At 42.2% G+C, this 72,089-nt stretch overlaps 1 protein-coding gene and 1 pseudogene across 2 annotated transcripts; both read left to right on the top strand.

The window, feature by feature from the left end:
• LOC130477016 (arrestin domain-containing protein 3-like) overlaps nt 1-13,205 on the top strand; it is a 15,469-nt pseudogene extending 2,264 nt beyond the window's left edge.
• A 19,716-nt stretch (nt 13,206-32,921) lies between these two features.
• Nucleotides 32,922-48,614, top strand: LOC130476607 (arrestin domain-containing protein 3). 2 transcript variants are annotated; one of them, XM_056848561.1, is made up of 8 exons: nt 32,922-33,201; nt 39,080-39,161; nt 41,484-41,631; nt 43,851-43,953; nt 44,354-44,610; nt 44,721-44,883; nt 45,846-46,000; nt 47,607-48,614. In XM_056848561.1, the coding sequence occupies exons 1-8, from the start codon at nt 32,922-32,924 to the stop codon at nt 47,661-47,663; spliced, it is 1,245 nt and encodes a 414-aa protein (XP_056704539.1). In that variant the 3' UTR covers nt 47,664-48,614. The 2 variants fall into 2 exon arrangements, with proteins under 2 accessions (XP_056704539.1, XP_056704540.1); XM_056848562.1 differs by lacking the exon at nt 41,484-41,631 and having other exon boundaries at nt 33,164-33,201.
• Nucleotides 48,615-72,089: the final 23,475 nt, after the last annotated feature.

The following is a 72,089-nucleotide window of genomic DNA, read 5'->3' on the forward strand; positions in this document are numbered from 1 at the left end:
GCCCTTCAGATACTTGAAGATGGTTATCATGTCCCCTCTCAGTATTCTCTTCAGGCTAAACATACCCAGCTCATTCAACCTTTCCTCATATGATTTGGTCTCCAGACCCCTCACCATCTTTGTTGCCCTCCTCTGGACATGTTCCAGCTTGTCTACATCCTTCTTAAATTGTGGTGCCCAAAACTGAACACAGTACTCTAAGTGAGGTCTAACAAGAGAAGAGTAAAGCGATACCAGCACTTCGCGTGATCTGGACACTATACTTCTGTTGATACAGCCCAAGATCGCATTTGCCTTTTTAGCTACAGCATCACGCTGCTGAAGCATGTTCAGTGTTTGGTCTACTAAGACCCCAAGATCCTCTTCGCACACACTACTGCTCAGACAAGTCTCCCCCATCCTATAATTATACATTTGATTTTTCCTACCTAAATGTAGAACTTTACATTTATCTGTGTTTTTTATTAGTTTTAGCCCAGTTCTCCAGCCTGTCAAGATCATCTTGTATCCTGGCTCTGTCTTCTGCTGTATTTGCTACCCCTCTCAATTTAGTATCATCTGCAAATTTAATAAGCATCCCCTCTATTCCTTCATCCAAATAATTTATAAAGATGTTGAACAACACTGGGCCCAGGACAGATCCCTAAGGAACTCCACTAGTCACTTCTCTCCAAGTGGATGAGGAACCATTAACAAGCACTCTTTGGGTATGATCTGTCAACCAGTTACAGATCCACCTAACAATAATAAGATCTAAACCACATTTTCCCAGTTTGTCAACTAGAATACCATGTGGAACCTTATCAAAAGCCTTACTGAAATCAAGATAAACTATGTCTGCTGCATTCCCCTGATCCAGCAAGGTAGTAACTTTCTCAAAAAAAGGAGATAAGATTAGCCTGACATGACTTGTTCTTGAGAAACCCATGCTGGCTCTTAGTGATCAGATCCATCCTTTCTAAATGCTCAAGGACTGACTGATTATTTGTTTGAAAACTTCCCAGTATAGAAGTCAAGCTGATGGGTTGGTAGTGACCCGGATCCTCCTTTTTCCCCTTCTTGAAGATGGGGACAACATTTGCCTGCCTCCAATCTTTTGGTACCTCACCTGTTCTCCAAGACTTTCCAAAAATAATGGACAGAGGCTCAGAAATTACATCTGCGAGTTCTTTAAGTACCCTTGGATGCAGTTCATCTGGCCCAGAAAACTTTGTTTCATTTAAAGAAACTAGGTGTTTGTGCACTACCCCAATGCCAATCCTAGAATGCAAATGCCTTCCCTCATCATGTATATATTTATGCCATGTTCAGCACCACTTCCCTCACAAGAGAAGACTGAGGAAAAGTAGGAATTGAGGAGTTCTGCCCTCTCTTCATCTCCTGTTACAATTTCACTTTCCGGTCCCCACAATGGGCTTATCTTGTCCTTGTTCTTACTCTGTAAATAGGAAAAGAACCCTTTTTTGTTGTTTTTAGCATCTCTCGCTAAGCCTAAGCTCATTCTGAGCTTTAGCTTTCCTAACACTCTCCCTACAAGCACAAGTTATTTCTTTATATTCATCTTTGGTTAAGGCCCTCCTTCCACTTCCTAAATGAGTCTTTTTTGTTTCTCAATGGTCTATGACTGTATAATAAATTTGATTTGATATTAGCAATTTCAGTTCCCCAGGGGCAGACTGATCTTCAGATTCTTAATCTATTGTTTAAATTGTGCCAATGTGGAAGTATAGGAAACTCTAAGGTTGTTTTTCTGAAGTTTCCACCCTTTGTTAGAAGCGGTTCAATCCTGTTTGGGACTGGTACTAGAGAGAGGGAGGGGGTGCTCCTACTCCTCACAGCAGATTGGTTACATGTGTCAGGTAGTGGTGATAACTTAATTTCCGGCACAAGAAAGTGTTAAAACTGGTTATGTAATTTGGGCTTGCTTTTTTTCCTTTATGTATTCTTGAATATGCTGTAGATTTACTGCAGACATGGGAAGAATTTTGCAGGAAGGTCAAGGCTCTGGGGTTATTTTGTTTCTATATCAGCGAGGAAGTTGCACAGAATATTCTATTGCTTTCAACGCCAGCAGTGTGTTTTATGCAAGCATGTAGTGCAGTGATGGTATTAGAATGGTGGGGCTGAAGTAATGTGATGGGTTAAACCATTGGCAAGGGATGTACAAAATTCCTCTGATGTGAACTGAGTGCCATTAACAGAAACGACAGCTTCTGGCAACCCATGTGTTGCGAAAAGTCTACATAAGGCCTTAATACCAACACAGGATGTCACTGATAAAACAGGGATCACTTCCAACCATTTAGAATATGAGTCAACCACTATAAAAAAAAACTCTGGCCCTGAAATGGGCCAGTAAAATCTACATGAAGCCGTGACCACGGGGTTTTTGTTCACTCCCATGGGTGCACTGGAGCATGCGGTGGAGCTGGCCTTGAGGCCTGACATTCCTCACACATTTTGACACAGTCTCCCACCTCTCTATCTGTCTTTAGCCACCAGACATAACTGTGCACAAGGGCCTTCATCCGCACTATGCCAGGGTGCCAATATGTAATGCATCCTAAACACGATGCCTCAAAACTGTAGGAATAACAATATTTCCCCAAAGAAGGCAACCCTTATGCACTGATAATTCATGTTGTCTTGACACAAATGGTTTGAATTTTTCCTCAAGCTTCCCTACTGCCCATCCCCTCCACACCCAGTTGAGAACACGAGCAAGTACTGGGTCCTTGGATGACATGGTTGCAATATCAGGTGCATAAAGGGGTGGCTCAGGTAAGAACTCTAACAACAAAACCTCCAAAGGAGGAGGAGGATCCACTTCAGCTGATGGAAGAAGAAGTTGGTTTAAAGCATCAGTGTTGGCAATACCCTTGCCAGGTCTATACAACAGGGTATGATCGTAAGCATTCAAAAAAATTGCCCATTGAAGCATTCTTGGGGACAATATCTGTAGTGTCTGTCAGTTACGAGCAAACAGTCCCAACAATGGTTTATGGTCAGTACCTATAATAAACAGCTGACCATAAACATAGTCATGAACTTTTCTCACATTAGTCACAATTGCAAGTACTTCCTTATCAATTTGCACATAATTCCATTCAGTTGGTGTCATTGTTCTAGAACAGAATGCAATAGGGGCCTCACAAGAATCAGTAAATTTGTGACATAGAACAGCCCCAATACCATATGGGGAAGTATGATGTAAGAATTAGTGGCTTTGTTCATTGTAATGGACCAAAACACTATCAGCTTACAATAAATCATTTCACAATACAAAAAGCCCTATCATGCTGGGCCGTCCACTCCCACTTAGCTTGCTTATCCAAAAGATGTTGCAAGGGTTCCGCTACTGTCACCTTATGCCACTGAAATGTGTAATGAAAATTCGAAAGTCCCAAAAACGCTTGAAGTTCCGGCTTAGTCTGTGGCTTTAACCTGCCATGTGTATTGATAGGGTAGCCAAGGAATTCAACCTGAGACACTGCAAATACACACTTCTTATGCTTTATCTGCAAACCATCTTCCACAAAATGATGCAACACCTCAAATACTCGTGTTGCAAGTTTTTCAATGGATGCACCTGCAATAATATCATCATCAAAATATGGTACAATACCAGGAATTCCCTTAAGTATATCCTCTATAAGGTTCAGGAAAATATAAGAAGCCATACAAATGCCAAACTGAAGGCGCTTTACCTTAAAGGTTGCATGATGAGTGGGGATGGTTTGAGCACCAGCCATGGTATCATCCACCAACAACTGCTGATAGGCCTGTGCCAAATCCAATTTAGCAAAAACTTTCCCCCGATAGACACCAGGAGATGGCTCACCTCTGGAAATGGGTAAGGATGCTGCTGCAAAGCTTTATTTATGGTGCATTTATCGTTACTACAATACAGATGTCCCCATTGGCCTTGATTGGTGTAACAATTGGTGTCTCCCATGTAGGATATGCCACTGGCTCTAATATGCTTTGCGGCAAAAGATGATAAAGTTCAGCATCAATCTTTGACCAAAGAACATGGTGAGGTTTCATTCGAATAGGCACCAGGTTTGGATCCAAAATCAATGAAACAGGTGGACTCTTCTACTACCCAAGTCCCTCAGCAAATACAGTCTCAAACTCAATAATGATATTATTTAAAACTGAGTCATCATCTTGGTGGATGCCTGTGATTGTAATCTCCAACTGTTCAAACCAGTCCAATCCAAGAAGACTGGTACGATGACTGTGATGCTCTGATTCCTCAGGCCCCGCCCCCTTTGCTGTGGCACCCTGTAGAGGACGAGTTAGTGGCGCCTCCTCAGCCTCAGATCACTCTGAGAGGGAGTTGGATCTAGCCTCTCCCTCAGAGGAAGCCAGGGTCTCTGTCTGTGGGCATCCAGGCAGCCAGACTCCTGAGCTCTCTCCTCCTCGGCCTCAGCTTCCACAACCCCTTATATCCTCCCTAGTCCCTGCTCCACTCCCTTCTTCCTCCCCCCATCCCTCCCCCAAGTCCGTATAGGGGTGGAGGTAGGCTTACATCAGCTTTCTCTATCCCCCTGTAGCGGCAACTTCGCCTGCCTCAGCCCCAACCAGGACGGGCCCACCTGACTATCAGCTGGTCAGCGGGCCTTTGTAGTGGATGCGGAGAAGCTGCATGTGTTTGCTGGCTTAGTTCCGGCATTCCCCAGACTTCCTCTTCATGGGCTGCTGGGTGGCCCGTCCCCGGCTTCCTCCCTCTGATGCTGACCCTGTGGGGGAAAGGAAGTATGTGGGTGGCGATTCCCAGCCCCTGGGAATATTCAGAGGTGGAATAGCATAGTGGGTTTTCCCTTCTAGATGAAAACAATTCCAGCATGGTATAGTGGTTAAGTGTGGTGGACTCTAATCTGGAGAATCGAGTTTGTTTCACCGCTCCTCCACATGCAGCCTGATGGGTGACCTTGGGCTAGTCACAGTTCTCTCATAATTCTCTCAGCCCCACCTACCTCACAAGATTTCTGTTGCGGGAAGGGGAAGAGAAGGTGATTGTAAGATGCCTTGATAATCCTTAAAGGTAGAGAAAAGTGTGGTATAACAACCAACTGTTCTTCTTTTTCAAAGATGGTGTCCACATCATTCATTCAGGATGGCATGAATATGCATTCAGCTTTCAGCTTCCGACGTGAGTATACACTTGGTGCTGTGTGACAGAGTATACTGACAACAAATCCATAGATGGAAAGTTCATACATTAGGATATGGGGACAGAGAGAGAAAAACCCTTTTCAGTGGTCACAAAGATTGTGCTAGAACATGCAACAGGAGCATCTTCTTAATAAACTATTAAAAAGAAGTTGCTTTTATTCAACTCATGAGACACTGGGGCCAACTATTGCCCTCCTGTCAATCATACCCATTGAAAAACTTGTTGCCCAGGCAGAATATTTCATCTTATCAGTGTCGTGACCTATTTTGCTCCTTGCAAACTATGTGAATTGATCATTAGTCCTTTTAGAGTTGCTGACATGGCTTGCTGCTGAATTGAGGTCCATAATCACATTCTACCTCTCCTGATTTACTCCAAAGACTAGCCTTTTTGAAATTACTCATAGGCAACAGAAGCTGTGTTAACTGGTGAGCCTTGCAGGCAAAAAGAATCTAGAGGGAATGTCTGAAACTAAAGTGGATTTCACAGAGCAATTTATAGAAATGTAATATTCAAACCAAAAATTGGTTATCTTCATTGGCCTATGTTCTAGAAAGGGGAGGGGATTAATGATCAAGAACAAGTACCATCCACTGAACTTTGGGTAGTTTATTTTTAATGAGTATGTTTCTTACAGGCACTGCTATTACTGCTGATAGTGATATTCTGATGTAATGTATGAAATCAGTAAGGCCTTTTCATTTTAATTCTGGTCTTCTAGATACATTCATAATGCCAAGGTTTGTAGAAAGTATTTTTCCGTCTTAAACAGAATTGTTTGATTTAATTGAACGTCCATGGTATGGAAAGGCTGCTGTTTTTGACTCATGATACTGAAAGGTAGCTTTATTTTCAAACTCCTGTTCACGTCTACAACCTATTACTGTTAAAAAGTCAGACACTACAGGAACTGAAGGAGCATTTCTTACAGGTGTTGGCTCAGACCTTGGAATAGTCGTGCTGACATCAATTTGTTCATATACAAGAAGCTGGGCCCTTTTGGAGGTCATCTATTTTAAAGCAATTGGCTGGCCTCACCTTGTTTTAATACTTTGCCTGTAGCCTATTTCCAGATTTTAAAAGTGACCTGTTCTTAAACAAAAGGATCACTTGGCCTGATCCCTGACCTAATCAAGCAAGCTGGAACGCTTGGATTTGAGTCTGTTTAGAGACCATTTCTCTCAATGGGACTAAGTGGTATAAAGTACCGTAAGCATTTCAGCTCGACTGATGTGAGTTGGGTCAATGTATCCATTTAGCATATTACAGTGCAAATCCAGAACAAATATGGTCATAATCTGTAGATCTGCTGAGCAAATCATTTTTAACTACAGAGATATTTCTCCCAAACTAAATGAACATAAAAATCCTGCAACCAAATTATGCTTGATTATATATTATGATGCACGAACAGTACAGTATTCTTACCCAGACTGAGTGTATATTTACATTAAACAACAAAGGAATTTATTCGGTTTTGACTTTTGTGTCCTGCACAGACCACTTCCTACCTCGTTTGAAGGCAGACATGGCCGTGTGCGTTATTGGGTGAAAGCAGAATTGGCCAGGCCCTGGCATCTATCAGTAACATCAAGGAAGGAATTTACAGTTTTTGAATGTATAGATATCAACACTCCTACATTACTGGTAAGAATTGACAAAATTACTCATTCTTTGTTTTTGAAATAAAACAGCAAAACATGGTCGATGAAATAACAAAAAATGTCCATAACAATAGTTAAGTACAATGCAATATTTAAAGTATAAGAATATTATGTGCTCTTTCGGAATTCCGGGGAAATGGCCATCTGACTTGGGGGCACTTCTGAATACTGTGTTGCTTATCTAGCCATGGGACATTTGGAAAGAGAAACGTTGGTGGGAGAGGATAGATTACGGTCCTTTCACCTCTCCTGCAAAATGGAGACATAATTTGACAGGGGAAGCCTTTAGACCTGTGCTGATTTGGCCAGGGGGAATTCCGGACTTCTGATTTCATCTAGAACAACTACATAACGATGGCAAACTGCTAGTAAGAACTGTTCCCCAACTTTACCTGTGGTTTTTTGTTGTTGTTGTTTTTGGTACTTTTCTTTATATTTTCTTTCATATTTTAAAAAATCCTTTCTTCTCTGGTAACTGAAAATTTGGCTGAAGCGAATTTTTTTTATTTATTTTTGTCATTTGAGAGCTGTGTTTGCTTTGGTGATACTTGTTGAATACTTGATCCTACAGCGCCCCAACACTCACAGGTCTATGTATCCACAAAGACAACTCACACCATTTATATTTCAGAGGACCACAGACGCTGCGCCCCCCCCCCCATCGAGAGGACAGCAAGCTGGACCTTTCAATGAGTGCTGGCATTTGCAGCAGCACCAGGCAGGAGTCAGGGGAGGGGGGGCAACATGCATTGGCGAAGCCAGAGGGGGAAGGGCCAGTGTCGCCAGTGTCACAGACCCCTCCCTGCAGACTCCCAACTGGACTGGTGGAACATCCTGGAAGAGCTGTCATATGTCCACCAGGATACCTGTGGAATCCTTCTGTGGCCATGCGTGCTGTTTTTCTCAATAGACCACCGGAGAAAGCCATCCGGCAGGTGAAGCTCTGCATGCGAATGACACCCTTTCGCTCCACCCATGGGCTCATCCACTAACCCACCCTTCTCATAATGGATCTGCCCTGCCAGATGGCTTCTTCTGTTGAAGATCAGCCTTCGTGGAAACTCACTGCAGGAGTGAGTGGAATGTGAGCTCCAGGATGGCCCAGAGGTAGATTCAGAGGCTCGAAGCTCCCATGCCCAATCCACCCCCCATAAAGTTTACTTGGTTTTGACAACCGTGTGTGCATCTCTGTCATAGCTTCAAAAAAGAAGAAAGCAAAATTGGAGCAAACAAAGAAAATAATGGACAGAATTAAAACATTGGAAGATCAGCATAAAAATCACCCTGATAAAGCAAAACAGAAATTTAAAAATTAAGAACCCAATTAGATATGCTTGAAATTTAGGAGTTGCAGAAGAAATTAAGATTTTTTTAAAAAGAAATATTTTGACCATGCGAATAAACCTGAGAGCTACTTGGCACATTGTTTAAGAAAAGAGACTGAAAGAAGAATTATAACATGAGTGAAGAAAGGTGATCATATTACTCACCTGGAAAAAGAGATACTGGAGCAATTTATTCTCTCTCTCTCTCTCTCTCTCTCTCTCTCTCTCTCTCTTTTTTTTTTTGAACTGTATAAAAATGATCCAGCAACTGAAGGAGGAAGAGAGGAATATATAAAACATATACAGATGGAGAAATTTACACCTGAACATAGGGATATATTGAATCAAACTATTTCTATTCAAAAAATATCACAAGCAATACAAAGATTGAATAAAGATAAAAATGTTTGAAAGTTTTCTTTCAAACATTTACATTGTTGATAGTCTGTCAGACTATCAACAATGTAAATGTTTGAAAGAAAACTTAATTCTGCTTTTACAGAAAGTTATGAATGAAATAAGGAGAAAATACTGCCCCCATCATGGCAAGAAGCACACATAACATTGATACAAAAAGATGGCAATGATCCAGTACTACCAAAATCGTACATACCAATCTCACTATTGAGTGTGGATTATGAAATGTTTACATCAATAATGGTAACAGAGCAATCTTAAGGGGGGCAGAGTCGCATAGGAGCCGGCATGATCCCTATCCTGGTGTCTGTGCCACATGCATCGGACAAAGTGGCACGGATGCTGGCATACAATGACAATTTGGCAGCAAGGCAAACAAAAGCAAATACTAACTTGCACAAAGGAAATGCAAGCAAGCAATTAGAGATACAAAAACGATTTTAAGCGACATATTGCTAAACACATCAAGACCAACAATAAGAAATTCTTTAAGTACATTAGGAGCAGGAAACCAGCTAGGGAAGCAGTAGGGCCATTGGATGACAATGGGAGGAAAGGAGCACAAAGGGAGGATAAGGCGATTGCTGAGAAACCAAATGAGTATCTTTCCAACAGTGGGAATCCTTATGGACAAAAGATACAACATTTACATTCAGTCAATTATCAAGAGAAAACTGGTATAAGATGTTTTGCCGGTGGTATATTACTCCAAGGGTGCATTGCTGAGGGGCGAGGAATCAGCTTAGGAGGCAGAATGACCCCTATACCAGCTTCCGTGCCACTTGTTCCGTGCAAACAGCCAAGGGCGCCGGCGTAGTGCCACTTACGCTGGCCCACTTGGACCATGGCAGCAGCCTGGCCCTCAGACACTGGCATGGCCTCCTGCCAGAGTTCTCCTGGCACAAGTCCCCATGCTGACGTCCTGGAAGACATTCCCCTTTAGGCAGCTTCCAAACCCCTTTTGCCTTGGGAATGCCTCCTGGGATGGCGACAGTCCTGCAGCACCTTTTGAGGTGGCATAAGCTCACTTTCCCCTATGGGAAAAAGCCTCTTTTTTTCGTTTTTATTTTGGGGAAAAAGTATTTGAGGAGGCTTCTCAGCTGCGCTGTCCTGGCTGCCATGGTTTGCCAGCCTCCTCAGGAATGCGTTGAAATAGACATTGAAAAAATGGACAAAAACCACAAATTGAAATGTTGGAAATGTAAACAAATAGATGGTACTTTTTACCATATGTGGTGGACATGCAAAAAAAAAAGTTCTGGAAAGAAATACATGCTGAAATTCAGAAAATTTTAAAGATTAAATTAGCTATGGAAGTGATGAATATGTTACTTGGCATGTCAACATATGTCTAAGTTCTAAGTTATACCAAAACTGAAAGGAAGTAAAGACAAGTACCTTCATAGGATATGGGCATCATGCTCTTTCATTCAAGACATCCATAGCAACGGCTCATGATCCGTGACAAGGGTAAATGAGTTATTAGCCAGGTAATTAGCCAGGTCGTTGTGGATTTTAAAGCAGCATTTGACAGTATATCGATGCTATAATAAAATGTTATTTTGATATTTAAGCATTAAAGTTTTCGTATGATTCTTTCAATCTGACCTAAAACTATTTTTTTCACTCTTGGTTTTTAAATAAATATGTAAAAACAGAACATGTAATGAAAAAGTTGATTGAAACAGGGTTCTTCTACAAATGGCTAGAAAGTCATGTTATCCAGGAAAATATATTAACTCATCTAAAATCCAGTAAAATCCATCAGAATATTTATATCGCTTTTGTGATAAGGGCCCTAACCTCAATTTCATGTAGGACAAAAAGGATATAATTGGGAACAATCTTAACCCCCATTTATGTCAGCAGGGTGATCTCTTTGTCTTTGATGTGTGTAAGATTGCATACATTAGTAGGGTCAGGAGCAGTCCTAAAAGAAGGGAGTATTAGTACTCAAGCAAAAATGCCACATGGGAGATAACTTCAGTAAACACATAAGTACTCAATGGGACTTCACTGAATGTTCTGAGGATTTCATACATCTGTGATTCTTGCCCTGAGTGCATGGAAATAGGTCCCATTGAAGTGAATAATATATGTGTTTGGAACTGAGGTGTAAGGTTTCAATCTAGCTAATTTCTGTGTATGTTAAGAGCCGTCAAGTCGCTTCCGACTCATGGCGACCCTGTCTAATTTAACAGTTCAAAATTAATACAATGGGTGTAAAGCTACAATGTTAATTCTTTGGAAGATAAGCAGAAACATTTATTTCCACCTAACACTCACAGATTTATAAATATTCCACTAATTGCAATTAAATTTATTTCCATGTAACATTGGCTATAATTCTATGAACAATGTCCTGGAAGTAAGCTCTGCTGAATAAATTGGACATACTTCTGTATAGATGTGTTTACAATTGCTCCCTACAGTTAGGATTGCAACTTATGCATACTTACTACTAAATCTCACCATGTTTAGCAGGGCTCCCTGCCAGGAATATATAGGATTGCAGGTCCTGGAAGTAGGTCCTTTCAAACTGTATGGTTGGCCACTATGTGAACAGACTGCTGGACTTGATGGGCCATGGTCTGATCCACCGTGGCTTTTCTTATGTTCTTATGAACTCAGTGGGATTTAATTTGAATAAACATGCATAGACTTGGATTGTATATTTGTTTACAGTTGCCTACAAATACAAATACAATTCTTTATTACGATCAATGACCAGCACAGGGACAGTTGCCTAAATCTGCATAAAACTGAGAACATCAATGTAATTAAATTGTCAATTAGGTTGTCAACTAAGCCATTGCCATTCTTTCCTATTCAAGCAAACCTACTTGTTTTCATCAGGATAAACATGGTTAGGATCAGGCTGCAAATATTTGTACTGTGCAGTTGTTAGCCCTTTTAATTCAATGAGGTTAAGCCTAAATTAAAGTAATACTGGTTTTTCAAAAGCAATGCACAAATTATAGGGAAAGGTGCCCTAGAAGATGGTTTCCTTTTTTAGATGGAGTTTGAAGAAGGATTAATGGAGAACTCATCCACTTTACTCATAAAAATAATCTGATCCCTGTAAAAGAAAGTCTGGTAGTATCACTGTTGAATCTGGAGGTATCACTGTTATATAATACAAGTTCTCTTCCAGATATGGTTGTAGTTGTAAGATAGCTGTCAATTCTTCTTGTCTCAGTGTTGATCACTGGTAGTACAGCAATGGAGTCCAAAACACAGTTATACCCTACTAAGTCGATTGAAATCAGTGGGCTTAGAAGGATGTGGCTGCTTACGATTGCATTGCAAATGTACTAGGAGGATGAACTGGGATAGGGTGGGTGGACTACTGCAAAAAAAATCTACCAACCATTGTTCCAAACTTTCATGTTAACAGAAACCTCTTTTACAAGATGCTTTCTAGTTTCATGCCTGGATTTATGCTGAACGTTGCCAAAGATGCTACCGTTTGAACGCACCTGTTGAAAAGCTGTAGAGCAATGTGATTTCGTATTGAACTAAAAATGTAATTGTGAGTATATCTGTTCTCTTTTTCTTTCAGTCACCCCAAGTAGGCACAGGCGAAAAGACTGTGTGTTGCTGGTTTTGTGCCTCAGGCCCAATATCCTTACATGCAAAAATCGAAAGGAAGGGCTACACTGCAGGTATGCAATATAAGTTCTTATGGAAGAGTTTTTTGCTTAAGAACAAAGAAGCCTTGTGAACATTCTGAATTAAGTAAAACAGAGAGCCCATGACTGCTAGTTCATAGCCATGTTACCATTACATCTATATATATGCTACATTCAGCTTATAATTATCTCCACATATGGGATAGTTCTGCTCCTTTGCAATTGGTGTGAGTTTTGCCATCAGATTGCATGTGTTAATTGTGCAAATAACCATAGTCTTGTTGGTGCTGGTACTATTACCCTTGGGACTACGAGGTGTTCTTACAGTTATCCAATTTTGTAAGGATAATGTTACTAAATGTAATAATATCTGAATTGTGGGATGCATTCTCCTATTTCCATGTAATGTGTCTGATCTACTATTTAATTGAAGGTGAATCAATTCAGATCTTTGCGGAGTTTGAGAACTACTCTTCCCGGACCGTGGTGCCAAAGGCTGCCATTTATCAAATGCAGACATTCTCTGCCAGAGGAAAAACGAACACAACAAACCAACTTCTCACCAAGCTGCTAGGGGAGTCCCTGTCACCTGGGAAGACAGCAACCTGGAATGGCCAACTGCTGAAAATTCCACTTGTTTCCCCATCAATCCTCAATTGTAGTATAATCTGTGTGGACTATTATTTACTGGTAAGAAGTGTGCTTGACTTTTTGATGTTGAATGCACAACCACTAATTTTCTTAGTGGGCCTAACAGCCATTTTGATTCATTTTTTAATTGTTGTTGTCTTTAACTCCTAGGTATATATTGATATTCCAGGTGCAATAAATCTGTCCCTCTGTTTTCCACTTGTCATTGGTACCATACCATTACAGACTGTTTGGCAGCAGAACATCAAGTGTGAGCAGCCTATGTAGCATGAAGTTGTTTTTAGAGGCAGCAAAACCAAGACAACTGGATTCATTATACTTCCAGAATGGTTGAAGGCTCCCCCGCCCATTCTTCATGAACAGATTATTATATGCATTTTTCTTCTTGTTTTTCTTTTTTCTTTTTATAATGAGAAAATTAAGTTGGGTGTACAGAGAACAAAGGCCTGATCCAGAAGGACCGCAAAGGATTACACAGGATCAGATTTGACTTATATGGATTACAGTTAAAAATCACGATGCAGATATAATTTGCAGAATTTGCAGCTGGCTGAAACAGACTTTAAAACTGAGATCAATTCCAAAGGACTCGTGGGATATCTGGTGGACAGATAATAATAAATTTCAAGAAACATTATACTCAGAATAAAGGTTGTTTGGTTGTCTAGAGAAGGATCTATAAAAACATTTATTTTTCCCCCCGTTGGGACTATTTTTATGCACTAATATTTAACAGCAACATAATAATACTAATTTCTACGTGTTATAGCAATATTAATACATTAACACACTAATATCATTATTATTGATAATATTCTTCAGTCTGTATGCAGAACATATCATTAAGAAAGCTCGATTAATTTAGAGGAAAATGGAATGAAAATTGGGGGGAGGAACATTAACAAATTGAGATATGCCGATGATACTACAATACTGGCAGAAAACAGTGAATACTTGAAACGACTACTGCTGAAAGTTAAAAGAGAAAGTGCCTAAGTAGGACTGCAGCTGAACATCAGGAAGACAAAAGTAATGACTACAGGAGAATTACACAACTTTAAGGTTGACAATGAGGAAATTGAAATTGTTGAAGACTTTCTATTCCTTGGTTCCATCATCAACCAAAAGGGAGACTGCAGCCAAGAAATCAGGAGGAGATTGAGACTGGGAAGGGCACTTATGAAGGAGCTAGAAAAGATGTTTAAGTGTAAGGATATGTCACTAGCCACCAAGATCAGGTTAATTCATGCCATCGTATTCCCTATTACTATGTATGGGTGTGAGAGCTCGACAGTGAAGAAAGCTGAAAGGAAGAAAGTACCGTAGATTCTTTTGAAATGTGGTGTTGGAGGAGAGTGTTACGGATACCCTGGACTGCCCAAAAAACAACAACAAATCAGTGGGTTTTAGATCAAATCAAGCCTGAACTGACCCTAGAAGCTAAAATGACTAAACTGAGGCTGTCGTACTTTGGACATATTATGAGAAGACAAGAGTCACTGGAAAAGATAATCATGCTAGGAAAAGTTGAAGGCAGCAGGAAAAGAAGAAGACTCAACAAGAGATGGATTGACTCTATAAAGGAAGCCACAGCCCTCAATTTGCAAGATCTGAAAAAGGCGGTTAAGGATAGGACACTTTGGAGGACATTGATTCATAGGGTCGCCATGAGTCGGAAACGACTTGATGACACTTAACACTCACACACATCATTATTATATTAATTATCATTACTTTATTTTATTTTTTGTACTGTTGCATATTATCTACATCCTTTTTATTATATTTCTCATGTAATTGGTGGTTAATAGTTTGAATCGTTTGAAATATTTGATTTATGAAAACAATTAAATATTTGATTTATGAATTTTGGCTCAATTTTTTAATCATAGTGTATGGAATAGATGATGAAATTATTGGAAAGGCTGAAGGAGCTCGGTATATTTAGCCTGGAGAGAACTGAGAATTGATATGATAACCCGTCTTCAAGTACTTAAATGGCTGTCATAAAGAGCAGGGGTGGGGAATGTCAAGCCCAGGAGCCATTTAAGGCCCGCAAAATCATTTGGTCTGGCCCTTCATGGGTCCTGGCAGATCTCTAGCTCAGAAGGATCTAAGACTGGCGATCCACCCTTTCCAGCAGACAGGAATAGCCTCTGTTCAAGGCGGATGTGAGTTTGTTTTGCTGAGAAAATGAACCCTTTTTTCCCCTTGCAGAAGAATCATTAGCTATGGAGCTTCTAGGACCGCCCAAGAAACTGTGTTAACCCTTTCCCACCCGGGCCATGGAGAAACGTACTCCCTCTGTACTACAAGAGGGCGGGGGCCGAAGTGGCAACAATGGAGGGATTAAAGGGGGCAGGGCCAGAATGCATGGGGGGTAGTTCTTAGCCAGTGTGTCCTCATTTCATCCCTGCAGGCGGAGGTAGCAGGAGCTGGCTGTAGAATCCGGCCCCGACCATGCGGAGCAGGAGCAACTCCGGCGTGCGACTGGATGGCTATGCCCGGCTGGTGCAACAGACCATCCTGTGCCACCAGGTGGGTGAGTGTGCCACTAGTTGGATGCCTGCCAGCTTGCCTGCATGGGGGGGTGTCATCTGGGCAGCTGCCTGCTTGGGGCTTGGTTGGTGCCCCCTCTCCCTTCTGGTTCTTTCCCCTCTAAGTCCTGCAAAAGACGTGTAGGGCCGGGAAAGTGCCGGATCAGGGTGTTATTGGACCGGGCTCCTTCACCTATAACCCGTGAGCGGCTTGTCGCTCACTCCATCTTGTGTTTGCTGCCCTGCCTGAATCTTTTGGGCCCAGCTGGGGACACCAGAGCTCAAAAGCGAGTCGCTGTACATGGCAGACACTCGGAGCCATCTCCGGCGTGCCTCTTGGCTAAATGTTTGACCAAATATAGCAGGCTAGTTTTTAAGTTGATAATTTTGTATGGCCCGCAAATGATGTTATAAATATCCAAATGGCCCTTGGCAGAAAAAAGGTTCCCCACCCCTGATATAGAGGATGGTGCGGAGTTGTTTTCTGTTGCCCCAGAAGGTTGGACCAAAACCAATGGGTTGAAATTACATCAAAAGAGTTTTGATGTGCAAAACAATACAAAGCCTAGCAATGTAAAAACAACAAACAATATAAAAACCATATCAAATATACACATTAACCCAACACAAATACCAGAAACCAAGTGGGCTAGCAGTAATTAAACACCATTAAAATAGCTACAACCGTACCTATCCTATCAATAAGCTGATAACAGTAATGAGCTTGTGAATTCCCCAGGTTTTTTGGCACCCATCAGAAATAGATATATTCAAGTGCCAGCAGAGTACTTATCATTTTTAGAGCTGAACAAGCAAAGGAAAGACTTTAAACTAGAGAGATGCTCTGCTTTACCTTTGGCAATCCTACAAGGTAGATATAAAAAGCTTCCGAGAACAGAATGGGTGTGACCTTGTAAGTCGGAGGAATTAGAGTCTATAGGGCATGTTGTATTCAGGTGCCCTTTTTACAAGGAAGCTTGTTGTAAGTTAATCATTCCCCTGCTCAGCCAATTTACAGTCAGCTCAGAGGAAGAGAAAATTAAGAGTCTCCTCTGGAAAGGGACTGTCCAGACAGTAAAAGAGGTAGCTAAATGTTGTGCAGTTGCATATAAAGCTCACCATTTAAAGTTGGGTTATGGTAATTAGATTAAATCATATTTGGTTAATTTTCATTTAATATAAACCATGCATGTTTTTGGTTAAATTGTTTGCAATTTTGTATCCTCTGTACAAACGATACTGGTGTATGCTGTATTAATAAATCTGAATCTGAGCTGACAACAGTAAATCATCAGCATCTCTGGATCTAGACAGCCTAGAGCAAGGGCCCCCAATGTGGTGCCTGGGGTTGCCACGGCACCCACTTAATGTTTTTAGAAAGTGGGCAGAACCAGGTGGAGTCTTCGCCCAGCAGGGCTTCGGATGGGCTGTGGATATTTTTTAAAAAGTTGCTTCAGCAACAGCTCCCCCACAGCACAAGAACCTTCACTGTGTTACTTCTTGTGCGTTCATTTTAAAAGGCATCCTGTTAAGCAGAGATTGTTTGAAATGCTGACCAACAGAGGTACGCTCAGCTTCCCTCCCTGCTGTTTTGTGGGTGACTCCACCTCCTGTAGCAGTTATTTTCTGGTTGCACCCACCACACTTTTGTCAGAATTCCAGATGTACCTGCAGGCTTGTAAAGGTTGGGGACCCCTCTGGCCTAGAGACTTACAACCCGTTCCTGAAAACCAGGGAGCTACGCAGGGGCGGGGAGAGGCGCAGCAACAGCGCAGGTGGGTGGGGAAAACAAGGAACCAAAACCCAGATTAAACAAAAATTAGCTGATAACAAGGCAAGTAAAGAAAGAACTTGAAGAACATACAATAAAACAATTGTTTAAATACCACAGAAGTAGGAAATCAGCCACAAAGGCAATTACAAAACACTCCTAAGGGCCATCTGTTAGCTGCTCAAGGTAGTAAGTCCTACACAGCCAAACTCTGACACCACAGTATTTGGAAGTAACATCCTGCCAGCACTATAGTGGTACAGACCTGGCACTGGTGCAGCCCTACAAATAAAGGGGCCAGACATGGTTAGCAGCAAGACATACCCTGAGGAACCCCTGAGAGGGGAAGCATGGGAACCAAAAGAGCACCATGCACTGGAACCCACTTCTGTCCTTGTGTCTCTATGGCTGTTTGCCGGCCACTCTCCTCCAGCAAGCACAGCGATCAGGATGGATCCCATGTACAATGCACTGCCCCATGCCTCTGAGGCTAACACATGACAATAGCCGTAGTGACCAGTGTGCCTCTAGCTGCTCTGTGAGGTTGCCAACTCTCTTGGCTCCTGCACCACTGCAAACCGCTTAACAGGACAGTTGCTTGATCAGCACAGCCTCTCATGAGTATGCAGTGACAGGGGCATCTACGCCTGTGATGATTTGGTCTGTCCGGGCAGATTTCACAGGCACAGGGCCCTTCCTTTACCCAGAGAGCTGGCCATCCCATCTATCTGACTTGCTTTCAGAACTCCAGTCCCGATGCTGCTCAATAGATGTGTAGATCACTTCGCAGCTGTGTCTTACTGGTGCTAAGTAGATAAGGAAGGATACAGTGCCACCCCCTGCTCATTACTTACCTCAGCAGTCTTCAGCATCGTATTCTTATTAGGAGAGGGATGTGAGGGTTGTCCACTATCTGCACAGATGTGCTTTAGCCAAAGGGAGGGGTAGGCTCCTTAGGGTTCACAATCCCCCACTTTGTCAGCCTATTATAAACCACACAAGCTACATGGAGGAGAATTCTAGGGCTAAATAGAAGCAGATTGTGGTGGTAAAGAAACTCATCAATGGCACAGAAGAGTAAACACAGGAGGAGGTGTTACACAAAATTATTGGCTGCTCCAAATCCCAATGAGTGGCCCATCTCAGCTTAGCCTGGGACTTGGCTGTGTCTACCACTCTTTGTGCCTGAGCCCTCTGGATCACCTGTACAGTGTTTGCTCAAATAAGCTTTCGTACATTTTATTATCCTTGGTCTACCTCAATATTCAAAGCCAGAATACCAAGAAGTGGCTTTTCCCATTCTTTCAGCTTAATACAAAAAGGGAGGGTGGAGCCTTATATATACATGGCTTTATAAACAGTATTTTCATCATCGGTCTTCTGTGCAACCCCACACTGAGATTATCAGGCCACTCACCATGGAGGTGGGGTGATGCTCTCATTGGAAAAGAGAGCGCAGGGCAGCTTTGCTGACTGGCGTCTCCTTTCTGGTGTTGATATCCACAGCATAATGCCTCATAAACATGTCCGAAGACTACCAAGTCGCTGCCCTGCAAACGTCTGCCAACAGGGAACCCACACAAATGCTGCAGTTGTGGATGCCCCTTGTGCTCTTATGCAGTAAACCCTGACATAGGGTGGACAGGGTGGTTAGGCTGGAAGGTAGCACAGCTTGATTACAGCAGTTATCCATTGTGAGAAGGTCTGTAAAAAGACCACTTCGTTTTTGGAGGGGCCCAAATAGCAAAGAAAACTGTGGGATTTCCAAAAGGGTCTTGTTCTATGTAAATAATATACTCAAGCTCTCCTAGGTTAATTAATCTAGACAGATACAATTGTTTTCACCATCAGAGAAGAAACAATGCCACTGTCTATGTCGCCCAGGCCTTGTCATCAGAATAACGCCACACATGCAGGAACATGTGCGTGGGTACATTTGTGAGAAAAAAAAAGATGCCCTCTGGCTTCCAAAATACTCAAGCTTCTGGAGCAGCATCTTACTGTTCAGAAGCATCGCTCTTCTGTTGGTTGCCCTGGAGATGCATAAGCATTACATACCAAATTTCTGATACAGTACTTGGAAAACTACAATCTAACGGCTTCACGTTCCAGAGAGTTAGCCATGTTAAGTCTGTTCTGTTGCAGTAGGCCAAAAAGGGAACTTATGGCCCCATAAAAGACCAACCGATAAATACATTGTGGCATAAACTTTTGTGAACTAGTATCCACTTCAACCAATGCAATTCCAAACTTAAGTTAACAGGCTATTCCTTGAATTCGATCAGTCGAGATTAGAAAGGCATTCCTAGAAAATTTCTGAAGAGATTATGGTTGGCCAATTTCATCCCTCACCCCCAAGGCTTTCTCCTTGTTCAACAAAGTTATTGCTCAATTGTTCTCAAGACTCACCTAAATTTTTGCCTCTGTTGGTTCCAAGTTGCTCTTTGAATCTCTCCTTTGATTACATTTTTATTTATCATCTCCCAATGCTAGCTTTTTCCTAAAAGTCTAAATGGTTATCTGCTCCCAGCTCCTGCTTCTACCTCAGCTGAGCTACTTCAGGACAAACCCAGGTTCATCTACCACTGGGCTTTGCACTGATCTCACAGATGACTTCACAAAGCTGGGGGTGGTTACTGATGTCACAGTGCAAAGTTTGACTTCTCTGTCTTTTCAAAGCCTGGCGTGGTCCAGGCACCTCATTTTCTCCTCCTCGTTACCTGGTCCCTGAAACAGAAAAACCTACTGCATTCAGTTGCAATCTGGGTGGAATTAATTCCATTAATAAATCCTGAAAAGAACTACCTTGATAGAAAGAAAGGCCGTTTGTAGACAAATCAAGCAGCTGCCACTGCTTGATTCATGATCTGTGAACTCCCTGGGTTGAGTAGGTTGAGCAGGTTTCCATTCCAAAGAAAGGCAAGTGCTGACAGCCAGCATGATGTGGTGGTTAGCACATCGGATGAGGATCTGGTAGACCCAGGTTTGAGTTTCCACTCTGCCATGGAATCTTGCTGGGTGACCTTGGGCCAGTTACATGGTCTCAGCCTAACCTACCTCAAAGATATACTGTGAGGATAAAGTGGAGAGATCAAAGTTTGTAGTTTTGGGTCCCATTGGGGAGAAAAGCAGAGTATAAATAAAAAAATAAAATAGCATAAGGACCTAGAAGTGGTCTCACAGAGGGCCAAAATGCTACACACATTTACCTGGGAGCAGGTTCTATTGAGGCCTGACCTGGATGGCCCAGGCTAGCCTGATCTCGTCAGATCTCAGAAGCTAAGCAGGGTCAGCCCTGGTTAGTCTTTGGATGGGAGACCACCAAGAAATACCAGGGTTGCTGTGCAGAGGAAGGCACTGGCAAACCACCTCTGTTAGTCTCTTGCGATGAAAACCCCCAAAAGGAATCGCCATAAGTCGGCACTTTACACACACACACACGCAGGTAGGTTCTATTGATCTCAGTGGGGTTTATTTCTTAGTTTCAGGACTGTATGCAATCAGAACTTTGCAAGTACTGCCAGAGAGAAGCAAATGGCAGACTTTTCATTTCCTCCTTTCTAGCCTGACATCACCAACCATCATTTTATCACACCCACAGGCATGTGAGCAGATTTATGTGGGGAATAACCTTGTCTGTTTGCCCAGGGAGTGGAAAACAGTTATCATTTACTCAAAAAGGTGGCTGTGAGTAGCATGTTCAGCAGAAAAAGGACAACAGAGACCAGATGTACAGAAATGGAGAATAAGACAGAGAAGGAGTGGGTCTGTTGGAGCAGAGGGGCCCAGTGATCCAGGTGTGAGGCTCTAACTAACAGAGAGAAGGAAAATGCCTGCTGTGTGGCTTGGAAAATAAAGGGAGACAGATTACGATGGAGAGCAAAGATATACTTTTCCTAGACTGTGCAGAAATCAGATGGAATGAGGAGGGATGCAGTGTGTTGGTAACCGATGTTGTAATCTAAGTTGTGGCCAACTTATGGTGACCCTGTAGGGTTTTCAAGGCAAGATACATTCAGAGGTGGTTTGCCATTGCCTGCCTCTGTATCACAACCCTGGACTTCCTTGGTGGTCTCCAATCCAAATATTAACCAGGGTTGATCCTGTTTAGCTTCCAAGATCTGATCAGATTGGGCTAGCCTGTGCTATCCAAGTCAGGACAGAGACAAAACTATAGAACAGATTAAATTACCAGAGAAGGGCAGCAGGAAGAGAAGTTTTTTGTCTTCTTTCCCATCCCAGTGTGGCATGATAACTTTTGTAACTTGACCAATTTGCACAACTTGTCCTCCCCAGTTTCTTTCGCCAAAAAGCGTCTTCAAAAGTTGTTGTTTGTTGTGAGATCCATCTGGAGACACCAAACATGGGGATTGTTCCCTATGCTCTGGGCTTGCCTCACAGGGGCTGGGACTTGCTCCCACATGCAATACCTACATTCATTTTGGGAGTGAGGGGTGCACAACTTGTGGCATTCCAAACTGCACACAGCCCACTTACTGTATATAGCCTGCCACAAGGAGTGTAATAATGGTCTTGGTTTGTTTTTGGTTTTTTGCCTGCCTGAGACTGTGCACAATATAGGATTAGTGGGCAACATCTGGCTTGGTGGTGACAAGTTGTATAAATATAGAGATCAAGCCTAAGCAGGTTTGCACAGACTCCTACTCAGATCTATGCAATGGGGCTTGCTCCTAGGAAGGTGTTCTTAAAACCTGTACTTAAAAGCATCACAATAGCAAGGAATTAGACAGAAGGGAAGGAATAAAGGAAGGGAAATAACAGGCAGTCTCAATAAAGGAAGGGATAGGAAATAGGAATAGGCAGCATATTATTATTAATAATAATAACTAATATATCAAAGCCACAGCCCTCGATTTGCAAGACCTGAGCAAGGCTGTCAAAGATAGGACATTTTGGAGGACATTGATGCATAGGGTCGCCATAAGTCAGAAGCGACTTGATGGCAATTAACACACACACAAGTAGGACTTGCAAAATTTTGCAGTTATACTTTATTATTTTCTGTCGTTTAATTGTATTTTCATACCACAGACTTGCACTGTGTTCAATGCACTGTATATTATTCAAAATGTGTTTAAGACACATGTACACAGAAGACTCACAACAAATACTTCCCATAGGCAAACACTATATGTACTGGGCAGGGAAACCATGTTGCCCACCGTTCCTTATGCCTGGCTTCCTTGTATGTCGATTGTATTTACAGAAAGTTATTTGGCTTGCAGTAAAGATTAACCAACTGTGTCACTTCCTTGCAAAATGAGTTTTCAGAGAACCTACCTAACCTGTCAGGAAGAGAAGCCCAGTCTAAGCAGCAGTTATTTTGTACAGAAAAAGGGTCTTGGGCTGCATTAACAGAAGTATAGTGTCCAGATCACACGAAGTGCTGGTGGTATCGTTTTACACTGCTCTGGTTAGACCTCACCTAGAGTACTGTGTTCAGTTTTGGGAGCCACAATTTAAGAAAGATGTAGAGAAGCTGGAACGTGTCCAGAGGAGGGCAACAAGGATGGTGAGGGGTCTGGAGACCAAGTCCTATGAGGAAACGTTGAAGGACCTGGGTATGTTTAGCCTGAAGAGGAGAAGACTGAGAGGGGATATGGTAACCATCTTAAAGTACTTGAAAGGCTGTCATAGAGAGAATGGTGTCGAGTTGTTTTCTGTTGCCCCAGGAGGTCGGACCAGAACCAACGGGTTGAAATTAAATCAAAACAGTTTCCGTCTAGACATTAGGAAGAATTTTCTAACAGATTCAGACACCTTTATTGGCATAGTAAAATAGAACAAGGGAGCATAAATACAGGCACCTGCAAGGATTCACAAACAACAACTGACCAAAACTCAGCCATCAAGTTAAAACACTTCAATCTAAAAATTATAACAATACATTCATCCAGCCAGCGGATATGAACTGCAGCGAACACCGGCACCCTTCCAGTTGATGATGCCCAGTTCCTACAAATTACCTCAGTTGGTTCTAAACTATTTATTCTTTACCCTCTTTTTATTTTTGATGACAATCATCAGAAACTCTGCCACATGTTCGGTGACAGCAGGGGTCTTGTTCTCTAATAAAAATTTGATGCCATCATGTGCTAAGTTTTTTAAGGGTGTAATGTGAGGATTGATTAATTCTAGACGTTATGATACAGGGGACAATACAAAAGGATATGCTCAACTGATTCTGGTTCTGTCATCTGACAGCTGCAAATTCTTTTGTTCCAGGGGATACCCCTGTATCTGCCAGAAACTATAGCTGATGGGAATATGTTTAATCTAGCTAACATAAAGGCTCTGCGCTGGGAGGGGTGGGTTAAGTTGAAAAAATAATTGGCCATTGATCTTTTTGGAAAGGCAAGGCCAAAAGATGTAGGTGAGCAGATCTTGTTTGCTCCAGCATTTATTTTCTGCAATTCCATATCGCAAATTCTCCCTGTAATTGTCCGAAGAATATAAACATCCCCGAAGTTTGCCAACCCCTCTATATCAATGCCAAACGTATTGATTTTCCTTTGTATGAATTCAGACCATTTAAATACATAAGGGTCGGCAACCAAACTGGCTATAAGGCTATTTGAGGGGGCACGAAAGTGTAAGCGCAGCCAGAACTTAATAGTAGAGATCCAGGCTCTACTTTCAATAAGATGAAGCCTAACTCCGTGCAGTGTATGGTAACCAACTGAGTTGGGTATACCAAGTATGCGCCGCAAGATAGTCGAGCAAGGGGGTCCACCCACCAGTCCATATTGTTCTTGATGAGTTCTGCGGGTATACTGTCGGAGCCAGGAGCTTTGTTTGGTTTAAGGCTAGTTATAAGATCGCATATCTCCTCTGGGGAGACAGGTGGCCATTCAGGTATATCTAGGCAATTCGGTAGTTCTCCGTCGAACCCAACAGAAAGTGGGTCATTAAAAAGAGTAATAGTGGGAGACCCATTTCTGGGCTGATATTAAGGAATTAGAATTCCCACTGTATGCGTGTCTTGACCTAGATATCATGATCCAAAATGCTTTATTGTTTTTACTTTTAAATGCATTGTGAAGTTGGAACCATTGCTCTAAAGAGTAGGCGTGTTTCTTACGAGTTAAGAGGACTTGGCATTCTTTCCTCAGTTCGTAATATCTAGAGATAGGCCAATCACAAGATCCAGAACGGATTTGGCGGAATAAACGAAGACCCTTTTTTGCATTAGCACATTCTTTATCAAACCAAGGACACACTGAATCAACCTTGGAGTTAACTCTGAAAGGTTGTGAGAAGCCCTCCAAATTTGTGATGATGGTGTTATAACACAGGAGAGCCTCTGTCATGCTCTTTGCACTAGATAGTTTAAGATTTAGCTGAAAAGCGCTATTACTGGACAGCCATTGATTAATTTGAGTCTGACATTCAGCTGTCCACTTAATCCTTTTAAGGTTGTGATTGTTCGGGATACCCAAACAGGATGAAAAAGAGTTTTCTGGGACCAAATCAAATTTAAAAGACAGTAAAGTTGGTTGGTGGTCACTGGGGGTGTGGGGGGGGGGGAGGTAGTTGTGAATGTCCTGCATTGTGCAGGGGGTTGGACTAGATTACCCTAGTGGTCCCTTCCAACTCTATAATTCTATGATTCTATGATCTTTCATACCTTACCAAACCATTTTTGGTATCCTCTGACATTTCTATCAAGCTGATGTCAGCAGTAATGACAACAACTGTTTTTCTCAGGTGAAATCTTGGATCGACATCTAGGTGATCTAACAACATTATATGGATCCAGGAAAGTTAAGTAGCTAGTTATTTTATGATATCAGGATGCCCCAGAATTTCTGTAACTTTGCACAAGGTGACAAATAAGGGGCTCCTAATTTCCTTCATGGGAGAGTTGGTATGGTGTAGTCCAATCTTGTCAAATCTCAGAAGCTAAGTAGAATCGGTAATTGGAAGGCAATGGCAAACCTCCTCTGCTTCTCACTTGCCTTGAAAGCCCCTTGCTGGGGTCACCATAAGTCAGCTGTGACCTAACAACACAGTTCACACACACAATTTCCTTCATTCTTTCTAACACAAATTCAAATCTATGATGGCGTCTGGTGGGCATCAGATACCACCTGGATAAAATTTTATGTAATTCTTTGATACCAGGCGACGAAGATTATCAATTAGCTCCCTCAGAGTAATTTAATGCAGTCTCTATGCCATATGTTCACCAATGTTTGTAATTCTGATTATTCCCTCATCACAACAGGGAATTTGTGTTTGTAATGTTCTATGAAAAAGAAAAATTAAACCTAAACAAACAATGAAAATAAAGGTAAGCAACTGCTCCATAAGTCTGGTTTCTTTTAGAAAATCTCAGAGTATACCATAATGACAAAGCAATACCCCTAGACAATACCTGGATAGGGCTTTTGGAAATATACTTTCCTTCTTCTAAAAAAAATCCTAAATTATTATTCTATCAAAGTGGGCTGAAACTGCTCTTTGACAGTGCTTTGTTGATTTCAGACATACCCCAAGAACTTTCTTCATCCATACTTCTATAATAAAAATAATTGACTGAAACATAGGAAGGCTGGGTTCTAATCATTCTGCTGCCATGAATTCACAAAATTGTATTTGGCAAATCCCTTCAACATAGCTTCAGTTCTCCACTGAAAAAATGAAATTGTACCATTTTATCCTGTTCCCATTTACTAGGTAGCAATATCATCCTTCTAAGAAAATATGTTTAGAATTGGAACTACCGTGATTGACCTTCCAAAGTTATGCAGGAAACTGAAAAGAACAAATATTGAGGAAACTTACATGAGCACAGATCAGACTATAAATCAAACATCTAATGTATATTTAGATATATCTGTAATACTATTCTTTCTTCTGGTATAACAGCAGATGGCAGCATAAGCAAGCAATGAACAGTATGCTTTTAAATGCAATATAAAATCCTTTTAATCTTATTCAGAAGTCCATAGATGATCTTTGAATGTAGAAGATACTGTCCTATTTAAAGTTTCCTTGTGTGTGAGCAAGTGTATTTTTTTTAAACACAGCAAAGATTCTTCCAACACAGACTAGAACAATCACAAGAGAGGTGAAATGCAAGGACAAAACTAATATCATAAGTTTACCACAAGGTGGCATAGAAATATTAGAATTGAGAACAGAGTAGGAAGACAACTCAAGGGATTCCAGATACATGCAGGGGTCAGTTTTGGTGACATTCAAAGGCTATTATTGAAAAGAAAAGGAGAAATAAGTGCTGTAAAATAATATGGCCACTCAAATAAATTAGATGGCTGGTTCTTGGAATCTTACGACCTTTTATTCATGTCATACATTATCTACAGAAAATATTTAAAATTTCCAGGTATTTATTTAACGAAATTTATATCTCACCTTTCTGCCTTTATAAGGGTCACCAAGGTGGCTAAGAAATTAAAATATACACAATAAAATCACATTTTAAAACCATTAAAACCAACCAAAAAGAACACTTACAGTAAGCTATACTCAGTAGTGTAGACCACAGACCCTAATCATTTATCCAAGTAAGTTTGTGAACCATTTTGTACAGTGCAGTCCTATTACCTGCACAGAAAAGATCCCTTGAAATAATTCAGTTTTGCATAGTTTGCAGAAAGCCAGGAGAGTGGGAGCACGCCATTCCAAAAGGAGGGAGCCACAGTGGAGAAAGCATGTGTATGGGCAGTTGTTGTTTTTCCCCATTTGCAGGTTGGCACCTGCAGAAGCTTCAGTGTGTTCCTAGCTAACTGCTCCCTCCCTCCACATTTATGGGGAGGGAGACAAAGACCACCATCCAGCCATGAATTAACACTAGGATTGCCAACCTCCAGGTGCTAGCTGAAGATCTCCTGCTATTACAATAGCTCTCCAGACGATAGAGATCAGTTCACCTGGAGAAAACGGCCGACAACTGGATTCTAAGTCCATCCCCTCCCCAAACCCCGTCCCTCCTCAGGCTCTGCCCTAAACGTCCGGCGAAGAGGGACCTGGCAACCCTAATTAACACTCCTGCCACCCTGCAGCTCTGTTCAGTAAAGGTCAGAATTCAGTCTGCTTGTGTGGAGAAAGGACACTGCTGGGAGCTTCGACTCTCGACAGCATACACTCTGAAAAACCTGTTGGTCACTGTGGTGCTACTGGACTCGAGTCTAACTTGTTCTAGTGCAGATCAACACAGCTAGCCTCTGAAACACGCCTTTGTGGTTGGCAGAGAAAGTTCCTGGAAGCCGAATCAACATTTCTCATAATCCTTACTAGCCAAGCATTCCTTCCTTCACCTTGAGCTATGGAAAGCAACAGAAAGTAAAACAAGCACATGCAAAGGGGGCAGGGAGAAGCTCAGAGAGAGGTCAGAGCTTTGGTTTCTGTCACTACTTCTGGATTCATCTTAAACTATAATTTACCTGCTGTGTGTTTCAAACTTTTGGTTTCTGCTACTCTTTCCCACCAACTGGCACAGTCAAGGACATAACACACACACACACACACACACATTGTCAGTAAAAGGGGCCAGGGCAGGCATAAGGAATTGGAGATCCCTGATAAGATTCCATTCATTTCTTTCTGAATTTGACTGGCTTGTGGTATAGCTTTCTTCGTGCGTCTCTGGAGATGCCCCACAGCTAGGGTTGCCAAACTCCAGGTGGTGGCTGGAGATCTCCTGGAATTACAACTGGTCTCCAGCCAACAGAGATCAGTTCCCCTGGAGAAAACGGCTGCTTTGGAAATTGGTGTCTATGGCATTATACCCTGCTGAGGTCCCGTCCCTCCACAAACTCCACCCTCCCCAGGCTCCACCCCCAAAATCTCCAGGAATTTCACAACCAGGAACTGGCAACCCTACCCACAGCATACTTTAAAAAAAGGAAGACAAAACTAAAAGCATTGAAACACCAAGTCAAGACATTCACAGCTGATACTTATATAAGGTTGCCAACTTATACTTATCTTCCTCAGAATAGGCTATATATTAAGGGAACATAACATAAGAACTACTATATAACATGTATGCCAATTAAAGGTATTATTAAATGTATTAAAGGTAAATTAAAGGTATTTTTCCTTTAATTTACCTCTACTGGTAATTAACACCCAATAAGCATCTGCAGCTGTTACTGAACTTCAATGCTATTTCTAGTCCCTCCACAAAATTGTATTAGAGAACATCTCTCATTCTGACGTGTGAACTAGCCACTGAGCAGTCCACATGTGAGTATTACCTTTTATATATTAATAGACTATAATACTGTAGTTAAATGCACCTTTTTTATTAACAATGCTTAAAATATACTGAAAATGTTAAAATACTTTGCTGTTAAAATTTTCTGCTAAAAATATTTTTGGCAGACTACATGTTATACAGTAGTTCTTATGTTATGTTCCCTTAATATATAGCCTATTCTGAGGAAGATTCTGCAGGCACCTTCATTAGGTTCACACTGTGAACTCAAAGGATTTTATTTCTTGGACATTTTGTATTTTTGTACTTTTGCATTTCATATATAATTGTATTTTGTATACAAGCCTTGTCTTGTTACATGTGTTTGCACCTAGTTGCACTTTATTGATATATTTACAACAACGCTCACCCTTGCATACTACTTGTTGTTTGGCTATTCTGTTGTTCTTTATCTACTACCTACATAACAACAGGCTAACTATATTTTGATTCAACTTCCAGGTACTAGCTGGAGATCTCCCTCAATTACAACTGATCTCCAGCCGATAGAGATCAATTCACCTGGAGAAAATGGCCGCTTTGGCAATTGGACTCTATGGCATTGAAGTCCCTCCCATCCCCAAACCCCGCCCTCCTCAGGCTCCACACCAAAAATCTCCACGTATTTCCCAACTTGGAGCTGGCAACTCTATATTTATATGAGGGTCTTTTGGTTCCCAAAGGATTTGGCCATACAGTACTAGAAATTCTAAGCACATAGTCTGAGATCTGATCATGCAGGGATCACCAATTTCTTAGATCTAAGTGTTTGTACAAGGGCTTTCCTGCACAGTCAGTCAAACTTTTCTGCAAGGGTACCTTAACCTTTGTACAGTACACTCACGGGCCCATTTTAATGGCTATTATGTGATTACACATGTAAGAAATAGGGAGAGAGAAAATTTGTTGTGGTTGTTCCTATTTTTATTAACCTTTACTAGATTCTAATCTGACATTTTCCTGAACTGAAAAGAGGGCATTTAATTAATAAAAACAAAACAGCAGCACATTGTTGTGGGTAACTCTGCCATTCACAACTTTCTAAAAAAATAACAAAATTAAAATATACAAGTTAAAAATATAACAAGGCAACTTAAAGGGGTCTCAAAATGATGCGGGGAACTGGGGAAAGGAGAAGAGTTGTATCACTCCTCAAATAATGTCACATAGATGTTCAAAAGATTTATGAGGCCATAATAGCAATGAGTCCCCTGTTTGGGAGAAAGTATCACATTTTCTTGATGTGCAGAAATTGTACCAGTTGCTCAGAAAATTTACAAGAATAATTCTAACAGGGTTACACACTCCTAAGCTCATTGACTTTGATGGACTCAGAAGGATGTAACTCTGTTTAAGACAGCCCTGAAATCTTTTCTGTAAGAGAGACAAATCGTGTGGGAAGATATGAGGATCATGCTCAACAAAAGAAAAAAAGCTGATCTCACACACTCAGCGTAACCTACCACACAGGGTTGTTGTGAGGATAAAATGGAGGAGAACAGTGGAAGTTGCTTTGGGTCCCAACTGGGGAGAACAGTGATGTGTAAACGAACCAGACAATAAATGGCTTCATCAATGCAACGCTGAAATAGAAAAACCACTTCATGAATGAATTAAGGACCTGCTTTTCATGCACTGGCAAACCACCCCATAAACAAAGTCTGCCTAGTAAACGTCGGGTTGCAACGTCACCCCATGGGTCAGGAATGACCTGGTGCTTTCACAGGGGACCTTTACCTTTTTTCATGCCTGCAATATTACATTTGAAGGGGGAGATTGCTTATCCTCCTTGAGGTGAAATGTTGGGGCCCCAGCTACAGAAATGGCGTATATATCTCCCACACCCCATTCTCTTTTGGACATTACACCCAAAGCATGAGAAAGGGATGCTCATAAGTGAATCAAACAGTCCCAACCAGAGAAAGCATGAGAAAACTACTTCCTTCAGAAAGAAAGGAAATACATTTGAAATCATTATCTAAAATAATTTCCTTTTCAGAAAAACAAGGTGATTGAACCAAAAAATAGCTCTCGTATGCAATGGGATTTTCATCATCAGTAAAGAACAAACTAAAATAACCGCTGAAATTACGTTTAACATTGTCTAAAAGCTTTGAAAATGTGTAGAATCCTCATCATGGGAAAACATAGCTAGGATCATCTTTAGGATCTTAACACCAAGACCTGAAAAAAGTTGCTTAAAATCTGCTTCCCCCCTCTTTATAAAATTTTGAACCATCTGGCCTTATGAAGTGTTCTGGGGAACTCAAAAGCATGCATACTGTTAATCTATTTATGTGTAACCTTGCAATAGACTTCTAAACACGAGCAAAAAAATGGTACTTATTGTATACATGCAAATTTTACCAACTCCAGTGACATTTAGGTGCATTTTTACAGAGTGGCCTATCCACCAGTCTTACCACAAGATGGCACAGAAATACAAAAAGTATCACTCAAGAGTACTGGAATTTCCACCAGGTGTCAACCAAGGGAAAACAAGAATGACTTAATCGATCAAATAACTTTGAGACAGCTGTGCAAAAACAATTCTGTGCACCCAAACTCTGTTTTACAACCCCTCCCTAAACATGTTTACTCAGAAATAAGTCCCAAGGGATTCAGTACTTCCTGATATATTTGCTTAGGATTGCAACTCTGCAGTATGTTTACTCAGCTTCCAATGCACACTTACTTGGGAATAAGCACCTTGGAGTAATCCCTTCTGGGACTTTCTTCTAAGTATGTAGGGAGCAGAAATTCTACATGCAAATTCTGATCTTCCCAGCATATCAAGATCTGGGAAGGCTGCCGGGACAGAGAAAACACAAGGAGAGGAATGCAAATCCTAGAGGACTGGGATTCTATCACAGTGTACACCTCAGCACGATAGCAATCTCCAGTGCAGCATTTCCTTCCTACAGCTGATCTGGTAATACTTAGCGCAGCTGGAAGTTGAGGGAACAAGCAAAACCATTTTGCACCCTAAAAGAACTACCAACAAACTAGAAAAGAGCAAGAGTCCAGTAGCACCTTAAAGACTAACAAAAATATTTCCTAGCAGGGTATGAGCTTTTGTGAGCCACAGCTCCCTTCTTCAGATCATTTGATCAGCATCTTCAAAACGAAAGCTCATACCCTGCCGAAAAATATTTTTGTGAGTCTTTAAGCTGCTACTGGACTCTTGCCCTTTTCTACTCCTGCAGACAGACTAACACGGCGACCCACTGGGAATTAATTTAGTGGGTGTGAGTTGATCTATGAATGAATGGGAAAGATTTCCAAAAATATTTTTCAAAAAGGGCAAGAGTCCAGTAGCACCTTAAAGACTAACAAAAATATTTTCTGGTAGGGTATGAGCTTTCGTGAGCCACAGCTCACTTCTTCAGATACAGCTAGAATGTGAATCCATCGGTCTTTAAGTAGAGGAACAGTATGTGAATGTGAATAGCAGGCTTGATGGGATTAGGTGTGATATGCAGAAGAGTCTGTGATGTCCAGGGGAGAGATGGGCGTGGAGAAATCAGCATTGTGTGAGTCTTGAAGCTGCTCCTGGACTCTTGCCCTTTTCTACTCCTGCAGACAGACTAACAGGGCGACCCACTGGGAATGGCCAACAAACTAGTTTGAAGAAATCCAGCAAAGGTTTGAACTACAGATTTGAACTAACTATTCATCAGGTCACTGAGGTCTCCCTTGGAGGTGATGCCCATCCCTGCCTGGATTCCCAACTAATGCCGTTCTTAATCCGTTAAACTGCTGTTGGGGGGGGGGGCGGGATCTACCCCTTATTGCAATGCAGCACGCTGTCCCGAATTATCCAGCACAGCGGTGGGAAGACAGCTGCCCCCCCCCTTCCCCTCCGCTCCAACTAGGCGGCGATGCTCTGGGGGCTTCCCTGCGCATCAGCTGTTTGGCGCTCTGGCTGCGGGCAGCCCCTGCTCGTTTGCCAGCTGAGAGGCGCGGCTCTCCTTTCCAAGCTGCTCGGCTGTGGATTCCCGGGTTGTGAAACGCCTTCCTCGACGGGAGGGCGGCTTTTCCTCCACGCCGAGGGGACAGGAGAAAGGGGACGCGAAGTCCCCTCGCAAGGAAACACACCCGGAAAGAGCGCGGCTCTGTTACACCTACTGTACAGAGGGGGGGGGGGCACAGCGCCGCGCATGCGCGCTGGGGTTGTTTTTCACAAAGCTCTTCTTAAAGTGAGCTGGCCGCCTGCGAGCCCTCGTCTTTGTACGGAGACCGCAGAGCTGGAGGGCCGCTGCGAGCAGCATCCAGCGCTGTGACTTTTCCAGCAGTCCCCATGAAGCGCATGTAGGGAACGCGCTGATCCTGCCTGCGAGCCTTTTTCGCAGGTCAGAGAAACCGATCAGTGTCGAGGAAAGATCCCATTTTTATATGAGATCTTGACTTTTCTTCTTCTTCTCCCCCCCCTTTTTTTCTTACAGTATATTTTTTATAGACTTTGTTATATTAAAAAAAAACAAAAAACCAACCAACATGGTGCTGGGGAAGGTGAAGAGTTTGACAATAAGCTTTGACTGTCTTAATGACAGCAACGTCCCCGTCTATTCAAGCGGGGACACAGTCTCAGGAAGGGTGAATTTAGAAGTTACTGGGGAAATTAGAGTCAAATCGCTTAAAATCCATGCAAGAGGACATGCAAAAGTACGCTGGACGGAATCGAGAAACGCTGGATCCAACACTGCCTACACGCAGAATTACACCGAAGAAGTAGAATATTTCAACCACAAGGATATCTTGATTGGGCACGAAAGAGGTAAGGCTGAATTTGAATCAATCGCTGGAACATTATGTTTGAACCATTTTTTCCGTGTCAGACGGCATCATTCTCCTTCTCTCTCGATTGCTGCAGTCTGGATGATTATGCATTGCGATCTTAAGCATGTTTCCTTAAAAGCTGGTGCAATGATATTTACTCCCTAGCAAGGGTGTTTAGGATTTCAAACACGGATGTATAGCTATTTAATATGAAAGAGACTGGCCCTGCTTGCGCAGTTTAGCTGTTCATACACGGGGCATCATTCAAAGTGTTTCCCAGGCAAGACTTTCTCCAACTCTGAGACCTCTTCCACCGGCACGTAGAGTTTACAAGGTTTTAAAAAAATGAATTGATTTTCAGTGGAAGGCTGTTTTTGCAGTCTGCTTCTCAAAACAAGGAGACCACTAAGCAGGAAAATAAATGGTCTGAAGGTTTATTCATACCAGGTTGGACTCTTGAGCTAATAAGTGATGGATGGAGAATTGTTAGCAGATAAAGGGTTCCCTGCGGTTTATTTTGACACTTGCGTTCAGCACCCCACGTGCAGGACCGCATAGCTTTTTTTTCACCTGAAAGCTCAGAAAAGTTGCTACATTAACTGTATTCTTTTCTAATCCTTCTAGTTAGCAAGAGAGGGGTAAAGCTACGAGGGAGGAAGACCCCCAATTAGGCGAATCCGTTTCTAAATCAAAGCATTATTTTTTTAAGTTGAAGAGTTCTTGAAGCCCTTGTGGTCTGCTGTGTCAGTATGGGAAATCTGCAAATGGGAGAGTAATTTTATTGGCAATTTCAGTTCCCTGGGGCAGATCAGTCTTCAGATTCTTAATCTATTGTTTAAATGGTGCCAATGTGGAAGTATAGGAGACTCTAAGGTTGTTTTCTAACAAAGTTTCCACCCTTTGTTAGAAGCGGTTCAATCCTGTTTGGGACCGGTACTGGAGAGAGGGAGGGGGTGCTCCTGCTCCTCACAGCAGATTGGTTACAGGCGTCAGGTGGTGGCGATGACTTAATTCCTAGCACAAGAAAATGTTAAAACTGGTTATGTAATTTGGGCTTGCTTTTTTTCCTTTATGTATTCTTGAATATGCTGTAGATTTACTGCAGACACGGGAAGAATTTTGCAGGAAGGTCAAGGCTCCGGGGTTGTTTTGTTTCTAAAACCAGCGAGGGAGTTGCACAGAATATTCTTTTGCTTCCAACGCCAGCAGTGTGTTTTATGCCAGCATGAAGGGCAGCGATGGTATTAGAATGGTGGAAGAATGCAAACGTCCACTACGAAGGTGCATAGCAATAAGTCGTTTTTAGTTCATAGCGTTCCCCTAAATTTGCGGTCTAAAGCTGCCCCCCCCTTCCCGGAACGAATGCCCCAAACCCATTCGTTTTAATTTATTTAGTTATTTATTGTAGGAAGATGGGAAAAGCTGCAAATAAAATAAGCGGCCGCCCTTGGAGGGCAAGCAAAATTGAGCTTGCACCTGTTAACACTAGGGCTGCATTCTTTATTGGGGGAGGGTGGGGTAGGCTCAGCGCTGCAAGGCGAGCCTGCATTAGAGAAGCCCACCTTGAAGGACTTTTGGAACTGAAAGATCCGAGTGAGCTTTTTTCCCTTCTGTGAGCGGGCTGAGCTCATCCACCTTTTAGCAGCGAGCGGCCGCTTTTCGCTGCAACCCGCAGCTGCAAGTCCAGCAGGCGACGGAGTTTCAATGACTTAGCGGCGGAGGCAGGCGCTTCTCAGCCTAGCATGCTCGCAGAAGCCCCGCCCAGCGCTCACGCACTCATTGGCCCGGTGGGGTTTGTTAGCCTGTTGCTAAGGAAATGCCAGCCCTTGATTGGAAGGAGGCGGGAGGTGGGTGAGCTCATAGGGAAGGTAGGTGGGGGGGGGGAGGTTGAGACGCCAGTTCTAGTTCCTGGCTCCCGCCAGTGCTCAGCGGGCAGCGCTGCGGGGAGCTCTTTCCCAGGGCCGCCCTTTCGGACCGTGACCTTGCCCCCTTTGTCCCCGGCTCATTCAGTGGCCCGGCAGTTGCTTGCACAGCCTTCCGTGCAAGTCTCCAGCGAGGCTGAGCGCACGCGACACGTTGCAGCTCCTGGCCACATTGCAGAAAGGGTGTTCTGCTCCGGCTGTTGCACCCCAACCCAGACTTCAGTGTCCTTCGCTGCCCTGCTACAGGGCTTGCCTACCGCTCCCGGTTGAAATTAGAGGGATGGCAGGGCTTGGGCCGGCATTTGGGGTGCCGACCATCCGCCACCAGTGCGCTTCCCTCGTTTATTATTATTTTTTTTGGTGGGTGCGTGCCTTTAAATGGAACGTGCCGAGGGCTGGAGCGTTGAGACGTTTCCTGGGCTCGAAAAGAGCGCTGCAAGGGGTTGATGACCCCACTATTAGTGCAGCCCAATCCTACGCGTATAGTCTCAGAAGCAGTTCCTCTTGAGCTGCGTGGGGATTGCTCCCCAGTAAGTGCAATGGATTGTAGCCTACATCTGGTAGCACGATCGTTGGGGATGATTAGCATGTGGCTCCCATCAGCCTGGAAATAATCGATGTGCGCACCGTCACGTACAAAAGTCAGGTGGGGGGGAGGAGGGAGCTGCTTTCCTCCCGATTCGTTCTGACGGCCACGTTTGGCCACAGCCGCCTCGCTAAAAGGAAATATCAAGCATCTTCACAGGGGGGGGGGGAAGCAGGACGTAATTGCAATAAAAAAAATGCAGCACTGCTCTGGAATTGCACTTTAAAAGCCTGACATGCATGAAAGGTTTTGCCTTGGATTTGCCACTCTGGATGCACATTTTCCCCATCTGAGTTCTCAAAGCTCAACAATAAGCCCCCGTGCAGTTTTGAGAATTTGGATGGGGAAAATGTGCCTCTGCAGAGCAGCAAATCCGAGGCAAAAAAAAACAACAACCATGCATAAATGGCCAATTGCGATTGTGTGAAATCGGGTTAGCCTGATGCCTGCAAACCGGGCAAGACTGGGCTGCTTCGAAGCGCCTTGGTCCACTTCCGTGTTCTCCCATCTGTTGCAGTCTATGATGTGTGTGTGGAGGGGGGGCAAGGGGAACACAATGTTGGCAGAGCTGGGAGGTCCCTTTGTTTCGAGCCCCCCGTCAACTGCCTGCAACAAACGTAATTGCTTTAAATTTTCGGGGGGGGGGCCTTGACTTCTCCTGTACCTCTTCATCGGTACCGTCCGACCAGAACCAAGGGGTTAAAATTAAATCAGAAGAGTTTCCATCTAGACATTAGGAAGCATCTTCTAACAGTTAGAGCGGTTCCTCAGTGGAACAGGCTTCCTCTGGAGGTGGTAAGCTCTCCTTCCCCGGAGGCTTTTAAGCAGAGGCTAGATCAGGGGTGGGGAACCTTTTTTCTGCCAAGGGCCATTTAGATATTTATGACATCATTCACGGGCCATACAAAATTATCAACTTAAAAACTAGCCTGCTATATTTGGTCAGACATTTAGCCAAGAGGCACGACCGGAGACGGCTCGAAGGGTCTGCCACGTAGAGCGACTTGCTTTTGAGCTCTGCTGTCCCCAACAGATTCAGGCAGGGCAGCATCCTTCTGAGCTAGAGATCTGCCAGGACCCATGGAGGGCCAGACCAAATGATTTCGCGGGCCTTATACGGCCCCCGGGCCTCATGTCCCCCAGCCCTGGGCTAGATGGTCAGCAATGCTGATTCAATGATCTTAAGCAGATCACGAGAGGGAGGGCATCTTGGCCACCTTATGGGCGTTGGGGGTGTGTGGGGGAGGTAGCTGTGAATTTCCTGCGTTGCGCAGGGGGTTGGACTAGATGACCCCTGGAGGTCCCTTCCAATGATTCTATTGCTTTCTCCCAGGTTCAGCAGTGGCTGGCCCCGATTGGCTATCGGAAACCTATGCACAGTTTTGCAGGAGAGGCGCTTGCTGCATTTCCACCGCGTGTTTCTACTGCCGTCCTCCCGTGTTTTAGTGAATTATTGGGGCAAAAGGCTGGTGCCTCCTCGTGGCATGTCGGCTGGGCAGCCAAACAGCAGCGCTGACCCGACGGGTGCCCGCAGGCAGGGAGACCGGAAGGCGAAGGAGCGGCTTTTCTGTTCTGCCCTCCTCCTCCCCCCTCCCCCCCTATGACGCCCACGACCAGCAAGTTAGGTTGAGCGGCTTTTCTGTTCGGCCCTCCTCCTCCCCCTATGACGCCCACGACCAGCACGTTCCGACGACCAGCAGGTTAGGTTGAGCCGCAGAGCGAATACGCTCGCTGGGGCGTGCGATGTATACTGTATGCATATGAGCGGCTGGCTGGGGTTCTGCTCGCGCCGGTTTAGGCCGGTCCTCTCCTGCTCGAGTCTAGTCTGTGATTGACAGCTCGGCACTTGTTTACCACCGCTCGGCGGCGGCTCCTCTTGCTGGCGCGCAGGGGAAAGTGCTGAGCTGGCAGAAAGGAAGGGCAGGAGCCAGATGTTGAAAGCAAAAGAGAATAAAAACCCCACTCTTTCATTCTCCCCCCCCCCACAACACCCCATACACGTAGACGTGCTTTAATTTCTTTTCTTTTTTTCCCTTTTTTTTAAAGGCTGTATGAAAGAGTTGGTGGAGATGTAGTGGGGCCGTGCACACCCCGGCACCCAGAACCTACCTCACAACCAAGAGGTCCATTAGTGAGTGGGAGGGGGTTGCCAAAAATGTGATTTTTTTTCCCAAGGGGGGGTGCCCCAGCTGAGCATACAAACATCAAGCCCTCTCTTGTAATGCAATGACTGAGGCCTTACCTCTGCACAGATTTTGCCGGTTTAAACTCAATTTAATTGCATTGGAAATTTGTTTTTGTTTTCTTCATTTTGTTTAAATTCAAGGGCATGCCGTATTTAGGGGCTTCGCCAATGTGTCTGCTCAAAAATTCATTGTGTTCATCACTATACTCTTTAGAATGTAGTAGAAAGGAGCAAGAGTCCAGTAGCGCCTTAAAGACTAACAAAAATATTTTCTGGCAGGGTATGAGCTTTATTTTTGTTAGTCTTTAAGGTGCTACTGGACTCTTGCTCCTTTCTACTACTCAGACAGACTAACACGGCTACCCACTGGGAATTATCTTTAGAATGTGTTGTTTAACTCTGGAATCGTCTCCTTTGAGGATATTGCCAATGGTATAGAATTGAGCAACATGCCTCATCTTAATTGTTTGATCGTTTCAAAATGCCCTTCACAGGACAAGGACGTTTTATATTGAATGTATAAATCCTCATCCTTAGTAAACGGCATTGGTTTTAATGGTACATATATTAAATAAAGCGCTGTGGATCAGTGTTATTTTTCAGCATTGCAGCTAAGTAAAGAATATAAGAAGATTTTTAAAAATCTAGCATAGAAAGCATATTGGGGCAACAATTAAAAGATGCCCCCCCTGAAATAGTGTCCTTGACCTTATAACCTAAATTTAGACCATGGAGGAGACAAAAGGAGGAAGGACAGAGACAAGAGTGATTGAGGTGAATACTAAATACTGATTCTCGTAGGTTATCCGGGCTGTGTAACCGTGGTCTTGGTATTTTCTTTCCTGAAGAAATTCCGGTTACACAGCCCGGATAACCTACGAGAACCAATGAACTCTGACTGTGAAAGCCTTCGACAATACTAAATACTGAATTTAGAAATGTAGAAAGAACTGTTACAGAGACTAGACAAAATTCTTGGTGATTAACCACAGTCCAGTTACAAGGATTAAAAGCATTAAGGTCACTGGAACAACACAAATGGGGGTGTGATATGCAGTTTTTGCCCACCCCTTTATTAACCCTGTGTTAATCCCTTTTGGTGTGTAATTCAGACTGAGTAATACATGATGATATGTGTATAATATTCACAGGTGGAATAGCATATTGGGTTTTTCCCTCCTAGATGATGACAATTCCGAAGAAGGTCTCCACATCATTCATTCAGGACGGCATGAATATGCATTCAGCTTTGAGCTTCCACAGACGTGAGTATACACTTGGTGCTGTGTGACAGAGTATACTGACAGCAAATCCATAGATGGAAAGTTCATACATTAAGATATGGGGGCAGAGAGAGAAAAAACCCTTTTCAATGGTCACAAAGATTGCGCTAGAACATGCTACAGGGAGCATCTTCCTAATAAACTATTAAAAAGAGGTTGCTTTTATTCTACTCATGAGACATTGGGGCCAACTATTGCCCTTCTGTCAATCATGCCCTTTGAAAACCTGTTGCACAGGCAGAATATTTCATCTGATCAGCCCTGTGACCTATTTTGCTCCTTACAAACGGGAGGAATTGATCATTAGTCCTTTTAGAGCTGCCGACATGGCTGGCTGCTGAATTGAGGTTGCACAGAGCTGTGTAGCTGATGCTTCAAGCTGAACACGTTGAAACATATGTGCCAGGCAGGCATAAATCAGAACAAAAATGGGATGGAATGAGTACTAAAGAAAAAGCAAATGGTGGTGGCACAGCATTTGTAACTGATTTTATACAGAATCTGACAAAGGAGGATGGAATTAGGCAGATGGAGAACAGCTATGTTAGGTCAGAGGAAGGTGAAGGCAACCTTCACGCTTATAAAAGGCATAATACATATGCATTCCAAAAATAGGAAATAAAATGTGGAGCAGATTTGAAAACATGCTTGAGGATTATTAATTCTAATACTAGAAGAAGGAGTCAGGGAACTGCCACTGAGAGAGATATATATATACACACACACACACACATACACACACACACACACACACATGGGCTATTTAAATATTATGGAGCAAACATATATGTATACGTAGGAGAGTAAATCAGGAGAGGTGGAATGTGATTGGAGGATACCAGGGAAGACAGAATTATGGAAGAAGGCAATTTTAAATAAAGTAATCATAATGGATGAGGTACCTTGCTGCAATACAGCCGAAGTGCTGTCACATATTTAAAGCACAGGCACAGCTTTATTCTGAGTGTCTGCTGTTTTGGTCAACTTTGCAAGTACTCAGCTTCCTGTAGGACTTCTTCCCAAAGTGGCAATATGATCGATTTGCAGTTAAACTGCTGTTAGTTTTGAAAGCTCTATTTGTGAACTTTTATGTATAACAGAATGAACTCAGTTATTCCAGACTAGCCTTTTTGAGGTTACTCATAGGAACAGAAGCTGTGTTAACTGATGAGCCTTGCGGGCAAAACGAATCTAGAGGGAATGTCTGAAACTAAAGTGTATTTTACATTTATAGAAATGTAATATTCAAACCAAAAATTAGTTATGTTCATTTTCCTGTGTTCTAGAAAGGGGATGGTATTAATGATCAAGGATCAGTACCATCCATTGAACTTTGGGTAGTTTATTTTTAATAAGTATGTTTCTTATAGGCATAGCTATGACCACTGATAGTGATAATCTGATATAATGTATGAAATCAGCAAGGCCTTATCATTTTGATTTGGGTCTTCTAGATGCATTCATAATGCCAAGGATTGTAGAAAATATCTTTCTGGCTTAAACAGAAATGATTTCATTGAAAATCCATGGTATAGAAAGGCTGCTGTTTTTGTCTAATGATAATGAAAGGCAGCTTTATTTTGAAATGCCCATGAGAGTAAAAGGGTTTCATGAAAGAATTTTGTATGTCTAAACTCCTGTTCGTGTGTATAACCTATTACTGTTAAGAAAAAGTCAGACACTACAGGAACTGAAGGAGCATTTCTTACAGGTGTTGGCTCAGACCTTGAAAAACCTCTACAAAGGAATAGTCTTGCTGACATCAATTTGTTCATATATAGAAACTGGGCCCTTTTGGAGGTCATCTATTTTAAATCAATTGGTTGGCCTCATCTTGTTTTAATACTTTGCTTGTAGCCTATTTCCAGATTTTTAAAAGTGACCTCTTCTAAGACGAAAGGATCACTTGGCATGATCCCTGACCTAATCAAGCAAGCTGGAACGCTTGGATTTTAGCCTGTTTAGTGACCATTCATCTCAATGGGACTAAATGGTGTAAATCAAGCATTTCAACTTGACTGGGCTGTGAGTTGGGTTAATGTGTCCTTGTAGCATATTACAGTGCAAATCCAGAACAAATATGGTCATAATCTGTAGATCTGCTGAGCATATCATTTTTAACTACAGAGATATTTCTCCCAAACTAATTGAACATAAAAATCCTGCAACCAAATTATGCTTGATTATATATTATGATGCATTAACAGTACAGTGCAATATTATTACCCAGACTGAGTGTATATTTACTTTAAACAACAAAGGAGTTAAAAATTTATTCGGTTTTGACCTTTGTGTCCTGCACAGACCACTTGCTACCTCATTTGAAGGCAGACATGGCAGTGTGCGTTATTGGGTGAAAGCAGAATTGCACAGGCCTTGGCTTCTACCAGTAAAATTAAAGAAGGAATTTACAGTCTTTGAACATATAGATATCAACACTCCTTCATTACTGGTAAGAATTGACAGAATTACTCATTCTTTGTTTTTGAAATAAAACAATAGCAACACATGGTCCCTGAAATATCAAAACATGTGATAATAGTTAAGTACAATGAAATATTTAAAGTATAAGAATATAATGAACTAGCAACCTGAAAGTGGTAGCATATTGTATTAGAACTTAATCAAGTATTTTTGAGCTGCTCGTTCTTAAAGTAATGTATTGTAACTGTTCTAGAAAAATAACTTGCTTCTATATGGAACAGTTCTATTTCTCTAAGAAATTTCACTGAGAATTTCACAGCTTTACAAAGCAAAATGTAAGCAAATTGTACTGCAGTGCATTATTTATTATTCTTATGATAATTTGTCTATCAAGTGGGGAGAAATGATCATAGTTCTGTATGCTATCATAAAATTTTATTTTGATAATTAAGCATTAAAGTTTTCATACAATTCTTTCAATCTGACCTAAAACTATTTTTTTCACTCTTGGTTTTTAAATAAATATGTAAAAACAGAACATGTAACCAAAAAGTCCATTGAAACAGGGTTCTTCTACAAATGGCTAGAAAGTCATGTTATCGAGGAGAATATAGTAACTCATCTAAAACCCAGTAAAATCCACCAGAATATTTCTATGGGTTGTGATAAGGGCCCCAACCTTCATTTCATGTAGGACAAAAAGGATGTCATTGGGAACAATCTTAACCCTCATTCATTTAAGCAGGGTGATCCCATTGAATCTGAAGTGAGTAAGATTGCATACATTAGTAGGGTCAGGAGCAGTCTTAAAAGAAGGGAGTATTAGTACTCAAGCAAAAATGCCATATGGGAGATAACTTCAGTAAACACATAAGTACTCAATGGGACTCCACTAAGTGACTTGAGGACTTCATACATCTGTGGTTCTGGCCCTGGGTGGATGGAAATATTACCCATTGAAGTGAATAATACATGTGTTTGGAATTGAGGTGTAAAACTTCAATCCAGCTGTCTAATATAACAGTTCAAAATTAATACAATGGGTATAAAGCTACAATGTTAAACTTAATTCTTTGGAAGATAAGCAGAAAGATTTATTTCCACTAATTGCAGTGAAATTTATTTCCATATAACATTGGCTGCAATTATATGAACACTGTCCTGGAAGTAAGCCCTGCTGAATAAAATGGGACTTAACATCTGTGTAGATGTGTTTGGGATTGCTCCTTACAGTTAGGATTACAGCCATGGAGCATGATCCTATGCATACTTAGAACTAAATCTCACCGTGTTTAGCAGGGCCAGGTATACATAGGATTGCAGGTTCGGGAAGTAGGTGCTTTTGAGCTCAGTGGGACTTAATATGAATAAATGTGCATAGACTTGAATAAATGTGCATAGACTTGGATTGTGCATTTGTTTAAAGTTGCCTAAATCTGCATAAAACTAAGAACATCAATGTAATTAGATTGCCACTTAGGCTGTCAACTAATCCATTGCCATTCTTTCCTGTTCAAAGAAACATAATTGTTCTCATTGGAATCAAATAAACATGGTTAGGATCAGGCTGCAACTGTTTGTAGGGTGCAGTTGTTAGCCCTGTTAATTCAATGGGGTTAAGCCTAAATTAGAGTAATACTGATTTTTTAAAAGTAATGCACAGATTATAAGGAAAGTTGTTAGTTTCCTTTTTTAGATAGCTTTTCAAGAACGATTAATGGAGAATTCATCCACTTTACTCATACAAATAATTTGATCTCTGTAAAAGAAAGGCAGGCTGGAATCTGGAGGTATCACAGTTCTGTAATACAAGTTCCCTTCCAGATATGGCTGTCTTCTGTGGTTGTAGTTGTAAGACAGCTGTCAATTCTTCTTGTAGCAGTGTTGACCACTGGTAGTACAGCAATGCAGTCTAAAACAGAGTTGCACCCTACTAAGTCGATTGAAATCAGTGGGCTTAGAAGGGTGTAACTGCTTACGATTGCACAGCAGATGTACTAGGAGGATCAGCTAGGGTGGGGGAGGGGGAACTAGTGCAAAAAGCCCTTACCAACCATCGTTCCAAACTCTCATGCTAACAGGAAACTCTTTTACAAGATGCTTTCTATTTTAATGCCTGGCTTTATGATGAATGTTGCTAGAGATGCTACCATGTGATCGCATCTGTTGAAAAGCTGCAGAGCAACGTAATTTTGTGTTGAACTAAAAATGTAATTGTGAGTATATCTGTTCTGTTTTTTCTTTCAGTCACCCCAAGCAGGCACAAAAGAAAAGACTCTGTGTTGCTGGTTTTGTACCTCAGGCCCAATATCCTTAAGTGCCAAAATCGAAAGGAAGGGCTACACCCCAGGTATGCAATACAAGTTTTTATGGAAGAGTTTCTTGTTTAAGAACAAAGCAGCCTTGTGGGCATTCTGAATTAAGTAAAACAGAGAGCCTGTGACTGCTAGTTAATAGCATGTTACCATTATGTCTATATAAGCTACACTTCACTTATAATTAAGCTCCACATATGGGATAGTTCCGCTCCTTTGCAATTGGTGTGAGTTCTGCCATCAAATTGCATGTGATAAAGGTTGCACAAACAACCGTAGATCGTTGGTGCTAGTACTGTTACCATTGGGGCTGCGAGGTGTTCTCACCATTATCCAGTTTTGTAAGGGTAATGTTATTAAATGTAATAATATCTGAATTGTGGGATGCATTCTCTTTTTCCTATCTCATGTGTCTGTTCTGCTGTTTTATTGAAGGTGAATCAATTCAGATCTTTGCAGAGATTGAGAACTGCTCTTCCCGGATGGTGGTGCCAAAGGCTGCCATTTATCAAACACAGGCATTCTATGCCAAAGGGAAAATGAAGGAAGTAAAGCAACTTGTCGCCAACCTGCGAGGGGAGTCCCTGTCATCAGGGAAGACAGAAACCTGGAATGGCAAACAGCTGAAAATTCCACCTGTTTCCCCATCAATCCTCGATTGTAGTATAATCCGTGTGGAATATTCTCTAATGGTAAGAAACTGTGATTGACTTTTTGATGTATGCACAACTACTGATTTTCTTAGTGGACTTAACAGCCATTTTTATTCATGTTTTAATTGTTTGTTGTCTTTAACTCCTAGGTATATGTGGATATTCCAGGTGCAATGGATTTGTTCCTTAATTTACCACTGGTCATTGGTACCATACCATTACACCCGTTTGGCAGCAGAACATCAAGTGTGAGCAGCCAGTGTAGCATGAATATGAATTGGCTTGGTCTGACACTACCTGAAAGACCTGAAGGTACTTTTACAATACAGATTCTGTGTTGTTCAGTGCTGTGTGTTTTTGCAGGCTGGTTATTGTATTGGTATATTAGGTAAAGGTCCCCTGTGCAAGCACCGGGTCATTCCTGACCCATGGGGTGACGTCACATCCTGATGTTTCCAAAGCAGACTTTGTTTGCGGGGTGGTTTGCCAGGCCACCAGGAAAATGGCCATGAAGAGTGCGCCTTCAGGCAGCAGCTCCATTTTGGGAGGAACTGCAGCCCCTCCCCCCCAGCAGAAAGAGCGGCTTGAGATGAGTGGTAGCCACTTGTTACTCTCAAAAAAAGGTTAAATATGGCTAAGCGGCCCCCAAATCTATCTGGTTGTATAGGTTTGTATTTTGCAAACAACCCACCAATATCCAAGCATATTTGCACAAGTTCTTCCTTGATCCACTATCTGTAGTCCCAAAGGGTCCTTGTGGAGGAAAAAAAATCATTACTTTTAAGTATTTTGTTGCTTGCCATCAAAAGTAGGGTTGACATTGGGATGGATCCAGCCATACTCCAAGTAGCCTTCCTCCAACATGAGTGGCTCTTCCTCCAACAGAAGGGCCACTTAAGTCAAAGGAAGGCTCCTTAGATTGGAGGAAATCTTCAAACTTGAGCCAAAAGGAAAAGTGGGGTATAAATATTTTCACAAATAAACTTTGCTCAATGGAGTAGTGTGACAGGAGTAGGATCCAGCCCACCGTATGTATTTAGCTTCCATCAGAGAGCTGATGGAAAGAGTGTCCAAGCATGGTGGTAAACTCTTTACAGTCCAGTCATAAATGGTGCAAACTGCCCGTTACATTTAAATCAAAAACTCTAGCTGGCGAGCTTCTCTTATATCTACCTTGTGCAAATAGCAAGAACTAAAGGTTAATATATTTGTCATGTTATGTATCTTGACATGCATAAGAACATGGTTCGAACTGCGTGTAATTTTGCCTTCAGCACCTCCTAGCTATGCAGAAGTGGTCACCGAGGAGCAAAGACAGTCCAGCCTAGCACCTGTAGCTGCTTGTGATGACTTTGAAAGAGCACTTCAAGGGCCGTTGTTCGCCTACATCCAGGAGTTCCGTTTCTTGCCTCCTCCACTTTATTCTGAGGTAAGGTTACAGTTTCATTTCTCTTTAAAGTAAGAGCAGGTTTGTGACAACCTTTTCCCAGGATATATTCCAGAGCAGATTATGGACAGCTGATAGAGACTGGACAACATCCATAGGGATATGATAAGGACACTCCTCTCTCCCATTCCACTTACCCCCTAGCATTTCAAAACCCTTGCACATTCAGTTTTCACTAGTTTCAAACTAACTTTAGTTTAGCCTTAGTATTAATTGTAGTGCACATGTCATGCTACACTTGGCTGGCTCTGAAAATAGGCGGTGGGTATTTGGGGGGGATGGTGAGTAATGTGCAAGCCCTGCAACAACCCGATTTGGTAACAAAAATAGATGAGGCTGTGTTATGTCTTTAGTAGCTTAAAGTTGTTTTGATTTCTTAGTTGCTTTTTGCAATCAAGAGACATTGGAGCAAGATTCTAGATTTCTATTTTTAGTCACTTCCACTGCTTCCCCCTCCTCCTTCGCCTTCAGTTTCTTCTTTTGGTCAGTTGCTTTCTTTACCCATGACAGAATTGTGTAGCGCGTGGCAGTGGCTGCTTTTACTGCAGCAGTGCTCTGCAGACACTTCCTTTTGGAGTACCACTTGCATTGCGTTGCAATCTGACACTTTGCTTTCTGGAATGATTTAGCAGGATACCCTTCCCCTCCCCCATGAAACCACTGCAGTGCCCTTCAAATAGTTTGCCTCTTTCCTGTAAAAAGCTAGTCTTCCTTATTTTAACTAATTTTATTAGAGTTGTTTAAATTGCTTCATAGTCATTCATTAGCTATATCGGGTAGTAACCCCACTCATACTTATGGGAGAGGAAATCTTATTGATATCAGTAAGACTTTCGGGTAAAGACAGTTAAGATGAGACAATTTTGTTTTGATCTTAGTTAGCAGAAGTCTCTGTTAAAGTACTAGTAAATTAATGTTTTAAATGCCTGACAGCAATTTTTTTAACTAGCTATATGTCTGTCTATACACTTCTCCATTATATATCAGCTGATGATCTAAGACCCCATCACAATTGTATGCAATTGCCTTGCAATTTGAAAATCATTAAATGGAGCTCAGCTGTTTTAGTCCAGTTGAAGCCAACACAATTATGCTAGTCTACATCCAAGTATGTAATTTGATACATTTACACAATTAGAAGTCTTGCATACTTTGGGAAATGACTTTTTTTTATATAAGAACATTATTTAGTGGGCATCCCACCCTTAAATATGTATGGCTGCAACAGCTGTATATCAGCTGTCTAGCATTGTGCTGCTTGTGGTTCTCTGGATTGTCACATGCAAAGGATTGCCAGCAAGACACCTTATGCACAGACAGATACGTAACATGCTTAAGTCGACTACTTGCTTTCTCAGACCTTTTCAGGTTCTTTTGCTTGAAACCTAGCATAAATGTGCAAGCCCTCATTAGCTAGGAATGCCATAAAATTGTTCCAAAAATACATACTACCCAAAACAAATACAAGCACTCTGAATGTTTTTATGTGAACACACTTTTTCTCACTCACCGTTCTTTACCAATGCTCATTTCTGGTTTTTGGTTTTTGGGGGAAGTAGTACCAATTTTTTCTCTCTCTTTCATGCAGATCGACCCAAACCCAGACCAGCCCTCAGATGACAGGCCCTCCTGCCCTTCCCGTTGAAGGAATGCCTCATAAGAAGAATCGACTTGGGTCTGAATTGTATTTTTGCCGTGTTGAGGAAAAGGCATCCTGTCGGAGACACATGTTGAAGGGAAGTTCTTGCCTAAAAGAAAAAGGTGAAATAACAAAACAACCTGTGATTATGCTTTCGAAGCCTACGGCAACATCATAGGACTGCTCTTCATGCTTGAAGACCTGAGCTTTCCCTCCCTGTCGTATCTTGGCACATACTAAGAGCAGCCTTAATAGCCTACACTCATGTGTCAAAAACACCGTGTTGCAAGAGGGATGACTTCCTCTTTTGATTTGAAAATTTGCACATGCTCGATGCTTACATTGTGCGGTTCGGTGTCACTACAGCTTTTTCTCATTTACGTTGGGACTGTTGTTACCCTCTTCTAACTTGTTTGTGGTCCGCACAACAAGGAGCAAAAAGAAAGCTTTGAAAACTTTATGATGACAAATGCACTGACTTTTTTTATTATTCAGAAAACAAACAATATAGCCTGAACTTTTCTTGCGTATGCACATGCTCCAAACTGTCCCAGTACGACTGAACTGTGTATCACCTCTTCAGCTTGGATACTATTGTGGATTGATTACAAACATCAAATGCCTTCAAGCCAATCCTTGCTGTATGTTTTGCAGCCTACTGTAGTAGATAAGCAACAGATATGTGTGTGTGGGGGGGAAATAGCAGAAGGAAACTAATAGGAGTCTTCTTCAAGATTGTATACCTTCTTGATTCCTTTTAAGAATTTGTTGCCTTTCTACTATTACCACAAACAAGAATTTTGTTACAGACTGCCTAAAATCACTTAATCTCAGGTGAACTCATCACTTGCCAAAATGTTGAAATGCTATTTGTGTTTATGTTGCACTGTTGAGTATTTTTCCTTCTATTTTTGTTATTTTGTTCGTTTTGTTTGGAAAGGGGGGCTTGGAAAAGGGACATGCACAAAGGAATGCATCCTCGTTTCTTATTACCTCTCTGGATCAAGTGACACAATTAAGAAAAGTCTGGTCAAGTTAACAGTGTTGAGAAAAGAGCCACAGAGGTAGCAGCCGACATAACAGTCAAGAATTGCTGGAAGGAAGTTGTGCATGATTCCTGTAGAGATCCTCAGATGGGTTTCCCAGATAGTTAGGTGGGTAGAGAAAGTAAAATTATTTTTATACATAATTATCCCATGACCACAGATTTTGTATTAAACAGTTTGTAGTGAGGTTTGAGGACACATATAGAGGGAATCTTCACTCAGAAAGACAGTATATTTTAAAAGAGGACTGTTTTTAGGAAAGGTCTTCTGGTGTTTCCTGCTCAGATTACTTTTGCTCCATGAATGAAGAACTGTTGAGGGAGGGAAATGACTAAAGAATACAGCTACAAAGTGAGGAGGCTGCCCTGGAATAATAAAATCAGTAGCCATAGATAGTTGGCAGAGAATTGCTTCGCTTGCGTATTTCAGATATCTGAAAGCAAACTCACAAGATTTTCAGCTGAATGTTGACCGGGCATTATCTAACTTGCCTTAAGTACAAAGGATCGGCTAAGGAGTGATAGGTACGGAGTCACCCTTTGGCACACAAGCTTGTACTTTGCCATCCATTGACGCACAAGCATATTCTTGAAAAAGAAATGTGCAGCTGATTTTTACCAAAAGCAGCCTCCCTTGATGGTTAAGTGCAGAATGACCACATTGTAACTGCTATGTTGTTTAACTCCATATATTTTAACAAGTCTGGTTTGTAGGTTGCTTTTGCTGGGGTGAAGCTCCATTGACGTAAGTTCCATCTTTGCAACTAAGGCTTCATAACTAACAGAATAGGCTTTTTCCATAAGTGGCCTTCAAGAAAACATGGACAGCAATTCATGTTTGAACAATAACAGGGTGAAAAAATACAGTATAAAGAAAATGAGTCGCGTTTTAAGTGATTCGGTTAGAGAGTTTGGCCTTCAGCAAGCAAACTTAATATACTGGATAATAAGGAAACTGAGTGATGAGCATTTTAAAAAATCTTGCTAAACATCTTTGTGGATGTCCCTCTTCTATAGAGGATTAAAATATTTTGATGGGATAGTGGCATAAAAGGGCATTTGGTGGTTTTATTCTTTTTTTTTCCTTTGCTGTTTTTGTTTCAACCAAATAGGGAACAATTGCTGTTAAGCATAGCATTACATTTATCCTGACACAATGGAAGTTTCCATACGAAGCAGGATTGACCAATCTTGTAGTAATTGGCACGGCATCACATCAACTTGTGATCAGTTTTAAAGTTTTTTAGACACTATTAATTAAGTTCTTACAAAAAACACACACACACACTTCTTTTACTCTTTTGTGGCATTACTGTTTATCCCTGATTTCATAAAATATTGGTCAATTTCTGGACATTGTAAAATATGAGGTTCAGAGCTGTAGTCCAGTATTCAAAATAATCTCCTACTTTTATTTTGAATTGGGGGAAAATAAGTAAAATCCAAAATGTTAGAGAAACAAGTGCAATATTTAATGTTTTCTTTATAGATTATATTCAATGGCTGTTTGTATTATATATTTTCTTTTTTTTTTATTTCTTTTTTTTTTTTTGTTTAGTTTGGTGCTGAATATGTCCTTGTAGACTCTGTTTCAAGAAAACGACACGTGGAAAACCATTTAATTTTTTCTATTGCCCTTCCTTGTTGATAATAAACTTTTTTTAACAAAAAACAGAACCTATTTTTTATTTGAGGAATAAAGAAGTAAAAGGCGACTCCTAAGCAGAGTTATACCCTTCTAATGGACTTAGAACAGGGGTCTCTAACCTTTTCGATCCTGAGGGCACATTTGGAATTCTGGCATGGAGGGCGCAGCAACCAAATGGCTGCCCCAGGAGGCACAGCCAGCCACAAAATGATTGCTTAATTTTAGTAATACAGTGCAGATCCTGATGCTATGGTGGCAGCTGCTGCCAAAGCAAAACTTTGAAAAATCTGCATAGCCAATCAGAAGCCTTGCTAGGCAAAAGCCCTGCTTTGCCCAGCCCTAGGGTTGCCAGCCTCCAGGTAGTAGCTGGAGATCTCCTGCTATTACAACTGATCTCCAGCCGATAGAGATCAGTTCCCCTGGAGAAAATGGCCGCTTTGGCAATTGGACTCTATGGCATTGAAGTCACTCACCTCCTCAAACCCCACCCTCCCCAGGCTCCGCCCCCCCAAAACCTCCCACTGATGGTGAAGAGGGACCTGGCAACCCTACCCAGCCCACTTCCTGAAAACACTTGGCGGGCACAAGAAAAGGCATTAGCGCGTACCATGGCACCCATAGGCACCATGCTGGGGTACCCTGATTTAGAATGATGTACCTCTGCTTAGGATGGCACAGTAGCTGTCTTAAAATTACAAGGGCACAGTCTCTTCCCTGTGGATGCCTGGCATGTGTGCAGAGAGAGTTCCATAAGGCAAATGTTCTTGCCTCACCCCATGCGTATGTGGATAGGCAATCAGCATAGCAGGCTGTTATGAGATGTGGGAGGAGTCTGCCCATGTCCCCCCTCAAGGAATACAGTCTAGAAGCTTGTAGAGGAATGGGGGAGGGTATCTGTTATGCCCTCTAGCAGCCCTTCTGGTGTGCTGCTTCTAGACTAAGTTAAAGTCCTAGCACAGATGAGATAAGTTGATCAGCTTGTTTAATAGTGAAGTTTCATCAGAAATGCATCATTATTCCATGTTTCGCAAGCCAGAGCTGGAAGCAGTTTGGGGCTGCTCAGAAATCCGATTTCAGATTTGTAAGTAATTTCAAATCTGTTGAAAGTTGTCGCTGAAAATTTGAAATATATTCCAGTCTTCTAACAAATTGACACAATTTCCATAATTTTTTAAAATAAATGTAACAGGTGCTGAGCTAAAATATATCCATGAATGCTTGCTCAGAATGTGAAAATGTCACACACACACACCAGAAATTTAGATATAGTTGGGACATCTTTCCTACTTCTTCAATCATGGGGGCTAAAACTATAGATTTTAAAACTGAATGCTAAGATTCTCAAGCTGTTGTCAATTCCCAAGGGATACACAGAAGGATATGAAGCTGCCTCTAAGTTCTAAGACACCTCTACTGTAATATTTTAATTATCCGTGCTTCTTGCCCGAAAATGTATTACTGTTAGAGTATTCATGTATGTTATCTACCCATTCCACTGCCGTTTCATTGCTCCCTGTGGCCATAGTGCACTTCTTGTGGTTAATATGACGAGAGAGCTCTTATGCTCATCCGGCTCTTAGTAGCTGAGAGAGTAACTGAAGGAACAGATGCTTAAATCCATGATCACAATATTGGGATGCCTGTCAGAAACGTACTGATTACATGAGGGTAGAAATATTAATAATCAAATAGTTTTGACTAGTGAGATACCAGAAGAACGCTAGTTTTGCAAAATGGTGAGTTTCAAATATCTATGAATTCTGTAAGTATCACGCAAGAGCATTACATAAGGCTCTGTATTCATCTGTCTTATAGCCAAATACAGTAAAATTATAGGTCAAAAAACAACAGATTCTAGATACATAGCACAATGTGTTTAAACCAACAGTGTCATAATGCATATTGTATCAGTTTCATTGCTGCTTCCTGCCGGGGGCGGGGGAAGGTTGCCAGGTCCCTCTTCACCACCGGCAGGAGGTTTTTGTGGTGGAGCCTGAGGAAGGTGGGGTTTGGGGAGGGGAGGGATTTCAATGCCATAGAGTCCAATTGCCAAAGCAGCCATTTTTCTCCAGGTGAACTGCTCTCTATCAGCAGGAGATCAGTTGTATTAGCAGGAGATTTCCAGCTAATACCTGGAGGTTTGCAACCCCCCTGGGGAGGGGGAAGCAGCCTGATCTAACAAATTGTAGTCAAGGTAGGCAGAGGCATCCCACCAATGGAATGCCGTACCTCACGGTGTTGCATTTGGTGCAGCAAACATCCCAGAGCTCTGCACTTGAGGGTGATTCACTGTACCCCAGAGGGCTTTGCTTCAGTGGAACACCTAAGGGTGGTGCAATGAGGTTATTGTGGGATGCATCACTGCACCATGCCACCATACCTTGCACAAGTCATGCATGGAGGTGGCCAAAGTAGGAGTGGACAATCCCACATGCATCCCTTTCCGTTTTGTATCAGCGCAACTTTGCACCCACAAAACATGAGCGCTCACTTAAAAACAACTACTAAGTGCTAATTTCTATTGCCCTATGAGAACACTGGCAAACAAGTAAAAGAAACTATGCTGTGTAGCAACCACGTAGCAGCCTGACCTGATCTGGCACTGCACTGGTCCTATTTCACTGCCTTGTGCACTAGGAATTTAACAGTTCTTTATGTGGGAGGATATTCTGGGAAAGGCTTATCAGATGAGAAGCTGTTTAAAACAACAACAGCATGCTTCTTTGAAAGGCATCAATGCAGACAAAACTGAACATTGTCTTCAAAAACAGTCTTTTAAAAGTGCAAAGCTTTGTATTAATTTGTCATGTTTGTAACCACAGTCAGTCATAGCCAATACAGTGGGTGGCAGCAAAGAAAACAACCTTAAGCATGTTCCATTATAAGAAGAGATGCATGGCTTATTCTTCCCATTTATTGTGAATTCTCCTGGATGCTTGTTCTGTGTTTTCCCCACGTACAGAACTATATGCTGAGGTTTTCATGGAAACCTGCTTAGCTAGCAGAACCTTAACAGCAGCCTGGACCTGAATTTGACCTTGGACAATGAACGTGGTTTATCAGGGGAATGCGGAAAAATAACCCTAACCTAACCCATTTGTTGCCAAAATACTACCTTGAGAACTACTGTGTGCTATTTTTAGAGACGGGCTTGTATCTTTTGAGCCAGGGTGTAATGCAGATCATGGCTCAGTAGAAGCCAAATGCTACACAAGATTGTGTCTGGTTGTGTATTTCTGACGGGACATATTTCATAACACAAGTGGTGTCAGGTGTTGAAAGCACTTCTGCACTGTGAAGACTGATGGAAACCTTATGGGGTCTTCTGGGTCCTGGATGTAGAGGCAGCCAAGGTCAGGGATCTAGCTGAGGATTGCCCCATCCCTTAGTGTTGCTCCCATCATAATTCCTTTTAATTACAATCCTCTGCCTTCCGCTCTATCACTGTTGTATGTCTACCTCTGCATTAGCTACCAGCTCTTGGGGACCAAGTACTGGAATTGCGAGTAGGCCCAAACTTTTCATGAACTATCACAAAACTTCATATATACAAGTTAGAATCCAGTGAGAAAATGAGGAGGGTGGGCAGGGAAGAGCTCGTCTCAAACAGAGAATCTGCAGAAATAGGTTTGGTTGGATGGTTTAGAGGCCCGAATGGACTTACATTTGGTTCAGAGCAGGAGGACCATGGCAAAACAAATTTGTCTCAGCTCAAGGCTATCAAGCCAAGGGGATGATGGAGCTTGTTCCTCCACTACTCCCTTTCAGTAGCCAGCCAGCCCATGCGGTGGGGATCTACCTTAACGAATGCAACATTTGCATGGCCTCAAAGATCTGGGCTCTCAGACAACTGCTCACAATTATTCAGATTGTTACAGCTCAAGTCATCACTTGATGGGATAGCAGTAGACACATTTGGTGTAGTGGTTACCAGTGGTGGTTTGGAGTGGTGGAGTCAGATCTGGAGAACCGGGATTGATTCCCCACTCCTCCGCATGAGGAGCGGATGCGCAGACGCTAATCTGGTGAACTGGATTTGATTCCCCACTCCTACACACAAGGCCAGCTGGGTGACCTTGGGCAAGTTACAGCTCTGTTAGAGCTCTCTCAGCCCCACCCACCTCACAGGCTGTCTGTTGTGGGGAAGGGAAGGTGATTGTAAGCCAGTTTGAGTCTCCCTTAAGTGGTAGAAAAAGTCGGCACATAAAAACCAACTCTTCTTCAATGACTGAGATCTTGCCTTTTATGAGAAATAAGCTGAATTTGACCTTGGACAATGAAAGCGGTTTATCAGGGAAATGCAGGAAAATAACCCTATCTTTAACATTTATTTATTTGTATCCCACTTTTCTCCCGAATGGGGACCAAATGTGGCTAACAATATGGGGGGGGGGGGACATAAACAGGAAAGGTGGGGAGGCTTCTGAGTGCCAAGCAGGCCTTTTCTCTTTGTTGGCTGATCTTCTGCCCAGCTCTAGACTAACAGCCAAAGGACAAGAGCCTCATAAATGGAGGGGGATGCATTAATGTTTGTGGCAGAATTCACTGTCCTTTTTTGTTGGTGATTACCTTTCCCCATCTTCGTAGATGCCATATACATTTTCACATTGTGGCACTCTGAAATGGGAAAAAAAACAAGAACCAATATAGAGTGAGAAGGAAAGGGGACCTCAAATTCAGCTCCCAAACTGCTCAGAGAGTTACACAAGATATAGATTCAGCACATCCCTCCTTTTCTTTAATTTACTTTTCTGCAGCGGAGGGAAGAAAAATATTGTATCTCGTGAAAAGGAGCAAAGAAACTTTCTAACCCCATTGCTTTCTATTTATTTTGTGTATTTTAATCCAGCCTTCCTCCTGGAAGCTAAGGATGGCATACATAGTTCCTCTCTTCCTTTTTATCCTCACAACAACCTTGTGGGTGGACTAAGAGAGAATGACTGGCCCAAGGCTACTCAGCAATTTTCATGGTAAACATGGATTTGAACCTGGGTCTTCCCAGTCCAACACTCTAACTTACTACACCAGTGTGGTGTAGTGGTTAAGATCAGCAGATTCCAATCTGGAGAACTGGGTTTGATTCCCCACTCTTCCACATGAAGCCTGCTGCGTGACCTTGGGCCAGTCACAGTTCTCTCAGAACTCTCTCAGCCCCACCTACCTCACAAGGTGCCCGTTGTGGAGAGAGGAAGGGAAGGTGATTGTAAGCCGCTTTGAGACTCTTTAAGGTAGAGAAAAGTGGGGTATAAAAACCTACTCTTTTTGTTCTTCTGGCTGCTTGGGAATCTACAACAAGCCGCAGACTGTGAAAACCAGACCTCTCTTTCAAAAAGGGGTTATCTGGAGCCTGATAAAAGAACCCTCAGATTATAGAACGAACTATTTTTCTAAAGGAGAAACACCCAGCAAATACCCTTCCCTTCAAATTCCACCTGCAAGTACAAGTTACCGCTGGCTCTTGCAAATGCTACGAAAAAGCCAGCGCTGGATGAGCAATACTCTCACTATATGATTCCAGTCTATTAATGACACAAGACACAGCCCTTACGAGTTCAAACAAGGACATTCCAGGCTCAGACACTACGTTGTGTTTTCTAACCTTATAAGAAGATGTTTTGTTTCCCTGGTTCATAGATCTTTCTAAATATGGTGGCATTTCTAATAAGGGGTATCAAAACATTATTGTGGGATTATTTGCAGATGCTCTGAAATTTTACCCAAATACTAAAACAAAGCAGGGGTGGATTTTGTGTTTTTCGCCAGCAATGATAGAAAAGTGTTGACAATGGCGAAAGCAAGCGGTCCTGGGGAGTGTGCTACTTTTAAAGTTTAGAAGCTAAAGAAAAATCCTCTCAGCAGCCAGCAGACAAGCAAAGATGTGAGAAGAAGGAAGGACAATTAATGGAGTAAATGGCTGGGGCGGGGGGCAATAAAATGTAGGCAGATGCATTAAGAGAAGTCTGATTGTGCCCTGTAAGGAAATGACTCTGCTGAGAGAAGACCTGTTTACCATGTCGGCATTTCATATGTTGAAAAGCAACAGATGCTAGCTGTCTAGCCTCAATGTCACTCAAGAAGGCCAAAGTGTTTGCAAGGACAAGCCTTGGCTTCTAGAGCAACGTATTCATTATTGTCGACTGAACTGATTTGGCCATGATCTTCAGTATGATGCTGGAAGTATCCGAGTGTTTCCACGGGTGGTGCAATGTACATTTTCCTACACCAACACAGTCCAGAGCCAAGACAGACAGATCAGGAAACTGTGACGATGGTTCGTTGTGATTTTCAGAATAGGCTAGCGATTGCCATATATCTGGGACAAAAAGAGGATGAATGTTCATCTTTGGGCAAGACTAGCTTTCTTTTTGGAGTCCTGCTAAGGAAGTCATTTGTCTGTTTGTATATGATTTATGTGGAAGGTGTTGCTGATGGCAGTTTACATGCCAAATGCCTCACTATGTCCTCACAGCCAGGACCACATGTCTGCTTGCTTACATTGACTTTCACACACTTTGGCAGCTCAATAATGTTCACAGCTGATGTTTCCTTATTCTAGGATCCTGTTCAAATGGCAAGAGTAACAGGGGAGAGAGGACTAAATGATTTCAGGCATTCAAATAAATATCTTAGAAGCACATGGGTATAGTAAACAAACTGAATGCTGAAACCCACAAGGATCTTCTTCCCCTTACTCGCATAATCATTTTTATATTAAGAAGTTGTAGGCAGCCATGTCAGTTTTGTGTCATTTAGGTTGGCCCTAATAAATAGGATTGCCAACCTCCAGGTGGTGGTTGGAGAACTCCCGCTGTTGCAACTGATCTCCAGGTGACATAAATCAGTTCACCAGGAGAAAGTGTGGACTCAATGGAATTATACCCCGTTGAAATCCCTCCCCTCCACAAACCCTGCCTTCTTCAGGTTCCACCCTCATAATCTCCAGGTATTTCCCAATCTGGAGCTGGCGGCCCTACTAATAAAAGGTATTACATGGATTTTGTTCTTATTTTTGGTTTCTACAAAACCTTGAGCCAAGGAAAAAAGCAAGGGACAAATATTTTAATACATACATACATGCATACATACAGGCTACATTAAAACTCAAGTGATGTAATGTATGTGGAAGCTTGTTCACATAAATATAACACAGAAATGAAAGGCATTCTCAGAGGTACATTCATGGGGATGGTCAAATGTACTTCATTTGCTGCTAATAGCCGCACTATTTATATATTTAATGGGCTGACAACAATTACCGCACCTGATTGACACTGCTATTTTGCTAATCCATCAAGGAAGAAAGAGGTTCAGTCTCTCTAACTTCCGTGTTTCTGTTGGATGAATCCCACAAAGGGGAGTTAACTGAAAAGGAGTGGAAGCAACAAAATAAGAACATGTTAAGAACATGAGTGAAAAAGAAGTATAGGGGGAAAGCTACACATATATACATACAACTGGATTCAGCAGGTGTATGGGAGACTCTTCCTCCAGAATCAGCGGAAGACTCAATGGACTGGAAGAAAGTACGACCATTAGTGGAAAGGATGTGCGCACCATGCAACCCACAGACATCGCAAGATCATAAGCATCGTCTGCAGTCCTAGCAGAACACATCTTATCTTTTTCATCATTTGTAGTGGTACTCTTGGAAGAATGTTTAGATCAGTGCTAATCTGTGCTGCATCAAATCCCATGCCTCTCTTTTCCAAGAAAACTTTAACCTAGGCACTGAGGATGGTGCAATCAAGTGAAAAGGCTATTATTAGCTGAGCAAAGTATACTTTTGGCACAATCATTTGGCATCTTGTTTTCTTGTACTGTATTCTGGTCATGTAATAATTTTGTGGGACACTGAGATAGCCAAATCGGCTTAATTTTCAGATATCAACGATCATTTTTAAACAGAAGAAGAAAAAAATGTAAACACAGTGTGATGGAGCCCTTGAACACTGGCACAATTGAATGAAAGCTGCTGAGAAATGGGAAGAGAACTGTCCTAATGGTAACACCACCTTGAAAATGGAACCAATTACAGAGGGTGATGCTCTCCCTTCATGCAGAGGTTTAGTGTGTATCTGTTGGGCATTCTCTAGTGTTGGATTTTCTGCATGGAGCAGCAGGTTGAAGTAGATGACCCGTGAGGCCCTTTCAACTCTATAACGACCTTTTTTTATGCCCACACTTGAAGATGATTAATCAAGACTACCATTATCTGCTGTGAGGACTGCAGAGTTGTTGGCCTTTTTAGTCCCTTCCAGACCTGTGACTCTAACAATGTAGAAAGTTCTTGCTAACCAAAAGGCAGACAGAGTTGACAGGGTGTGATGATAATGATGATGAAGATGATGATGAAGAAGTTGACAAAGAAGATGAAGAAGAAGAAAAGTTGGCTTTTATATGCCAACTTTCTCTACCACTTAAGGAAGAATCAAACCAGCTTACAATTACCTTCCCTTCCCCTCCCCACAACAGACACCCTATGAGGTAGGTGGGGCTGAGAGAGCTGTGACTAGCCCAAGGTCACCCAGCTGGCATCATGTGCAGGAGGGGGGAAACAAATCCAGTTCACCAGATTAGCCTCTGCTGCTCATGTGGAGGAGTGGGGAATCAAACTTGGTTCTCCAGATCAGACTCCACCGCTCCAAACCACCACTCTTTACCACTACCCCACGCTGGCTCCCTACATTTAAGCCCAATCTATACATTTGGAGTCAAATGATACTTCAGACTGGAGATGGGGAGTTACATGGCTCAGTGGTAGACCGCATGTTTTGTATACAAAAGGTCCCAGATCTAACTTCTGGCATCTCCAGTTAAAGGAACTCAGGTAGCAGATGCTGGTTGAGATCCTGAAGAGCCATAGCCAGTCAGAGAAGTCAATGCTGACTCAATATACCTTGCAGCATAGACAGACAGACAGACAAAGAGAAGCATTCAAACATGTCATCTTCTATATATGTGTGTGTATGTGTACACACACACACAGGGGGTAGTGTTGCCAGTCTCCCAGACTAAGATAGGTTCCCCTGGAGAAAATGGCTGCTTTGGAGGGTGGACTACATGGTAGTATACCCTGCTGAGATCCCTCCTCTCCCCCAAAGCCCACCTTCCCAAGGCTCCATCCCCAAATCTCCAGGACTTTCACAATCCAAAATTGGCAATGCTATCCTCCATATTAAAAACAACAACAACAACATTGATGCTATCTCAGTCTAACTATGCTAACTCACAGCCCTGCAGGATTCAGTGGTATGTTCCAATAAGGTCTTAGCAAAATATTAGTTCCCAAGGAGGTGAAATAATGCTCTTGTATCTGCATTTGGGCGGGGGGGGGGGGAACGCACAGGACACATTCTTGTTGAAGTTCATTGCCATTTTAAGCCATGGAATTGTGGGGTGGGGAGAGTTGTCAAAGTCTGGGCCTTGAGTGTGTTTTGATCTGCAGTCTCTGGACCTTGGAAAAAATTAATGCTGTGTACTCTAAAAGCATTTAAAGGTCATATTCGAGGGCATGCCGTTTTTGAAGATTAGCCTAGTGCACCTTTTTAATCAAGGTCCCTTTGAAATTTTATAGCCGGGCTTGTGAAGACTGATTTTCCACCTTTAAAATAATTTCCCCATCATTTTCTCAGTAGAAGAGCCTTTTGATTTTTTAAAGCTAGGAACTTTAAATAGCAATTTGTGTGACATAGTTTCCATCCACCATATCCTATTATACATATACTATTAAGTGAAACCTCTGATAGTTTTGGAACTGAATGGCATTTTATGGGAGTGAATCATAAAACATACAAGCTGCAGAAGAAATTCATCTTTTGCCAAGGAAAGCTACCTAAATTATTTCTTCATTACAGCTTTTCAGTTCCCCTTAAGTAAAGGGAAACTGGGTGGTTAGTGTAATCAGCATCACACGCCTATGAATGTATCACTGATTTAGCAAAAATATGTCTGAAGAACATATTTTGTTTCCTTTCAGTTTCAAAGTAATTGATCCCCTAATCAAACATTTTGTGGACACAAGATATCATTTTAATGAGTTAGCTTCTTGACAGCTATAGAAAAATAGTCTTAGAACATTTACTGTAGCATTTAAGTTTCTTCAAGTGCTGTCATATTGGCTGGGTTCAGACATCATGCAAAATCCTAGTTGAATTAAACTAACTATGGTTAACGTGATCATCCAAATACAGACCACCCCACTAACCACGGGTAGCAGGACCAGACTGGTAAACAAAAATGGCCCTGGATCAAGCCCAGCTAAGTGGCCCCTGTGGTGTTACAAGCCAGCAGTTCAGGGGCCACTAAACTCAGTGGCATCAAAAATGGGCGTTGGCTCATCCTTTGCCTCATCCCACAAAATGGCCGCAGTGCAGAAGGAGACAAGTGGTGCGCTAATACCAATTACCAGTGAAGGGTCCCAACCAAGTGACCCCTGAGGTGCTGGCAGAGTTGCTGGGCTTGGCCCTCAGCAGCCCTCTAGGGCAACTGGCCCACCGGGAAATTTTCCCGTAAGTTAAATAGCCAATAGTTTTTAAGCAGAGGCTAGATGGCCATCTTTCAGCAATGTTGAGTCTATGGCCTTAGGCAGTTCATGAGAGGGAGGGCATCTTGGCCATCTTCTGGGCATGGAGTAGGGGTCACTGGGTGTGTGTGGGAGAGGTAGTTGTGAAATTCCTGCATTGTGCAGGGGGTTGGACTAGATGACCCTGGTGGTCCCTTCCAACTCTATGATTCTATGAACCCACCCCTTTTGGGTAGTTAGGGATTGTCAAAACAAGAGTCTGGTTTGAAGCTGGCTTATTAACCATAGTTAGTCTTACTGTGGATTTGCATGACATCTGAACATGGTAGGGTTGTCAGGTCTCTTTTCGCCACCATTGGGAGATTTTTGGGGCAGAGCCTGAGGAGGGTGGGGTGGGACTTCAATGCCATAAAATCCAATTGCCAAAGCGGCCATTTTTCTCCAGGTGAACTGATCTCTATCAGCTGGAGATCAGTTGTAATCACAGGAGATCTCTGACTCCAACTAGTACCTGGAGGTTGGCAACCCTAGAACATGGATATACTGGATGAATTCTGCTTTGGGTGACCTTCACTACAATGCAGACTGGGATACCAGCCAGGGAAATGAGAAGGCAAACCGGAATTTGGATTATTATTTGGAAGCCAAATCCTGGTTTTACAAACTAACCGTAGTTAAAATGACCCATGGTTTTGTGACATGTTTGAACTAAGCCGTGACTACAGGAGGCAAAGAGGGTTCTCTTGTCACAAAACTTCTCTGGCCTTCCATCCTTACATGAGAACGTTGAGAGGGGCCTGGGGTACGGGAAGAGAGATCGGCATGGTAGGTCAGTACTGCAACACGAAAGTTTTACTGATAGTTCATTGTCATAGATCTGTATGAATGTTATTATAAGATAAAAAGTAAAACAAGGTATTCCACTGATACATTACACAATGTGAAGAATGCATATATATTCATAAATGGGAGAGGCTGTGGCTCAGTGGTAGAACATCTGCTTAGCACGCAGGAGGTTCTAGGTTCAATCCCCAACATCTCTGTTATAAGAACCAGGCAATAGGTGATGTGAAAGACCTCTGCCTGTGAGACCCTGGAGAGTTGCTGCTAGTTGGAGTAGACAACGCTGACCTTGATAGACCAATGGTTTGATTCAATATAAGGCAGCTTCATGTGTTCAGAAATATGGATTTATTCCTACCCCAAAAGGCTGATGTACATGTTCTACTAATGTATAAACATTGCATAGATGCCTTTCACATTCCCTACAGATGTGTCTACCAAACATATATCATATAGTCTGTGTGCATTAAAAGGGCGGATTGCAAGGACCATAGGAGCCAAAGAACTTAAGAAAAGCCATGCTGGATCAGACCAAGGCCCATCAAGCCCAGCAGTCTGTTCATACAGTGGCCAACCAGGTGCCTCTAGGAAGCCCACAAACAAGGCAACTGCGGCAGCATCCTGCCTGTGTTTCACAGCACCTAATATAATGGGCATGCTCCTCTGATACTGCAGAGAATAGTTATGCATCATGACTAGTATTCATTTTGACTAGTAACCATGGATAGCCCTATCCTCCATGAACATGTCCACTCCTCTCTTAAAGCCTTACAAGTTGGCAGCCACCACCACATCCTGGGGCAGGGAGTTCCACAAGTTAATTATGCACAAACATATTACACATGTAAATACATGTACATTCTTTGGACGTGCATGTTATATTATTTGTATAGTGATGGGCATACACTTAGCACAAGGCCCAGTATGATGAACAGTATTCCAGAGGTGCGAATGGACCCTCAGCGCTCCAGTTGGCTGTTATTGAAGCCACTTCCGATGTTTTATTATTGACTTATTCTGGACAGGCGGCCAGAACTACAGCTTCATCAAAGGGCCTAAATTGGCTTTAATTCAATTGTTTTGGCATCACTGAGTGGAAGCTGAAGCAGAACAAAGGGGGCATAATAATGCAGACATTAACTAAACAAATAAAATACAGATTCCTGCTGGCCCACCATAGTCTTGCACATTGCTTATTAAAGCCCCACACTGGCATTCAAGACACTTATTTTTTTTTTTGCTCATGCCATTTTCCGAAGACCAACCTATGTAGAGCCACATTTCTTTGGTTTTCTTCATAAATAAATAGGCCTTCGAAGTGTATAGCTTGAGAAGAGTTGTTGATTAAAAAAACAAAAAGCCCTCCAACGTGACGGGGGGTGGGGGGGAGGAGGAAATAGCCATTGTAGGAAAAAAATATATATACTTGGGCTGCAATATTATAGTTAATCAAAAGTATGCAGTCACCATGGCTCAAGAATTTTAAAGAAATACAAACCAATAACACAAAAACACAAAGAAGTTTATAACTGTTATGTATTAGTCATTTGTTACTTCACAAAGACTATGCAATTTGTAAAGATTCTAGTTGCAAGAAATTAGGCACAGCTGCTAATATTCTTATAGGCATATATAACAACAGTTATGGCAAAGCACAACAAATAATAACAACACAACAAGACAGGATTCCGGTATGTGTCCTGTTTCAAAGCAAATTTCTTTGAAACGGGAGCGGGGGAGGAAATAGCCATTGTAGGGAAAATGGCTGCCACATGGGCAAGACCAGGAAAATCCAAACTTCCCAACCCACACAGCAGCCATCCAGGCTTTACTGCAACCTTTGCCAAAACTTCAGAGCAAATAAAGTTTGGGAAAGATCAGAAGAAAGCTACAGAAACCTCAAATGCACTAAATGCCATAAGGAAGTAAGGGGGGAAAAACCACTTTCCAACAGCACTGAACCTGGGGCACATAACCTGTGCGGAAATGGCCAGAGTTGGACTAGGATCTGGGATACCTAGGTTCAAATCCCCACTCTGCCAGGGAAGCTTGCTGGGTGGCCTTGGACCTATTTCACAGGGCTATTGTGAGGATAAAAGGAAGAAGGGAACAATGTTGTGAGCCGTCTTGGTGTCCACATTGATGAGGAAAAGCAAGGTATAAATATCTAAATAAAGAAATAAGTTCCTACTGCTCATCTGTCAAGCACAAAAAAATCTAGTTAAATATTCACTTCTTGGAAACCAGTTGTTATTTCTCACCCCTATTTGAACGAAGTTTCCCTCTTCACCCACCCCATTAAAGTATTTGTTGCTGTTAACTATATAGAATCATAGAATAGAATCATAGAGTGGGAAGGGACCACCAGGGTCATCAAGTCCAACCCCCTCACAATGCAGGAAATTCACAGCTACCTCCCCCCCACACCTAGTGACCAGAAAATGGCCAAGATGCCCTCCCTCTCATCATCTGCCTAAGGTCACATAATCAGCATTGCTGACAGATGGCCATCTAACCTCTTCTTAAAAACCTCCAGGGAAGGAGAGCTTACTACCTCCCGAGGAAGCCTGTTCCACTGAGGAACTGCTCTAACTGTTAGAAAATTCTTCCTAATGTCTAGACGGAAACTCTTTTGATTTAATTTCAACCCGTTGGTTCTGGTCCAACCTTCTTTGGCAACAGAAAACAACTTGGCACCATCAATATGACAGCCCCTCAAGTACTTGAACATGGTTATCATATCCCCTCTCACTCTTCTCCTCTTCAGGCTAAACATACCCAGCTCCTTCAACCTTTTCTCATAGGACTTGGTCCTATGTTAGCGCAGTTGTGGGAACTCACCGCCAGGGTTGGTACAGAAGTTGGTACGGAAGTTGCTAGCCCTGAAATGCTTCCAGCACTTGCCTCAAATCTTACCAGCATAGGCAACACTACTAATTTGTATTGTCATGGCCCAGCAAGTTGTGTGAATTCCACCTCAGCGTACCGTGAACTAGCCTGGATCCAAACTCACATAACAGACGGAGGTGGAGTGCTTGGCTTTGTGGGTGAAACGCCTTTTAGAGCTCACTCGCTTTTCCTGGTCTCTAATCCCTAATTTGAACTACTTCTCCTAGTCCCACAGAAACCAACAGAAAGATAACATTGACCAAATAGCATCAGGTCCCTTTCGGTTCAGTCATAGGGTTGCCAACCTCCAGTTACTAGCTGGAGATCTCCTGCTGTTACAACTGATCTCCAGCCGATAGAGATCAGTTCACCTGGAGAAAATGGCTGCTTTGGCAATTGGACTCTAGGGCATTGAAGTCCATCCCCTTCCCAACATCCCCTCCTCAGGCTCCGGTAGTGAAGAGGGACCTGGGAACCCTATCTAGTCAGCTCAATTGGTCCAAACAAGATACTTGAAATGGTCGAACACTGCTGTGGTGGATCCTTTTCTTCTTAAAAGGCTACTTGTATGCTTGTGTGGATAAGCGGATCTGTTCGTGTTCTTTACCATACTTTTAAAAATCTTTAAGAAAAAAGGATATCGACTGCTCCAAGCATGGATGGAAGGAACAGAGTGTACTTCTCACCACTGTTCTCATGGGCACTGCCTAGTAAGTGCCCACAAACAACTATGTGGACATCTGCTGTGGCAGAACTGGTTGTACTATTGAGGGCTAAGTCCAGCTTTTCAAGAAACCCGGATTTGTGGAGAGACATGAAAAGGACAGAAAAACGAACATGTCTATCATGGGCAATGATTGCTCTAGCTATTCTTTCAAAGCCTCCAAAATGATTTAATTTGCGCAAAGCCAAAGAGAATTTAAATGCTCTGTTAACATGCTACGTAATGGTGTTTCACAACGGGTTGCTGACAGCAGCCAAGTCATGTTTACTTGAACCAGTTTCTGAGGCTCTCGTGTGTTTTTTCTGTGTCATCTGACTCCTAACATATCTGCCTACTGCAAGGGTAGCCAAAAGCAGCTGGTTAGTGCAATCATCCCAGATACCACTCAGGACAGGACTTCTCGCAGCTTCTCAGTACCGCTGATAGGAAACAGAAGCAAAACACCAATTTTGAAAGCGGGTGAGGGTTGTTTTGGGGGGACAACGTATTCCTTTTTAAGCAAGCCCTTAATTTAGCTAGCTCCTGCATCTTTTTCAGAAGTATCAAGCCCCTTCCAAACCTGTGCTGATATCCTGCCCACCACAACATGAAGTATGCTGTTAAGGAAACTAGATCTTTTAATGCTTAGAGACATACCAGGCAAAGTTGGAATAACTCCATCTAAAAGGGGGGGGGGAGATTCCACAGCTTCAGACTGGATTGTACTACTCCTGAGCACTATGAATACATGATGAAGCAAGCTCAGAAATAACATAACACATATGCAGATATAACAAAAATATAACACAAAATATAAACGTTACACGGCCCATGGAAAAATAAAATCCAATTAAAATCCAAAAGCTTTTTTTTTCAGGTGAGCACTTGCCAGATACTATTCTAAAAGCAAGTTGTACACTGTTTTAGAAGGGAAATATAAGAAGATCCCTAGATCAGAGAGGTTATGTCCGTGTGGAACAGGGGATGTTGAAACCATTGAACATGCACTGATATGTTGCCCATTCTACCACAAAGTTAGATCAAAGCTTATTTCCCTCCTACTTGGTAAATTCCCTGATGAGTCAGTTGAGCTTTTGGCAAAAAAGCTCCCATTAGGAGAAGACCCTCAGCTTACACTCCAAACTGTCAAGTTCTGCACTGTTGCTAATAAAATACGCAGAGCTTTATTAGAGAATGATTGCTAGAATATTTTACAATTTTATCGATTTTAATGTGATAATTTTAACCAGGGGTTGCTTTTATTGACCTTACACCTTTATATGTACGGGCAGTCTGTGATTCTGCAGTGCAAAACTATTGTGTCGGGAAAGTTTGGTGTGTTGGCAAGTGATTGGTCAGTCAACCATATTAATAAACTTGACTTGACTGTTGTTGTCTCTTTTGGCCTTGAACTGTTTTTGGCCTTGAACTGTTTTTACTCTGCCTTGAGCCACCATGGCTGGCAGGAAAATTGGCATATAAATATTTAAATAAAATGAGAGAAAGCCAATGTAAACAGTAGCCTACAGCAGCCAGAATAAAAATACATGAAAAACAAAAAGCAGTATCAAATAGTAACCTAGCTTATCTCTGTCCCTAATAGTTCTTCTAAATAGAAAGGTAAGCAGGACACCAGAAACAAGGCATCCTATGTCGTGGTTCTAAGACACTGGAACTCCTTCGCCCCATAAACTTCCCTGGTGACAAACCTGTTATTGTTTAGGTTCCAGGTAAAAACATTTTTTATGCCAGGCTTGTAGATTAATTATTTCCCTCCTCCAGCGTTTGATTGTACTCCCCTGATTTTTGGTGTGGTTTATTTAAATCCAGTATGCTGCCTCCTACACCTCACTGCTCATCCTTCTGTCTGTCACATTTTCATCCTGCCTTTCCCCCAAGGCGATAATGGTTCTCCCTTCTCCATTTTGTTCTCACAACAACCATTTGAGGTAGGTTAGGCTGAGAGAGAGAGATTGGCCCAGAGTCATACCACAAGCTTCACAGCAGAGTGGTTCTTCTAAACAAAAAAACCTTCATCTCCCACATCCTAGTCTGACAAACTAATCACTACACAACACTGCTTATTGGTTAGAATAATTAGATTCTCACTTAACAGTAGACATCTTCTTGCAGGTTGATGTCGTCTTAGAAGCTTTTCCCCCCCTCCTGAGCTTTAAAAGCAGATTTCTTTAATGGCCAGTAAATCTTGTTAGAAAGCAAGCACCATAAGCTCAATTAGACGTGATAAATGCTTTCTTGTAAGATAGTAATAGTCACCACAAGCTTTCAGTTCTAATCGATATACATCATGTGCTAACCTCAATCGGAGGGAGGACTGCTAAGGTACCTTTAGTTATACCCATAGTTTCCAATCAGGGCCTACAGAAATAGAAATCTGTAATGGTGCACGCTATGGCTTGTGGTTGAATGGCCAGTGATAAAACCCTCCATCCTGATACCCGTAAGTTGCAACCCCATCGTGATATGCTAGTCACATAGATTTGCATCAATGTAGCTGGCTCAGGTAAGCCTGCTCTCATCCTGAAACCCCTTCATCAGCCTCCCCCTCATCCATCTGAGAGGGCCGTGTGCTACCACTGTGGTGATCATGGTTGCTTCCAACACTGTGATGTTGGTGTATTTCAGGGGTGGGGAACATCAGGCCCGGGGGCCGTATAAGGCCCGCAAAATCATTTGGTCTGGCCCTTCATGGGTCCTGGCAGATCTCTAGCTCAGAAGGATCTAAGATTGGTGATCCGCCCCCTCCCACGGACAGGAATAGCCTCTATTCAAGGCTGATGTGAGTTTGTTTTGCTGAGAAAATGAACCTTTTTTCCCCTTGCAGAAGAGTTAGCTATGGAGCTGCTAGGACCGCCAAGAAACTGTGTTAACCCTTTCCCACCCGGCCGTGGAGAAACGTATTCCCTCTGTACTACAAGAGGGCTGGGGGCGGAAGTGGCGACAATGGAGGGGTTAAAGGGGGCAGGGCCAGAATCGCGGCCCGCGAATGATGTTATAAATATCCAAATGGCCCTTGGCAGAAAAAAGGTTCCCCGCCCCTGGTGTATTTGTTTACAATATGTCTATACTGCTTTTCAGTTATACGGTCATGTCCGGTTACCCTAGCGGAATACTGGAGCAATGTCATGAAAGTTAAAATTGTATAGTATGCCCTGTACCTCTTCCTATATGTCAATAGCATAGCAGTTCATAGGATCAAGCTACCAGGCATCTAAATAACATGCTAATGTTATGTGCCTAGTGTGGGATTAGTGACTTTGAAGTGTATTTCCAGACAAGATCAAAACAAACTCAAACACATGTTACATTTCCTTCCCAAGCTTCTCTTCTCTCCTCTCCAAGAAAGGGTTAAATACCTTAGCACTGCTCTCTCAGTCCAGTTAACAACTCATTATGGTGGTGTGGCAGTAAAAAAACCCATCAACTGGTGATCCTGATCTCATTGTATCTTCCTCATCACATCTACTTAAATCCTTAGGTTATAAAATTCAGGTTCAGCTTTGAACCAGCCCTCAGCCTCCTTAAGATGAAGACTCGGTAGAATTCAAGCTTTTGAGCAGTTCCCTTCAGCACTTCACCCATGTGAGCTGAGATCTTTTTCAGAGGCCCTGCTCAGTCTATTTCCACTCGGTCAGATGAGATGGGTGTGTAAAAGAGGCAGGACTTTCCTGATTGTGGCACCAAGTTGTGGATGGAATGCCCTCCCCAAAACTATCTGCCTGATTCTGAGTCTTATGAGCTTTTGGCTGCCAGATTGACTTGCCCAAACATTTTGTGGATTTGTAATTGGTTTTTAGTGTGTGATATTTTTCACTATTGGTTTTATTGAAACACTAGATTTTATGCTGCCCACTTTTATTATTGGTGATACTGTTAATACACCTATTTTAACATGTCAAGGTTTTTTTAATATATCTAGAGCTGTTTTTAATACGAAATATTTTGTAATTCTCATTTTTTGTTGTTTACCTGTTCCTGCTCTTAAAGCTTAGTTTGTGTGCTGGGTTTTAGAATTTAGGATTTTGACGGGGTTTTAAAAATCACATGATTATATCTGTATTGGTTTTAACGTCTTTGGATTTAGATCTTTCATAAGCAGTCATGAAAACCAATTTGACTGAGAGCTGTGGGATAGAACTACTTCAAATAAATAAAATAAGTATATTGACTCACAGCTTTTCTTCACTTCTTCAAGCACCGCCCAGTCCTTTTAAGTGCAGTCTTACCAAAAGATCATCTCCCTTCTAAGTAGCTAGTGAATGTCATGAATAAAAAACTTATTGTACATAGGAGACACATTCCATATGCCGTGATGCTCTTTGTAGTTAGTAATACTATTTGAAGGGATGGTCAAGGGATTATCAGAAATCTGTCTCTCCTTTTGTCATAAAACCACTAGTTCTTTATTTATCGCCCCCCAAAAATCCACCATTTTTTCAGAGAAAAGTCTGTTCCATTTGATGTACAATAAAACCCTGGAAGTGCGTGTGTGTGTGTGTGTGTGTGTGTGTGTGTGTGTGTGAGAGAGAGAGAGAGAGAGAGAGAGAGAGAGAGAGAGAGAGAGAGAGAGAGAGAGATCCAGTCGATTCTATCCTATTGCTTAGAACAGAGTTGTCTAATGGGTGCGTTGAACCCAGTTCTCAAAGCAATTATATTTGGCTCTTGACAACTCTATCAAATTTAACCAAGATGTGGCAAAATGCAAGTTCATTTATTGTGAAAGAGATTCTTTTCAAAATATTGTAAAAGATATTTCCGATTTCAGTTGTACACTATTCTTTGGATTCCCTGTGTGATGTTCCAGGCATGCATGTGCTCCACTACTATAAAGCCATTACTACTAGGGGGATTCTGATTTTAATACAGAAACTGGATGTCTGGGAAGGAGTTGCTTTGGGTGGCAAGATACAGTAGCAGGCCACTCTCGGGGGAATACAGAGGTTGGAAATTCCTGACATAGATTAACTCCACATTCGACAGTACAAGGGTCATAATTACTTACTCAAAATGTTACCAAATGTTGTCAGGGTGTGCTATTTTTCATCTATCCTGGAAGCCTGTGAAAATCAATACACTCTCTGCAGGGTATGTCACACCTCCAGACATACATGACCTCTCCGTTTATGTACCTGACAACTTTGTCATTAAAACTTACTGTTTATAAATTTATTCATTCTGATCTTGAAGATGAATGTTGTCCTTTCTTTCCTCCCTGGCAGTGTATTAACCTAGTGAGCACTAGAGTTCCCAAAGTAAATAAAGCACAGCACTTTCTATAAACTTTTGTGAGGTGACTTCCTTCAAGAAAAAAAAATCCACTTTAAAAAGCTGTATAGAAGCTTATAAAACCTGACATGGAATCATATAGCAAAAGTTCAGCAAATTAGCATGTTATCTAAATAACATCTGATTTTACCACTCTGCCTGATATGGATCAAAGACCATGTATCAAAGAGCAATTGCAATCCATTGCTCGGATTGGTGTGCTTAAAGCCTGCTGGTTTTCATTGCTTCACATTTGATATCTGAACTAGCTTGTGGTGACACCAGTGTTTTCTACTGTTAAGCAGATAAGGTGCAAAATATTAAGGAAGCGCTATTTTTGAAGGGGTCCCAGCAGCCAGACTCTGACGCCTTACTTCCTGCACAGTTTCTAGGTCCTTAGGATTCCAAACCCTAGAGACTCATGGGGTGGGGCCTGGTGATGTCATGGGATGGGATCTAGTGATGTCAAATAGCAGTACCCATGGTAGTACTTCCCCACATCACTAGGAATTATTCCATATATAATTTATGAATTCCAGGCTCATGGGCCTTGGAGCAGTGTTTCTCAAGGATGCCGCTTTTACTACAAATGAGCTCTCCTCCTTCAGCTAACCTCAAGGATTAACACAACTCCAAAAAGCCCTATAAAAGCCAAAATCTGCAAAGGTCTTCAGTCTGAGCCACTTGTCCTAGATTGAAAGGATGCTACCAGGCTGAGCTCCTGCTTTCTTTTCCCCACACTTCTGCCTTCAGAATTGCCTCCCATGGAATATGCTGCCTGCTTTTGGTTTTGGTTGCTGTTTTTAGAATTTGAACTTTGCCTCCCTGGGCAATGCCTGTCATATCTGAGCCCCTTCAAACTCAAAGCAGACACCTGTGGACATAGAAACTTATCAGCTTGGGTCAGGCAGACAGTTTATGTTCCTAAACATTCAGTAGACATTAACTAGGGGAATGCAGTCAAAGAGGTCTTCTTGGCGAGTGCCTTCAAGTATGTGAGATGGATGACAGCTCTTTATACATCACAGAGCTAGAATGGGAAGTAGGGTTGATCTCTCCCGCTATTACAACTGATCTCCAGCCAATAGAGATCAGTTCCCCTGAAGAAAATGGCCATTTTGGCAATTGGACTCTATGGCATTGAAGTCCCTCCCCTCTCCAAACCCTGCCCTTCTCAGGCTCTGCCCCAAAAATCTCCAAGTATTTCCCAACCCATACAACCCTAACGGGAAGTATGATTTCTATGTGATGTGAAGCTGCTTTTTGTATTCTATGAAGAGCTTAAAGACCACTGAGAGGTATCTTAGGGGCTATGTGCATTCTGCAAAATATATTTTGCTCACCCTCACACTTGATTTCCCCTACATACATGTTTTATACCATATGTGTTTGGTGGAAAGGGGTGGGATTTTATTCCCTAGTCTCCCAATTCTGTTAAGGCTACTGACTAAAGAAAGAATCCAAATATCCATGTGTGTTTTTAAAATCAGGATTTT

This window comes from Euleptes europaea, chromosome 4 (assembly GCF_029931775.1).
Source record: "Euleptes europaea isolate rEulEur1 chromosome 4, rEulEur1.hap1, whole genome shotgun sequence".
In the NCBI taxonomy this organism is placed as follows: domain Eukaryota; kingdom Metazoa; phylum Chordata; class Lepidosauria; order Squamata; family Sphaerodactylidae; genus Euleptes; species Euleptes europaea.

Excerpts from the sequence above, each read along its gene's own strand:
- LOC130476607 (XM_056848561.1), top strand. The coding sequence starts at position 32,922 with ATGGTGCTGGGGAAGGTGAAGAGTTTGACAATAAGCTTTGACTGTCTT. Across the intron at positions 33,202-39,079 it reads CTTGATTGGGCACGAAAGAG|ATGATGACAATTCCGAAGAA; the intron begins GTAAGGCTGAAT and ends TTTCCCTCCTAG. Across the intron at positions 43,954-44,353 it reads AAGGAAGGGCTACACCCCAG|GTGAATCAATTCAGATCTTT; the intron begins GTATGCAATACA and ends GTTTTATTGAAG.